This window comes from Anticarsia gemmatalis, chromosome 6 (assembly GCF_050436995.1).
Source record: "Anticarsia gemmatalis isolate Benzon Research Colony breed Stoneville strain chromosome 6, ilAntGemm2 primary, whole genome shotgun sequence".
Classification (NCBI taxonomy): domain Eukaryota; kingdom Metazoa; phylum Arthropoda; class Insecta; order Lepidoptera; family Erebidae; genus Anticarsia; species Anticarsia gemmatalis.
In genome coordinates, this window is record NC_134750.1 from 12,233,066 (window position 1) to 12,294,013 (window position 60,948).

The following is a 60,948-nucleotide window of genomic DNA, read 5'->3' on the forward strand; positions in this document are numbered from 1 at the left end:
CTCCTGAAAAATAAACTTATCAAAAATATCCCAAACTATCCGAATATGAATTGAAATCAATTATATTCAATTCATGAATAAAACGTTTTTGTTAAAACGAATATTAATTTTAGTGGCAGTTTCAGTGGTATCAGATAAAATATGCAGCTACCAATTATAAAGACATCAAACTATTTTACAAATTCGTTTTATTTTTGGTATGAATTTTTATATGCTAAATTTGAATAGCATATTTGTAGAGCTTGTCTGTCCGTTTCTCTGTCACAGTATCACGGGTAAACCAAAAAATTAATCAAACTGATGAAACTAATGCTAATGTTGTTCAAACCGCCCGACAGGTAATCGACATAGCTTAGGAACTGCTATCCTAATTGACAATTACAACCGGGATAATTTTTCTACCTGTCCTCCATTCTTGTCAATTCAACAAGTTCAAATACGGCTTTCCATCTATGGAATAACCATACCAAAGATTACTTAAGCCACAGATTGTTTACCAGCCGGTACGCGCAACTGGCTGACGGCCAGTTACCGTGACCGCTAACACCGCTGTCAAAGAGGCTTAAGCGTGATTCAAGTAGGAACACTTTTCTGAAAAACCACAAATCGTGATTAAAACCAATGTTAGTTACCTATTTTTTTATCGCTTGCTTTGTAATACTTTTACTTAATTTTGAAAATCCCCCTCATGTCGTGGTAACTGAAAAATCAGCTCACATTATCAAGAGATCGAATTTTGTTCAAATCGTGCATGAAATGAACGCATGAAATAAGGAAATGGAATCCATGTAATTTATTTTAAAGGGTTTGCCCTTTACACGTTAATATTTTATACTTCATTCTTTAAGCTACTACCAAGCTTTTGATAAAAAATATAGATAACATTACTTTATCTATACTAATATTATAAAGCTGAAGTTTGTTTATTTGATTGTTTGTTTGTTTGAACGCGCTAATTTCAGGCACTACTGATCTGATGTGAAAAATTATTTTAGTGTTAAATAGCCTATTTATTGAGGAAGGCTATTGTCTATATATCATCACGCTACGACCAATAGGAGCGGAGTAGCAACGAGAAATATGACAAAACGGGGAAAATTATGAGGCATTCTCTCCTATGTCACGCAAGCGAAGTTGCGCGGGTCAGCTAGTGGAAACTATAAGTCAACATCATCATTGGCCCGCAAGCATATTTTCTTTTATAGTGACGACAAGGGATTCAGCCTTCATTCATCAATGTCCGAAATTGTCCTTTATTAGATGGATACAATTCTAATTATTAGCACGCATACGTAAGACTATGCTTGGTTTTGACTGAGACTTAAATTTAGGGTACAATTGCCATTTGTAGTGTAATTAACATGCAACGCGAAAGTTTAAAAGTAATGCCGTACCAAATTTCAAAAGAATGTGATATCGTGTTCCAATGTCATAATAATAATTATAACACCGAAATTATACTAACGAAAAAGTACGTTAAAACAAAAACTATTTAGTAAAACGATATACTAATGTTATCAAATTATTATATAATTGGATACATAGCAATAAAAATACTATAACAAAAAGTTTATTCCGGTTAAAACATAGCAAAGCATTTCGTACAGTTCTAGGAAAAATTAAACATTTTCTTTTTCAGCTGTTCTTTCATTACACAACTTGAAATACGGAGCAGGTTCTTTATTAAAAAAAAGCATTCGGAACATCTTTATTGTGAATTGAAAAACGTCTGTCCGTCAATCGGAATTTTTCGTAGAATTGGTGTTTAAAGTTTGTGAAAATGTTTTGTTCTTTTGTCTGACTGTATGTTTGTTTGTTCGTTCGTATAAAAAAGCTACTGAACAGGTTTTAACATATCATTTATTTAGCTGTATATTGACGCGTATGTGCTCCAAAAAAGTTTGAATAAATCAATTGAGGATGAGTTTGTTTGAGAGCAAAAAATAACTTAGTATGAGTTAACCCTAAACGGAACTTTTGAAGTCGGTATTTTTTAAACGGCTTAGATTTTTGGCCAGTTTGGCGAATTTAAGGCCTCACCCTTACTTCATTGAGGAGGAGACTAAAGCTCAGCAGCGGTTCAGTCATGCATAAAAAAAAAACAAGTTGTTTGTAGTAAAACTGTCACAGTGCAGCAATAGAACTGCAACTTTTTACCCAACATCACTCCGTCAGTCCCGGAGATACAGACGTTTAAGCACAAACCGTGGAAGCAAGGTAGTGCATAAATAAAACAACTACAATCGATACTCGGCTGAGCCAAGTTAAATGAGTTGAACAGAAACTCGGCCAGGAGCAAGTTGCGCGTTCAACGAACGCAAGTTCTCACACAAATTGATCTTGCATTTTGAAATTTTCATATTACGCTAATATGCTTCAAGCTAGTTTGATTCGCTTATATTGATTGGCTGACAGACGGTTGAAAAACTGAACAATGTTTTCGAACTTTTCTTTTATTTCGTTCATGAAATTGAGTTCATGTTCATATAAATTCGAGTTTTTAATAAACAATACGTATTCATCTTTAACGTTGAACTTGATTTTCCTGTATTTTTAGTCTTCGATATACATAGGAGGACCAAGATCAATTTTTTTCATTCGACGTGAACTCTCATGCTTTTCGTTGTAAGTTCCTAACAAAATAAAACATAATTTAAATAAAATGGAAAAGTGCGAGTGGGACTCGCGCACAACTGGATCCGTAGGTATAATTATATATAAACACGTCACTGCAACAAAAATACATCATCTGTGAAAATTTCAACTGCATAATTAACCACAATTCATAGCCACACAGACAGTCAGACATACATACAGCGTAGTCTTCGGAAAAGGGTATTTACCCTTTGGGCGCGTAACCCTAAAAACACAGCAATTTCAAAAAGGTCCTTCGCGTTCCAATAACTGGTCACGAAACACGTCACAGTATAATATATGTGTATAATGAGTTTGGAAATTAGCCTATTTCCTTAAATCACATAGCGCGGTATTTATTTCCTTAAATAGGTTAGACATGAAAGGAAATTGAATACGGGAGCACGATTTTGGTAATAATTTCAATCGGATGAACACCTATGAAAATTCGTATGTAATTTTGTACAGGTTATTTTTGATTATTTGATCATTGGATTTCCAGTTCATCAAGTCGGGATTCTTGCTCGAGTGTTAATGATGAAGTAGGTTTTATTTTAATGATAATATTAGGTAGGGAAATAAGCACTGCCGTGGTTTAGGAAATAAGGATGTAGCAATCAAGGCCACGGCTTATAAGGGAAACTTATTCGATATACGACAGTGTCAGATAACCTATCTGCTAGGTAAATTTTCAAAATTCAATTTGACAATTTAGCTGATACTTAACCGAACTTGGCCTTATTGCTCTTAATTGTGAATACGTATTTTATAACACATTTGAATTTAAATAAATTACAACAACTTGATGAAGTGTAGTTTTAAACGTAAAAAGAAATGTTTACTATCGCTTCTTTCTTTGGTAATTGACTTTATGGGTAATAAAGATATCACGCGAAACTAATATAAAAATCCACTGGGAGCTATGTAAAGCCAATTTTAAAATATACGTCACATGACTGCACGGTTACAATACACTATCTTGAATCTTTCGATACTTTAGAACTCGAAACATCGGAATATCGAATAATTTTAACTAACAAATATTTAACCTATTACTTTCCGAAGGCTGGACACAAGTCTCTATCTGAAATGCCACAAGCAAGTATTCAGTAAGGCTGAAAATGAACCTTCATAAATAAGTAACACTATGGACAAAAGTTGATTCTAAACTGACCAATCAAACATTACATCCTATTAACCCACCTTCTTTAAAGACAAAGGAATGGCTTCAATCAAGCTCATGCAACCGTGCACAAACTGGACAATTTGCATGACTTAGTAGTATTACTATTACAGGACTAATTGTCTGTTGGCTGGTCATTAATATTGAGGAGTAAGCAATTATTGTATGTTATTACACTTGCATTCAGATACAGGTGAGCTTTGTGGTATTATGGATATTAGTTATGGGTTTATGAATGAGCTAAAACAGATTTGGATACTAAAATTAATTTTGAAAATGACCGTTTCGTCATGAATGTTCAGCAAGGGATTTATTTTAGATTAAGTTATTTTTTTATTATGATTAACTGTATAGTGTAAATTCGTTATTATGTTAAAACAAATAGGGATTTGTCGACAAAACTTGACGATTTAAGAAAAAAATATTTTCCCACGTCAATATAACGAAAAATAGTCAAAGATTTTGTGTAAAGTTTGACTTCAGCTTTTATTTATTACAAAAAAATAAAAATGTTATAAAATATAGACGAAATGTAGAGCTTTGCTGAAATATTACAAAGAAACATTATACCCAAATCGTGATAACACACCCACTTTTATTAAATAAGAACAAGCTGCACTTCGACTCGTAGTGGATCACACTATACAATCAACAACAGAAAATCAAAAAGCATAAACTATCTCAAATATCTGTGCCAATCCATTCATCCAATCATTCATACAGTTTCAAATCAAACACGAAGTTATTAGTGTAGCCATAACCAGTATACCAGCTACGTTCAATAACTGGCGACTTTAGCTGTAAAAATTCCAATCGGCACATTTTGTAAGGCAATCGTAGCGTAAGGCCGATCCGTATTTGCGCAATTGCCTTCACGCCGGCGAGCGCGCGGGTGTACGCGAACCAAAATAACGCAAACCCGCCCTACATACCAGCCGAGCGTTTGTTGTCATTACAAGATATGAGCGACTAGCGAGCTTATTAAAATAAAGCGTGTAAAGAATAATGTGCTTAAAGAAGAATACTTCATTATTATGTAACAGCGTCATCCTTATTTTAGTCTGTATCTTTAGGTAAGGTGGAATGTGTTTACTCTACCATTTTATACGTGAAATTTTTCGCTATGTTAAATTTTCGATGACAATCTTAGCCACAACTACTAACGCGGTCCTAGACACAGAAATAGATGTAAACAAAATAATTCACAAGATAAAAAATCTGAATCATTAATTAAATAAGAATCATTTTTAGATAAAAGCCGTCGTCAATATTCTCTTTTTTACAATACAATTTAAACCAAAGTTTACTACTTTCGCCTCCTAAGAAGGACTCTGTAGTGCAACAGTAATAAAATTAACTTAAAATTTAACAAAAACCTCCCGAACTTTTAAACTCTCGCGTTGCATGTTTAATGTATAATAGAATACGGGAATTAACGCGAACAGTCAGCCTGCGACCACGGCGAGTGCAACCTGCGCCGAAACGTTAGGCATTATAAAGTAAAATGCGTGTTCGCGTTAATTACCGTATTCTATTATACATTAAAAACCTCCCGCTTCCTCCTCTCACTTCCACCAAGCCTCTAAAACCCAGTGCGCGCCGGTAGCGTAGGTGACCCATCTACATCGATTAAGCTGCACAGTACCCATGACATTGTTCGTACTACGCTTTTAAACCTCCCCGATGCACTATTAAATCGCTGGCTAAATAGTTTTACAGCCTCTCCTGTTATGAGGTATGCTTTAGTGAACGATTTTTTGAACTATGATGGAATGATGCAACAGTTTTTGTCTAAACAAAGCCTACTATACAAACGCGAGAGTTTGAAGTTGTGTGGTATTATTTTACGCAAATACTGTATTCCTCTATGGCGTAGTTGATAATGTTGCTGTGCTGTGCTGATAGTGAGGTCTCAGGTTATATAGGTCTTTTTAAAGCTATTATAGAATAAATCTCAATAATAGTCTGGAGTTTGAAAACGTACCTGGAAAACAGCAATAGACACAGATTCCTTCTTCCCTATTAATGTTATAAAAGCGAAAGTCTTTCTATCTCTTTATGTCTAAATCACCCATTTTGATAACATTTTTATACCCAAGTTTGAGACCTGAAAAAGGACATAGGATAGTTTTTACTCTGGAAATATTCCAGTAGATAGATAGATTAGAAAATACCAATAGTAGCCCAACCCGGGAAAGAAACCCGAGACCTCATGATCAACAGCTGGGTACACTACCTCAGAGGCCGTCAAACACGTATTATTTTCAGAATTTTGTATGTAGTAAATCAAAATACACCTATACAACAACATATAGAGGTAAACACGCAAGTTGTCGGCAACTGAATCAAGATACACCAACTAACTCAACGTATATTGAATTTACACGGCAGGGGAGGAAATTACTATAGCTTACGTGATACCCGTGTATCGTGTTCCTAGATGATATTAACTAACAATTAATATCAACCTTGTATGGATTCTAGGAAAAATGATGGAATGTTATAGGAATATTGTGGGGATGTTTTAAAGATGTTATGTATCAATATTTATAATGCTGTATCGCGTTTACATAGTTTTAGCGCGATAAAGAATTTCATCGTCGATTTATTTTCTAAATTTTAGGTTTCATTATTTAGAATATTCCAAAATAAAAATATTATTTTGGAATATTCTAAACAATGTGAATTACGCTAGACTGGATGATAATGACGATTCTGTACATAAATAAAAATAAATAGCAATCAACAGAAATATGTAAACATTGTTTTATTTTATGTACCCACAGTAAATACTTTTTATATTTATTTACTTGTACGGGGCGGTCGTCATTAGAAATTTCCTAAAACAGACGTTCATTTCGGAATAATTCAAAATTGCTGTCTGGACACTAGAAAATACGCCCCCTGGCCAATTAATTAATAAGTTCCTTACATAATATTCTACAATACCCATGCATATTTTTAGTATTAAATGTAAACCTTCGTACAGATTTGTTCCTTTCAAATCAAAACTCAACACTAGATACTATACGATAAAGCATAAAAAGAAGGACTACGAGGCGTAGGAGAGGAAAATCTTTAAAAATAGACCGTTTGGAGGGCAGGTAACTGTTTCCGTTAGCAATAAAGCCGTCAACAGCGGCGGGAAATAACTGCGGACTACCACTCCGAATAAAACAGATAAAAAGTTGTGCTGATGTCGTTGGTATGTTTTTGTTGGACTATGTTCGTATTAAGGAGTTTTGTACTGTGTCCTCGTATCTGCATCTGGTCTGAAAGATTTCAAAATAAATAGAAATGTATTTATATTTTACTAGGACTGCGGCTTTTTTTGCGCGAAAATATTTCACGGGATAAATGATTCACCATACGTTTATCCAGGTTAGGAATAAGTAGTTGTTTTCTTTCTAAATTATAATTATTTATACGTTACGTGAAAGCAGCGATGCACTGAATAATGACCATCAATTTGAGGTACAGTAGCTGTCAACAATATAGGTGAAACGCAGGTAGTGTAAAATAGAGTACCTAAGTGACCATAGAAGTAGTTAGTATATTATTTGCAGACAGCCCTTTCAAAGGTCATAATAATATTTAAAGCTTACTTTTGCTACGTAGTCGACAAATCTCCCGAGTTATTTATCTCATCAATAGTTACCTAAAATTTATAATACATAGGTACTACCTAAACGTCCGTAATAAACGAAGTTCTAAAAAGGAAATCGACACCAATTTGTCACCACTTATCAACCAATCACCCTAAACCTCACAAAACCTTTTAATAAAATACTAAACCCGTATCGTAACAATTCAATCGAGACATATCACTCAATTACAAACCCAATACGTTTAATACAGATCGATGTTGAACGATTTACACCAGTACCACTCCGAATGGAACGGAAACTTTTGCATTTTATTTTGTTTTAAAGGCGGGAAGCGCTGTGATTAAATAAAAAAATGCGTTGGCATTTTCATTGAATAAAACATGGCGGATTATTTTTTATTTGAAGGCTAAGGTTTCGGTCTATTAATGATACTGTAAGGTGAATAGTTTTCATAATAACTGATGCTGTAAATATCTATTATATAATATATAAAATATATATGTATATATATTAATTATATATAATTACAGCAACAGTTTAATGGTATACCATTAAACGAAATTTGAACGCTTCTATTTTGAATCAGAAATTATGTAGATACTCTTGCAGTTACTGGTTACAAAATTATGATTATAACGCCCAATTACGACTGGCAAACCAATTCCCTTTAACCCGACCTGATATCTGAAAACAATAATTTGTGTCATCCATTTTAAATCGTAGAATCGCTCAGCAAAATTAATTTCACTCAATATGAACCAAATAACATTTCACATCACCGTTTACCATCAACAGAATGAGCACATATCCAAAAAACTAGTAAAAAGAACTACCGCAAACAAAACCTATTTAGACGCAGCAATTTAATAAACCAAAAAGCTACAAAAAATAGTACACAAGCATGATATTTTTCATTAAAACCGTAGCTATAAAGCGGCCCATTCAACAACAGTCCGCCGGCCGACAATAATCGCGACAATAGTGTCGCATTGTGCTCAGTACAGAGTTTTGCGACAATACGACTTTCGTTACAAGCGCTCATATTTTTTACGTCGCTTGAGTGATGCGATTGTTCGTGGATTTTAGTAGTGGACTGGTTTATTTGTACTTTGTTAATGGAGGGTGGACGCTTAGACGGAAACAGTAATATCTTTTTCTGTAGAAATGTTTTAGTAGAGTTATTTGTGATATTATTTTTCCGTTTGCAAAATAGGAGTCATGAGAAAATCACAATATAACTTGCAATCAGTTCATGAGGCGAATAATTTTCAGTTCTATACCAGTCCCACCCCTCTAAACCATTTTTTTCGTTTACTGTGGACTAATTAACATTGGAATGAAACCGAATCCTGCTAAAATCGTTAAGGTTATAAAGTACTAGAATAATTTTCAAATTTCACTGAATATGATTTTATCCCATCGTGAAGGAATACGTGAATATCAACGATAACCTACGTATAAATCTAAATTAAAGCTTACTTTAATTCGGCTTCGGTTGACTATGAATAGCTGAACTAATAATTCAATTAAAAATCTAGGCCTACGAAGAATAGCACCTCCTTAGAGCTTATGATTCTTGAGCCTTATGCTTTGTTCGGAAAGCAATCAGTCTATCGCAGTTTTTTCTCACTTTTTCCCACTAGTGGGAATGGGATGGCATTATTTTTGCTCAACTAATCGGAGTCAAGTGTGACCTAGATCCTCACACTTCAACGGTCGATCTAAAATTAATGAATGCGATTTGGTGACACAGAGTGGAAATTTAAATCCAGTAAACCTATCATCAATCATTCTACTTAAGTTTTCTGCCTTTCCTATTTTATAGAACTACTTTTTTCCCTAGAAATCCTATGAAATATTGTTTTAGTTTTATTTATAAAGCTATGGAGTAATCTTATCCAGTTGACAAACACAGGAATACGACTGCACTTTTTATCTATAATAGCCAGAAAAACACATTATTTGCTTAAAACAACACAAAAACCTAAAAAAATCCTGTTTAACACCTTATGAACAAGTGTCAGATAAATGTGTCTACGGGATAAACTCTGCAAAAAATTTATGAAAACAACCGACAAAGGAGATGGCCAAGAAATGTATGAGGCTGTGCCCCAGAATGTACAAAGATCAAATATATGATAATTGATACTCAAGACCTTCTAAATTAAGAATTAAAAAAGTTCATAAAGCAAAGCAGATCTGGACAAAAGTTATGAAGGTTAAAAAATAGCTCCGATGTCACCATAATTTTGTAATTTATTACAGCTCAATCAATGTATGTATATTTTAACCAAATAAATAACACCGTTTATGAGTAGCGAAGCACTCGCGTAGGGCTACAACATTATAAAATAAAGGTGAAACAAAGTAATTGCACAAAAAATCACGAAACAACAGCAGCCGCAAACTGACGCGTGAGACGAGTTTTTGTCAATTTAGTTTTGACAATTTAGTGAGTGTTGTGTTGCCATTAATTGAATCAAAATATGCCTAAGCGTAAATGTTCTTAATGATTTTGGTTCATTACATTGATTTAACATCGAGTTTGTATGACGGAGAGTTGAATAAGAAATATTAATATGAATTATAGTAAGTTAGCGATACAATAAATGCTGTAAAATAATACGGAATACGCTTTTTTAATTGATATTTAACCCTATTTTGAATTATTTCTTATATATGTTACATGGCAATAAAATTGATTAATTGACATAAACTTCAATAAACTTTAAATCCTTTCTCTCTTCGTTTAAATCCTTTTATTTTATGAACTTTTCTCCAGAACTGCTACGAAATCTAAGAAATTATTCAATATTTTTTATTTATTTTTTATATTATAATTACAAAACTTTTATCACTGTACAGCCTGGGGCAGATATTGGCCAAGTCCTTTGCTATTAATCCAAAAATGGTGAAAACGATCTCAATGCAGACAGAATAATCATACGATAACTAGTTACTACTAACTCTACATAGCACGGTAATACAACTTGCATATTTCGAACCTTAGTCCTCTGTTTAACCTACACTGTGTCAAAAGCGAGAGAGAGCAGGCTACCAATTAAGAATTGATTAAGAATGCTGCCGGCCTAGACTTATAGATGATTTAGTTTTTTTAATAGAAACCCCCGTCTTAAATGGACGTGGTTTTGTAAAGCGAATTGAAAATAAACGGGTTTGTTTTGCATATTATGTTGGCAGAACTATTTATTAAACCTTTTATACTGTCTTAGCCCCCTTACGCACTAGCGGTTAACCGCGGGAGCGGCTAGCCGCGCGGTTATAGTTTAATATACAACCGCCTGTGAACCGCAACATAACCGCCAACAATTTTGTCAGGCAGTTGCAACCGCGCGGCTAGCCGCTCCCGCGGTTAACCGCTAGTGCGTAAGGGGGCTTAGAGACAGGTTATTTAATACAGAGAAATGAAATTATTTCTACTTCTTATATATTATTAATGTCAGCTATTTTGAAGAATTAAATTCGGTTAGTATACAATTTTTTTGTTCAACACTTCCAATCATTACTATTATCTTCGAAAGCGATGACAAAATTTTATATCTAAAATTAATGTGGAGTGTGGACGTGTATGGCTTGCTTGACGTTTCGGCGTACGTTACTTACTGTGTACTGGCTACAAGTAGACTGGAAGTCGTAACGATTTTGTCTCTGTACTGTAATTAAAATATGAATTGTTGTGCTCATGTGCCAGATCGTTGCATTCCTGGAACTTATTTATCTTCGGTCCTACTTTCAAAACACATATCACAACAACTGATTATTACTTCATTCATCTCCACATTATTCTTCAACGCATGCAAATACCTCGTCCACATTCTTCATCAGTACCTCAACACAAAACTACATCACAATTCCATCCATCATGTTCGTACGATGAATTCTTTGTACAATACATTAGTCCACGTTATCCGCAACACCTAATACCGAGGGTAATTGAGGCTACATGATATATTAAGGCGATTCGTTTCTTTCCTCCGAGATTGCCCCGCTTTTGATTCGTCTGAAAAATTTTATACGGAAAATACTCTCATTTGTTTGTTTAATGTGTTTTTTTATTTGCGCTTACATTTTGCTGCGTATTAATGCATTAATGTAGCGGGTAGGCTGGTCTTGAATCGGCTTAATGTGTTAGGTCGGACATAATACATATAGGTTGTTGATCAGAGAGAATTAATGATCAAATATGTCATTAATTGACAACCAACATCAAAAACGGAGGCTCTCAATTTGTCTATAGGTTTACCTCTTACAACTTACTAACAACTTATTAATTAAATTACCATTTGTATTAAAGAGGTGCTAATTCAAACTGTTTTGTATTTATTATTCAAAACGAATATTATTATGAAAGACAAAGAACATTTTAGGAAAGGTAATAGGTTCGATTTAAAATGTATTAAGACACTCTTTGGGCCAACATGTGTAATAACTTTACTAAAAGTTGGCTAAACTCCTATACGATTAAATATGATAGATCTCAATTTCAAATCTACTATCCCATTCTCTCTTTATTTATTATTCTAATCTTTATCTAGATAAAATAATTGATATGACAAAATATGATTTATTTATAGGCTCCCAATATATCACTGTAATCTATACTTCTATACAAATATTATAAAGCTGAAGAGTTTGTTTGTTTGACCGCGCTAATCTCAGGAACCACTGGTCGGATTTGAAAAATTCTTTCAGTGTTAGATAGTCTATTTATCGAGGAAGGTTATGGGCTATATATCATCACGCTACTACCAATAAGAGCAGAGTACCAGTGAAAAATGTTACAAAAACGGGGAAAAATTTTAACGCTTATGTAATGCAAGCGTAGTTGCGCGGGTCAGCTAGTTTTTCAATAAACGTCTTTAATTGCAAATATAAATACAAATCGACTCTCGTAGATGAATCATAAATTGTTTAGACCTGAAATTAATGAATAAATATTTAAGGTTTCAGTATTCTTGTTATCTTTGTATCAAAATATAAATTGCTTAATAGTAACAGACAGTTAATATGAAAGTGCAAAGTATTCCTTAAATGGATACAAACGGGTTTTTCGTCGCGCTGTCACGTGAAAATTACTGAACCGATTTTAGGAAAATGTCATATTAAATGATAAGATCACATCTCGAAAAAAGATATGACGTACTTTTTCCTCGGGTAGAGCCAGGGGCGTAAGGTTTTAGCAAATGGGAACAAAGTTCAACAATTTATTTTCATCTATGGAGTAGTCTTTACCTTTTTATAACCGTGCCTAATTCAAATATGGCTAAGGTAAAGCCTGCAAGGTTTTCGCACTCTACTCCCAAATCAAAACAAAATAACTGAGAAATATATTAATACCAATTCGCACATATTACATTTGTTCCCAAAGGTATGATATACGTGATCTGTTTTCCGAGTGTCATCATAGTAGGCTCTGTAATATGTATTAACTCTGTATAAATATGTAACTCAGTCGTAGCGATTCTTTGAAATTATTGAATCAGTATAAATAATTGAAACAATTTAGAATGCGAGATGAAGATCTAGTTAAACGACTACTTTTCTGTCTTTTCACGTTGATTTCAACATTTTAAGAAGTTGAGTAAAATGACGAGCGATTCCTTTTGGAGGGGTTATCACGTATCACAGTTGACAAACATTTAAAAACCACAATGCAGTTTTTTCTTTAAATTAGAAAAATACTAATAGCAGTTGATCTGAGAATCGAACTCGGGCGCTCGCTTTAATCACTCTTATCCGCTAGTCCAGCGGGCTTATCATATATCTCCGTTAACAACTAGTATACGTCAAATTGAAAACCACTATGACATACATTGTTTCTTTGACTTAACGAGTTAATCACTATAATCTAAGGGAGAAAACAGTGTACGTGATAGCCCCCAAGGTTATAGAGGCAGTCTTATATTAGGTCGGGGAAAAAGTCTTTTCGCATTATAGTATATGAACTTGTAATAAAATCTCTTTGGCTTCAAGAATCACAAATGGGGACACGGTTCATTAGGTTTCTTTCAGTGAGCTCGTGAGGTACCCAAATATCGATTTTATTACAAGTTCATACATACTATAATGCGAAAATACTTTTTCCCCAACCTAATATTATTCCAAGAAATTCAGAAGTAAACTCATAAAAAGCAGAGAAAGTCTCCCATCAGAATAAAGGCTTCGTTTTTACAGGTGCCGAATCCTAAAATCCAAACCGAATATGGAGTGATTGAATTATGTGACTGGCATTTTCCATTAACTTTGGCCCACGTGTCGAAATTTGAATAATAAAAACGTGTATTACTTACATTAAATTATAAAGAAATACTTTCAAAGGTAAGTAAGTTATTTTTTTTAGGTTATTTTATGTTATCTGCTTGTAGAGAACATAAACGCATGGATATAATAACAGCTGTCTTGTTTTAGGGTGCATTCCCACAAAGGCAGAGTTGGGTATAGTGAAGTAGAGCGGACCGCGAATCAATCAATTACAGTACCCGAAATCTCCACCTCGCGTCAGTGGAAGCAGTGTCATTGGACAACTGACATGAATATGACTGCTTCCGTGGCGCAGTGGTTTAGGTCACCACGCCCCTACCACTGAGTCGGGAGGTCGTGGGTGCGATTCCCACACGGATCAATTATTTGTGCGATCCACAAATAATTGTTTCGGGTCTGGTTGTGTTTGTTCGTTATTTCTATGTTTGTAAAAGTCCCCGCGACACAAGAGTAATTCTTAGAGTTGTCTAAACAAAAGAAAAGAGACAAAAGACAACGCATTCTAAGACTTACATGGCCGCTAATAAATAAAACACATGTGCAACTACGATCTAAATCTACATATTATATTAAGAAATAATTCGCAACGTGCGCAAGCACGATTTGCACACGTTGTTATCAATATCTTCACTACCAACTATAGCCGTCGTCATTTTGGTCATCACCAAATCTAGCCGGCGGGAGAGCCCGGCAGACCCACGATTCCTCCCTGGAGCGGGACAAGCAGTTATGCGTTTTCCTGAAGAAAAAAAAAATGGTCATCACCAAATAACGATCAGTAGCTCGATTCTCTACTACTATCGGCTACCGACAACCGACCTGTCATCGAGAAATTTTGTATGAAAATCTGATCAGCGAGGTACTGTACCTCGATTCTCTACCACTATCTACTACCGACAACTGGCTAGCTATCGAATTTTGACATTTCGAATGTACTGCCAAAATGTTTCCTACGACACCCGTCAGAGGCGCTGATCAGATTTTCATACAAAATTTCTCGATGACAGTTCGGTTGTCGGTAGTCGATAGTAGAAGAGAATCGAGGCACAGGTCGCCACTGGTTGTACTTTGTGTCCGTTGTTTGTATGTTTGCATAAGTCCCCGCGACACAAGAGCAATTCTTAGTGCGGGAGTTGTTTATTTAAACAATCTTAAAAAAAAAATTCTCAATAACTTTACCATGTACGAAATCCGTCAAAAGGTAGTAATTTCCCTAATTTCGATCCTGCAAATATTTACTCACTCATATCGTAATTCTCACGTACGTAACATACAAACATGATCGCACCTAATTAAATTCCTGAGCGCCGGCCCAGTGCCTCAGCTAATGAGTGAGCCCTTTAATTGGCGTGCACTTAAACCCGTTAATACTTCACTCACCACTTGGTAATATCGCTGTAGCGTCTGTGAATTAAATATCGTGGATTGGAGATGCCAATTTTATGCATGGAAAGATTTTCTAACATATTTTTTTTTCATTTATTTTGTACAAATAAACATTAGAGTTAGTGTTCATTGCAAGTAAACTCGCCAAACTTTGACACGTTTGATGGCGAGAAAAAAAAAGTGTTAAAGTCTTCTAATGCCAATTTTTCTAATGCCAATTTTTTTTTTAAACCCGTTACTGTCTCTCAGCAGGGTAAGGGTCTCCTCCCAAACGAGGGGGAGGGGTTAGACCTTGACTCCATCACGCTGCCCAAGTGCGGGTATGAGACTTTGCATGCCCTCAATAAATGTATTAAACAGATAAATATTTGAAAAAAAACTGGGTGGTACTGGACGACGGTAAAATCGGGCCTAAGACTTAGGTAAAGAAGAATGCGCAACAGTCTCACTCCGAGGGCCAGGTCTGTATTCAGAACTAACGCGGGCTTTATGTTTAGCACCTGGTAACGGTAAGATTGGATTACAAACTGCAACCATCCAATAACTATATTATATCCAAACCTATTCAGATTATTGTAATAAAAGGTAAATTTTAAGTAAGAATAAGAAATATCTGAGAGAAATTTCTGATCAAAAACATTTTTTTTTAAACTCAGTATCACGAAATAATACCACAGCACTACGTTTACTTTTTCAAAAGAAAAAATAAAGCATACTGCATTCAAATTAAAACCATATTTTATTTCATGAACAAATTTATCAAAAGTTGATAAAAATATAACAGTCATAGTTACTTAACTAACATTACATAGTTGAACGGTATTTGACGTCTAGTTGAACTTTGTTCATGCGCTAGTGAAATATTTTACATGACCTAACTCAGTATATGGCAGACAGTCTAGAATGTAATAAGGTAACCTACTGTCTTACTGGTGAGCAAGGGTCTTCTCTAGGAATGACAAAGGCCTTACGTACTCAATAATGGTCGTGCGAGCCTTACCCACGGTTTCTAAGGTACATTTAGCGGCAGCTTGTCTATACTAATCTATACTAATATTATAAAGCTGAAGAGTTTGTTTGTTTGTTTGTTTGAACGCGCTAATCTCAGGAACTACTGGTCCGTTTTGAAAAAATATTTCAGTGTTAGATAGACCAATTATAGAAAAAGGCTATAGACTATATATCATCACGGAACGACCAATAGGAGCAGAGTAGCAATAAAAAACGTTACAAAAACGGGGAAAATTTTGACCCATTCTCTTATGTGACGCAAGCGAAGTTGCGCGGGTCAGCTACTAGTCTATTCAATAGCGTTAAAACTCATACAAAAGTACCGCTGAATGTACTCAGAAACTGGGGGTTAATCTTTTATCTTCCAAATATCTGCCATAATATTGCTTAAAAACTATTGTAAAGAATTCTTGAGAGTGTTTTAGTGAACGGATTACGCAGATATCTGCAACGGAAAATTAGACATATTGAAGGCATTTTATAAGTACCTTACCTATATAATCGGAAGGCACATCCAAGTTTTGTCGTACCCAGGGCTTAGGCTAGAATTTCCCTGTTGATTATGCATGAAAGGTTCAAACCATCTTGCAAAACCTAGCGTGTATGGCCAGCGTTATGAAAGCCATACATATTTAGGTCTGTATGATGGTTTTAACCCTCGACCTCATGCGTTGGAGACAAGTGAGTGGTATATACCACTCGGCATTGCTATCGATTCTTCTCATTTCTATTACCTTATAGCAGAGTGGTAATGCATACTCACCCTCACCTATTCTCACAAAACACGTGCTATCTCAAATTCCGTTTTATGTCCTTCCATTAAACATAACTGCACTCTACCGTGAGAGTACATTCAAAAAGCAAAGTTTTCCTTTTGACGTCGAAATATGCAGCATTGAATAGTGATGGACTATACAGCTCAAAAGATACTAGGAATTTGTTGAGAGATTTTTGGACGCTTTTAAGACTTTCATATTCTGTAAGACGGTGAAGTATGGCTTCCTTTTGTACGTTCCGTGGCTTATCTTAAAAGATACAAGCTACAGTGACGTTACGGGTCATAAGCAGTGTTAAAATTGCGGAGGGTATTGGAGTTATTTGTTGTATGAAAAAAATCCACGTTTCGCCTTTTATAACGTTAGTCCCAATAAAGGACTAAACTATACAAAAAGTGTATAATTATAAAAACTGCACAACTCTTGCTACTACAACAAAGATTACTACAACAAAACAATGTTCGACCTTTAACCCTTATCTTTAATATAAAGTACCGCGGTCAGTATTAAATAACCGAAAACATACCAAAGCCTCAACATAAAATATTACAAATAAAATTTATCCGGACAATTCAAAGAGGAGACCTAAAACCTATAATGCGATTGAACACCCCACATTCCGAATAAATCCGGCTTAACTTTATAATTTAACTTTCGGCCAATACACAATAATAATTCTCGTAAAGCTCCCTGTATTTGTACGAATAAACCATTTTCATATTTTATACGGCAAATGGAAATGTACGAGAAATTATTGTGTAGATTAAGTTCGGGGCTGCAGCCTTGCAGATGATACTGGCCAAGGAGAGACGCAAATCTTGTCGTGGTAAAGCTTGGTCATAATATAAAATATGACATATATATTCTGTGACTAACCTGTGTATAAACTATACATTATCGTTGGCGTAGCAACAGAGAACTGCTTTAGGCGATCCTTATTTACTGATTACAATAACTACAAAAAACATATCATTACTAATATCTCAAGAAATAAAAAAGAAGTCTTGCTTTGCTTAGGAAATTAGGTGGTATCACTCATTTTATTTGTGGATTTAAATGGGGTTTCGTTTAGATTAGATACCTAAAACCCTGCATTTCTCAAGTCTGCCTGTATCTTTGTGTTACTAATTTTAATGATCATGTTTGTTTATAACTTTTAAACTCTCATGTTGCATGTTTAATGTAAAAAAATAAGGGAATTAACGCTAACATGCTTACCTTATAATGCCTAACGTTTCGGCGCAGGTTACACTCGCCGTGGTCGCAGGCTGACTGGTCAGGCATTTTAAAATAAAATGAGTTTTCGCATTAATTTCCCTATTCCATTATACATCGATCATGTTTGTTTGCTACATAAAGTGCTAAATAAAGAAAAATAGTGGTAGTTCTAAGAATAAAAATTAAATATTATTGAACAACTCACACACGGTGACACACACATTTGATTCCAAACTAAGCAGAGCTTGTACTATGGTAATCAAATAACTGATAAACATACTAATATACTCCAAATATATATGTTACTGTAAAAGCCCGAACGGTGGTGAATCCTAAGATTTTCCGGTATAACCTAAGATTTACCAACTCGCAATGGTAAAAGTCCGAACAATTCTTTTATTTCGAACTGTACCTATATTCACTTGATGATGTCGAGATGTCGCCGGAGCCCCGCTTCGCGGGGCTCCTCCTTCTGAGTGGTTAAAAAAAAAAAACCATGAAGGCTAAGGTAGGCTTAGCCTTCTAACCTAACCTACCCATGTCGCTTTGCCCAAAACACCTTCTTTATAACTATGTCACAGTATATAATTATACCGTGAAATAGTTATAAACATAGTTATGAAGGAGGATTTTTTTATATATCGTAACATAGTTTTTTAACTCTGGCTTGTTCGGACTTTTACCATTGAGAGTTGGTAAATCTTAGGTTTTACCGAAAAATCTTAGGATTTACCACAGTTCGGGCTTTTACAGTAACATATACATACATATATATATTGATAAATTGACAACCAGGCTCAGAACAAATACTCGTGTTCATCACACAAAGATTTGTCCCGGGTGGGCTTCGAGCCCACCACACGCGGCACAATGTTTGTTGAGGCGAGGTGATCTCCTAAACCACTGCACCAAACGTGCAGTTCAGCACATTTATTCAGTTCGTGCAGTAGGCGTACCTACCTGCCAGAGAGTAGTCTCAGGTCTCTGGCAGGTTTGAGCTCCACAGTTGTTGACGCAGCACTTCAGGCTCCAAGGGCAGTCGGAGTCGCTGGTGCAGGTGTGGGTACCACTCTCCCATCCACCGCGAGGAATCTTGGGGCAGCTGCCGGGCCTCACTGGAATTTGAGAGTTCAGCTGTTAATTTGATGAAGTAAATGGAGAATGTATGTGAACAGAATATGACATTGTTTTTTTTTATAACCCACTAGCTGACCCGCGCAACTTCGCTTGCGTCACATAAGAGAGAATGACTCAAAATTTTCGTACTGTTCGTTTTTGTAACATTTTTACTGCAGCTCTGCTCCTATTGGTCGTAGCGTGATGATATATAGCCTATAGCCTTCCTCGATAAATGGGCTATCTAACACTGAAAGAATTTTTCAAATCGGACCAGTAGTTCCTGAGATTAGCGCGTTCAAACAAACAAACAAACTCTTCAGCTTTATTATATTAGTATAGATTATAATATTAGTATAGATTACTGTTCCACTGTAGGGCAATGGTCTCCTTCCAAACTTCCAAACGACGACGTCCAATAGACGTACGAGGACCTACCTGCCAGAGAGTAGTCTCAGGTCTCTGGCAGGTTAGAGCTCCACAGTTGTTGACGCAGCACTTCAGGCTCCAAGGGCAGTCGGAGTCGCTGGTGCAGGTGTGGGTACCACTCTCCCATCCACCGCGAGGAATCTTGGGGCAGCTGCCGGGCCTCACTGGAATTTGAGAGTTCAGCTGTTAATTTGATGAAGTAAATGGAGAATGTATGTGAACAGAATATGACATTGTTTTTTTTTTATAGCCCACTAGCTGACCCGCGCAACTTCGCTTGCGTTACAAATAGAATGGGTCATAGTTTTCCGGTTTTGTTACAATTTTTACTGTTACTCTGCTCCTATTGGTCGTAGCGTGATAAAATATTGCCTATAACCTTCCTCGATAAATGGACTATCTAATCTTGAAATAATTTTTCAAATCGGACCAGTAGATCCTGCGATTAGCGCGTTCAAACAAACAAACATCTCAGCTTTATAATATTAGTATAGATTACTGTCCCACTGCAGGGCAATGGTCTCCTCCCAAACGAGGGGGAGTGGTTAGGCCTTGAGTCCACCACGCTGGCCAAGTGCGGGTTGGGGACTTTGCATGCCCTTAATAAATGTATTAAACAAATTTTAGCCATGCAAGGTTTCCTCTCAATATAATTTTCTTCACCGTTGGAGCAAGTGACAATTATTTGTAATGCACACGTCATAACTTCGAAAAGTCATTGGTGTGTTGCCTCGGATTCGAACCTGCGACCACTTGCGTGGGAGGTGCCAACTTAAATCACTCTGATATCACTGCTTTATGATATTGTTCGGGGGGTTACTTCCCGTAGAAGAATTAAATAAAAGGCAGCAATGTGGATATGAATGTAATGGCTGAACAGTAGATTTTAAAGTGTCAACTTGATACATGGTATTTTAATAAAGTTATTTACATGTACCGTCGTACTTATAAAATTATAATAATTAACGTCGGAACACAATTGCTATGGTTTATTGGACAGGAGTTTTAACAGACATGATATTGTTAATAACTTTATTTCGTTCCAAGAACAACGTTTACCATCTCGTTCAGTAGGCGTACGAGAACCTTCCTGCCAGAGAGTAGTCTCAGGTCTCTGGCAGGTTAGAGCTCCACAGTTGTTGACGCAGCACTTCTGGCTCCAAGGGCAGTCGGAGTCGCTGGTGCAGTTGTGGGTACCACTCTTCCATCCACTGCGAGGAATCTTGGGGCAGCTGCCGGGCCTCACTGGAATTTGAGAGTTTAGCTTGTAGCGGATAGCTACATCGCGCTATCAAAGCTGCGCTCCGTGGCGCAGTGGTTTAGGTCGCCACGCCGATACCACTGCAACGGGAGGTCGTGGGTTCGATTCCAACACGGAGCAATTATTTGTGTGATCCACAAATAATTGTTTCGGGTCTGGTTGTGCTTTGTGTCCGTTGTTTGTATGTTTGTAAAAGTCCCCGCGACACAAGAGCAATTCTTAGTGCGGGAGTTGTCTTTTTAAAAAAGAAAGAAAGTTTGCACTGCAGCTCCCTATATATACAAGTTCCCGAATATAACAGTTGGGCAGCTTAGACCCACCAAGCATGATCACCTCGCCTGGTCGGAGAACTAGAACTCATCACAGGCACTGGCGAGCACCGACTGAAGGATGAAGAGGATCAACCTTCGGTCTGAGGGGGAGTGATCTAGCGGATAGCTACATACAGCGACATCTAATGTAACGAGCGCACAACCACCAGCTCGCAGAGTGACCGACGTCACAAGTTCGCACTGCAATTCTCTATATATACAAGTTTCCGACTAGAGTAGTTGGGCAGCCTAGGCCCACCAGGCATGATCACCTCGCCTGGTCGGAGGATCCTCCCTTGGTGTTGGAGAAACATAACACCTCGTTCCTCCACAAGCTGGTAATTTGATGAAGTAAATGGAGAATGTATGTGAACAGAATATGACACTGTCAATAACTTTTATTTCGTTCTAAGAACAACATTTACCATTTCGTGCAGTAGGCGTACGAGGACCTACCTGCCAGAGAGTAGTCTCAGGTCTCTGGCAGGTTTGAGCTCCACAGTTGTTGACGCAGCACTTCAGGCTCCAAGGGCAGTCGGAGTCGCTGGTGCAGGTGTGGGTACCACTTTCCCATTCACTGCGAGGAATCTTGGGGCAGCTGCCGGGCCTCACTGGAATTTGAGAGTTGAACTAATAATTTAGTGAAGTAAATGGAGAATGTGTGTGAACAGAATATGACATTGTTTTCTTTTTATATTACTGTCCCACTGCAGGGCAATGGTCTCCTCCCAAACGAGGGGGAAAGGTTAGGCCTTGTGTCCACGACGCTGGCCAAGTGCGGGTTGGGGACTTTGCAAGCCCTTAAAAAATTATTAAACCAATTTTAGCCATGCAAGGTTTCAGTCACGATATTTTTCTCCACCGGTGGAGCAAGTGATAATTATTTCTAATGCACACATCATAACTTCGAAAAGCTATTGGTGTGTTGCCTCGGATTCGAACCTGCGTCCACTTGCGTGGGAGGTGCCAACTTAAATCACTCTGATATCACTGCTCTATGACATGACATTGTTAATAAACTTTTATTTCGTTCTAAGAACAACGTTTACCATCTCGTTCAGTAGGCGTACGAGGACCTTCCTGCCAGAGAGTAGTCTCAGGTCTCTGGCAGGTTTGAGCTCCACAGTTGTTGACGCAGCACTTCTGGCTCCAAGGGCAGTCGGAGTCGCTGGTGCAGTTGTGGGTACCACTCTCCCATCCACCGCGAGGAATCTTGGGGCAGTTGCCGGGCCTCTCTGGAATTTGAGAGTTTAGCTTGTAGCGGATAGCTAAATCGCGCTATCAAAGTTTGCACTGCAGCTCCCTATATATACAAGTTCCCGAATATAACAGTTGGGCAGCTTAGACCCACCAAGCATGATCACCTCACCTGGTCGGAGGATCCTCCCTTTGTGTTGGAGGAAAATAACACCACGTTCCTCAACATTAGCAACCCCGACGTAATGGAAGCAGCTTTCACTCCTCACTCCTACAGCAGCAGTCAACACCTCCAGCCAGCATCTTCGGCCTCGCCTAGGCACTCCACGAACATGTCGCTCACGCACATGTCTGGTATATCTTACGGCCTCAGCGGGATCCAACCTGGGCATCATCGTCACGCTACTCTAACGCACCCAGGGCACTGCATCTTTAACGCTTCGTCTCGACTCACTGCAGACAACACCTCGCCCCGACTCACTGGGGAGTGGGGACACTTCACCGCACAGCGCACCCATTGTTTCGACACACTCGGACTAGCGGCATACAGTTCCGACTCACTCGGACTAGCGGCATACAGTTCCGACTCACTCGGACTAGCGGCATACAGTTCCGACTCACTGGGACTAGCAGAATTCAGGTTCCGACTCACTGGAACTCATCATTGGCACTGGCGAGCACCGACTGACATGAAGAGGGTCAACCTTCGGTCTGAGGGGGAGTGGTCTCGCGGATAGCTATTATACATACAGCGACATCTAATGTAACGAGCGCACAACCACCAGCTCGCAGAGTGACCGACGTCACAAGTTCGCACTGAAATTCTCTATATATACAAGTTCCCGACTAGAGTAGTTGGGCAGCCTAGGCCCACCAGGCATGATCACCTCGCCTGGTCGGAGGATACTCACTTAGTGTTGGAGGAACATAACACCTCGTTCCTCCACAAGCTGGTAATTTGATGAAGTAAATGGAGAATGTACGTGAACAGAATATGACACTGTCAATAACTTTTATTTCGTTCTAAGAACAACATTTACCATTTCGTGCAGTAGGCGTACGAGGACCTACCTGCCAGAGAGTAGTCTCAGGTCTCTGGCAGGTTTGAGCTCCACAGTTGTTGACGCAGCACTTCAGGCTCCAAGGACAGTCGGAGTCGCTGGTGCAGGTGTGGGTACCACTCTCCCATCCACCGCGAGGAATCTTGGGGCAGCTGCCAGGCCTCACTGGAATTTGAGAGTTGAACTAATTATTTAATGAAGTAAAAGGAGAATGTGTGTGAACAGAATATGACATTGTTTTCTTTTTATATTACTGTCCCACTGCAGGGCAATGGTCTCCTCCCAAACGAGGGGGAAAGGTTAGGCCTTGAGTCCACGACGCTGGCCAAGTGCGGGTTGGGGACTTTGCATTAATAAATGTATTAAAAAAATTTTAGCCATGCAAGGTTTCCTCATGATATTTTTCTACACCGGTGGAGCAAGTGATAATTATTTCTAATGCACACGTCATAACTTCGAAAAGTCATTAGTGTTGCCTCGGATTCGAACCTGCGTCCACTTGCGTGGGAGGTGCCAACTTAAATCATTCTGATATCACTGCTCTATGACATGACATTGTTAATAAACTTTTATTTTGTTCTAAGAACAACGTTTACCATCTCGTTCAGTAGGCGTACGAGGACCTTCCTGCCAGAGAGTAGTCTCAGGTCTCTGGCAGGTTTGAGCTCCACAGCTATTGGTGCAGCACTTCAGGCTCCAAGGGCAGTCGGAGTCGCCGGTGCAGGTGTGGGTTCCACTGTCCCATCCACCGCGAGGAATCTTGGGGCAGCTGCCAGGCCTCACTGGAATTTTAAGGGTTCAGCTGTTAATTTGATGAAGTAAATGGAGAATGTGTGTGAACAGGATATGACTTTTTTTTATAACCTATTACTGTCCCACTGCCGGGCAATGGTCTCCTCCCAAACGAAGGGGAGGGGTTAGGCCTTGTGTCCACCACGCTGGCCAAGTGCGGGTTGGGGACTTTGCAAGCCCTTAAAAAATTAATTAAACCAATTTTAGCCATGCAAGGTTTCGTTACGATATTTTTCTCCACCGGTGGAGCAAGTGATAATTATTTCTAATGCACACATCATTACTTCGAAAAGCCATTGGTGTGTTGCCTCGGATTCGAACCTGCGTCCACTTGCGTGGGAGGTGCCAACTTAAACCACTCTGATATCACTGCTCTATGACATGACATTATTAATAACTTTTATTTCGTTCTAAGAACAACGATTACCATCTCGTTCAGTAGGCGTACGAGGACCTTCCTGCCAGAGAGTAGTCTCAGGTCTCTGGCAGGTTTGAGCTCCACAGTTGTTGACGCAGCACTTCAGGCTCCAAGGGCAGTCGGAGTCGCTGGTGCAGTTGTGGGTACCACTGTCCCATCCACTGCGAGGAATCTTGGGGCAGTTGCCGGGCCTCTCTGGAATTTGAGAGTTTAGCTTGTAGCGGATAGCTAAATCGCGCTATCAAAGTTTGCACTGCAGCTCACTATATATACAAGTTTCCGAATATAACAGTTGGGCAGCTTAGACCCACCAAGCATGATCACCTCGCTTGGTCGGAGAACTAGAACTCATCACAGGCACTGGCGAGCACCGACTGAAGGATGAAGAGGATCAACCTTCGGTCTGAGGGGGAGTGATCTAGCGGATAGCTACATACAGCGACATCTAATGTAACGAGCGCACAACCACCAGCTCGCAGAGTGACCGACGTCACAAGTTCTCACTGCAATTCTCTATATATACAGGTTCCCGACTAGAATAGTTGGGCAGCCTAGGCCCATCAGGCATGATCACCTCGCCTGGTCGGAGGATCCTCCCTTGGTGTTGGAGGAACATAACACCTCGTTCCTCCACAAGCTGGTAATTTGATGAAGTAAATGGAGAATGTATGTGAACAGAATATGACACTGTTAATAACTTTTATTTCGTTCTAAGAACAACGTTTACCATCTCGTGCAGTAGGCGTACGAGGACCTACCTGCCAGAGAGTAGTCTCAGGTCTCTGGCAGGTTAGAGCTCCACAGCTGTTGGTGCAGCACTTCTGGCTCCAAGGGCAGTCGGAGTCGCTGGTGCAGGTGTGGGTACCACTCTCCCATCCACCGCGAGGAATCTTGGGGCAGCTGCCGGGCCTCACTGGAATTTGAGAGTTCAGCTGTTAATTTGATGAAGTAAATGGAGAATGTATGTGAACAGAATATGACATTGTTTTTTTTTTATAACCCACTAGCTGACCCGCGCAACTTCGCTTGCGTTACAAATAGAATGGGTCATAGTTTTCCGGTTTTTGTTACAATTTTTACTGTTACTCTGCTCCTATTGGTCGTAGCGTGATAAAATATTGCCTATACCCTATAGACCTTTCTCGATAAATTTACTATCTAATCTTGAAATAATTTTTCAAATCGGACCAGTAGATCCTGCGATTAGCGCGTTCAAACAAACAAACAAACAAACAAGCAATCAAACAAGCAAACATTTTAGCTTTATAATATTAGTATAGATTACTGTCCCACTGCAGGGCAATGGTCTCCTCCCAAACAAAGGGGGAGGGGTTAGGCCTTGAGTCCACCACGCTGGCCAAGTGCGGGTTGGGGACTTTGCATGCCCTTAATAAATGTATTAAACAAATCTTAGCCATGCAAGGTTTCCTCTCAATATAATTTTCTTCACCGTTGGAGCAAGTGACAATTATTTGTAATGCACACGTCATAACTTCGAAAAGTCATTGGTGTGTTGCCTCGGATTCGAACCTGCGACCACTTGCGTGGGAGGTGCCAACTTAAATCACTCTGATATCACTGCTCTATGACATGACATTGTTAATAAACTTTTATTTCGTTCTAAGAACAACGTTTACCATTTCGTTCAGTAGGCGTACGAGGGCCTAGGTAGGTCCTTGTACGCCAGAGAGTAGTCTCAGGTCTCTGGCAGGTTTGAGCTCCACAGTTGTTGGTGCAGCACTTCAGGCTCCAAGGGCAGTCGGAGTCACTCGTGCAGGTGTGGGTACCACTCTCCCATCCACCGCGAGGAATCTTGGGGCAGTTGCCGGGCCTCACTGGAATTTGAGAGTTTAGCTTGTAGCGGATAGCTAAATCGCGCTATCAAAGTTTGCACTGCAGCTCCCTATATATACAAGTTCCCGAATATAACAGTTGGGCAGCTTAGACCCACCAAGCATGATCACCTCGCCTGGTCGGAGAACTAGAACTCATCACAGGCACTGGCGAGCACCGACTGAAGGATGAAGAGGATCAACCTTCGGTCTGAGGGGGAGTGATCTAGCGGATAGCTACATACAGCGACATGTAATGTAACGAGCGCACAACCACCAGCTCTCAGAGTGACTGACGTCACAAGTTCTGGATCGCGCTATCAAAGTTTGCACTGCAATTCACTATATATACAAGTTCCCGACTAGAGTAGTTGGGTGGCCTAGGCCCACCAGGCATCATCACCTCGCCTTGTCGGAGGATATTCCCTTAGTGTTGGAGGAACATAACACCTCGTTCCTCCACAAGCTGGTAATTTGATGAAGTAAATGGAGAATGTATGTGAACAGAATATGACACTGTCAATAACTTTTATTTCGTTCTAATGCTGGGGCCACACTACCGGGAAATGCCATTAATTATCGCGTTAAAGGACGTTAACCGTAGATGTAGCCACGACTTAACGCAATAATTTGACAACGGCATTTACATTGTCGTTTGACATTAGGCGATAACTCAAGTGGCGGTACATCAAAGAGAATAACGCGAGAATTAATGCGATAAAGCGGTCACACTACGCCAGTCAGTGTGCGTCGGGAGCTCGACGGGATCGCACGTGTTTTGTGTTTGCAATACATACTATGGAGTGGAGTAACGAGAAAGTAATTGCGTTTCTGGAGCTTCTGCAAAGAGAACCATGTTTGTGGGATCCAAAACTGAAAAGTTACAAGAATCGAGGATCGCAAAGTGATGCTTGGCGTCGACTGATGGAATTAGTACCTTTTGAAACAACTATTGAAGAAATGAAAAAAAAGAAGGAAAGCCTGATGGGTTACTATAGAACCCATTTAAACAAAATTAAAAAATCTATCCGTTAAGTAAATTTTACGCCGTTTTATCGCCAAACGTCAAATCACGTTGGCCGTATTAAGTGTAGCCACCTACTTTAGCGCGTTAAAAATTATCGCGATAATTACCGCGATAATGGGCATTGGACGTTGGCCGCTAATGTGGCCCCAGCATTAGAACAACGTTTACCATTTCGTGCAGTAGGCGTACGAGGACCTACCTGCCAGAGAGTAGTCTCAGGTCTCTGGCAGGTTTGAGCTCCACAGTTGTTGACGCAGCACTTCAGGCTCCAAGGGCAGTCGGAGTCGCTGGTGCAGGTGTGGGTACCACTTTCCCATTCGCTGCGAGGAATCTTGGGGCAGCTGCCAGGCCTCACTGGAATTTGAGAGTTGAACTAATAATTTAGTGAAGTAAATGGAGAATGTGTGTGAACAGAATATGACATTGTTTTCTTTTTATATTACTGTCCCACTGCAGGGCAATGGTCTCCTCCCAAACGAGGGGGAAAGGTTAGGCCTTGTGTCCACGACGCTGGCCAAGTGCGGGTTGGGGACTTTGCAAGCCCTTAAAAAAATATTAAACCAATTTTAGCCATGCAAGGTTTCAGTCACGATATTTTTCACCACCGGTGGAGCAAGTGATAATTATTTCTAATGCACACATCATAACTTCGAAAAGCTATTGGTGTGTTGCCTCGAATTCGAACCTGCGTCCACTTGCGTGGGAGGTGCCAACTAAAATCACTCTGATATCACTGCTCTATGACATGACATTGTTAATAAACTTTTATTTCGTTCTAAGAACAACGTTTACCATCTCGTTCAGTAGGCGTACGAGGACCTTCCTGCCAGAGAGTAGTCTCAGGTCTCTGGCAGGTTTGAGCTCCACAGTTGTTGACGCAGCACTTCTGGCTCCAAGGGCAGTCGGAGTCGCTGGTGCAGTTGTGGGTACCACTCTCCCATCCACCGCGAGGAATCTTGGGGCAGTTGCCGGGCCTCTCTGGAATTTGAGAGTTTAGCTTGTAGCGGATAGCTACATCGCGCTATCAAAGTTTGCACTGCAGCTCCCTATATATACAAGTTCCCGAATATAACAGTTGGGCAGCTTAGACCCTCCAAGCATGATCACCTCGCCTGGTCGGAGAACTAGAACTCATCACAGGCACTGGCGAGCACCGACTGAAGGATGAAGAGGATCAACCTTCGGTCTGAGGGGGAGTGATCTAGCGGATAGCTACATACAGCGAAATCTTATGTAACGAGCGCACAACCACCAGCTCGCAGAGTGACTGACGTCACAAGTTCTGAGTCGCGCTATCAAAGTTTGCACTGCAATTCTCTATGTTTACAAGTTCCCGACTAGAGTAGTTGGGTGGCCTAGGCCCACCAGGCATCATCACCTCGCCTTGTCGGAGGATCCTCCCTTTGTGTTGGAGGAACATAACACCTCGTTCCTCCACAAGCTGGTAATTTGATGAAGTAAATGGAGAATGTATGTGAACAGAATATGACACTGTTAATAACTTTTATTTCGTTCTAAGAACAACGTTTACCATTTCGTGCAGTAGGCGTACGAGGACTTACCTGCCAGAGAGTAGTCTCAGGTCTCTGGCAGGTTTGAGCTCCACAGCTATTACTGCAGCACTTCAGGCTCCAAGGGCAGTCAGAGTCGCTGGTGCAGTTGCGGGTACCACTCTCCCATTCGCCGCGAGGAATCTTGGGGCCGTTGTCAAGCCTCACTGGAATTTGAAGGTTTAGCTGTTAATTTGATGAAGTAAATGGAGAAAGATGTAAGTGAACAGAATTTGACATTGTTAATAACTTTTATTTTTTAACATTCAGGTAACCAGCAACTAATTTTTTTACATTCCTGATTTAAATGGTATCCCTTTTTATATTCACCTACTGCATTGAATCACTGCATCACCCCAAGGTAGAATAGGAAAACTGGCGTTAAGACCGCCATTATACAAACATTATTTGAAGTTTTAAATAAATACTAAAATTTCCAAATAAAATCTAATTTGGCGATCCAAAGGTCATCCTAAACATCTCATTACCACTTGACAGTCTGTGGACACTTGAAATCGAATTACTTATGATTTCCGGTTAAGTATTCTTTTAGTTCAGTCAATACTAACCATAATCAACTAAATGCCTCTCAGTCATAGGATCGACACACATGGATCTTCCACATGCAGTGGGACAGCACAGCTTGTTGTCTTTGCACGGTATCTGCGGTCCACACGCCGCGCCGCAAATGTCTACTGGTAATGTTTCGGGGCAGGAGCCTGTCTGGCGAGGCTTCTGACTGGCTGATACTGCCACGAGGGATAGTACTGGAATTAAAGAAGTACTGGTAAAATTTTCCTTTGAAGAAGTTTTAATTGAATATAACTGCTAAAGAGGTTCTACTTTACTCCAGATGAATTTTATCGTTAGGAGATAACTTTATTTAATGAATTTCTATTAACTCCTTGACAGATCCTACACCAAATTTTTATCAATAATTATAGTTATCTGTAATAAAGTTGTAAGAATCTTAAAAGAAACTTACGGCCGGTTTGAGCAAACTGCAGTTTATTAATATTATACCCCTACTATAGTACACAGTAGCTAATTGTTGCTTAGAGTAACAAGATACAGCTACAATGCATTTTTTTAACCCAGGTGTTGGTACTAAATACTAACTCACAGACATAATTTCTAACCAAGAAATCATAATAATTTGAAAATATATAACGGTAAGCAACTGTACATAAAAGTGAAATCAACAAAAAAATTATTCACTCTCTAATAATAAATATCTCTATAATAATAAATCTCTATCTATATTTGACCTCCTCAAAGCAACAAGAATCTGAACGCCTATCCAACAGTTCTAAACTCACCGATTAAAAGCACGCAGCGACGCATTTTGTGACACAGAGCACTCCGCCGGCTTGTAAATCTCGCTTACTTTAATAGTAACGAGACGACTACTGTCACTTTTATGAGATACGCACTGCTTGTGCGAACGACGACCCAATCGACGGTAAAAACCCATTTTATTTTACCTACCTAGCTAAGCTATGTGGCTCCAATTACGTGTATATTTGGGAAGATAAAGAAATAATCCTGTGTATGATCTCAGACCTTATTTAAACGTAAGAGCACGTGGCACTAGCAAAAATACAATTTTAATAAAAAGGCGAAATAGGTATAAGAAAATTTAAAATATAATGTTATTCATTCAGGAAGCTTTTTTCGATAATTTGCACGAGTAGCTTTGCATAAGAAGAATTTTTCGCGCTAGGTGCCCGAAAACTGACTAATGCATGGAAGGGGACTCGCGGGGAATAGTGATTTGTTTTAATAGCTAAGTTTTCTTCAGGCATATCTTGGCATGATTATAAGCACTAGAATAGTTAGGCCCAATACGGCCCAGAAACATAAACCCAATCGATAGAAAGACTGTTTCAAAATGTTCCAAATGACATATTTAAGCGATCGAGAACTACAGGAAATGCTTTAATCGCTAGTTTATTAACCTAGGCTAGGTCTTTGTACCTTCAGAAAAAATAAAAACAGTGTTCAAATACTTGTTTACGGTACCAAACACTAGCCAGAACTTATCATTCCTATTAGTAACAACCAATCATGTACGAGACTCACACTCCTCACTTAAATCAAGTGACTCCCTGAACTACACACTAGCCAAAATCTGTGGCCATTCTTTCGACAGCATCGATAGGGCCCAGTGTGACTGGTTTTCACTACCTAAATAAAAAGTCATGTCCAAAGAATGTTTTTTTTCATCGCTTGAAGATACCCAAGCGGCTCTCATACAGGCTGTGGAGAAAGGGTCTGAGCGGTATTAGGAAAAGTTTTTTTTAAATTTGTTTACATGCTCTTCTAGATTTTAAACTCTAACGTGACGTCATGCGACTTTTCAACTAAATGTTTCGCGGTAATAATTTGATTATACACAAAAATGACTAATACGTGTGTAATTATTTTTCCCAATCTACTATATGGACTAAAAAAACAAAATTAGTCATCATCCCTATTGCCAAAACATAACAATGTCTGACCTTTAACCCTAATCTTCAATATAAAGCATCAAAAATAATTCGAAACGACACCGCGGTCAGTATTAAAATAACCGAAAACATACCAAAGCCTCAACATAAAATATTACACATACAATTTATCCGGACAATTCAAAGAGGAGACCTAAAACCTATAATACGATTGAACACCCCAAATTCCGAATAAATCCGGCTTAACTTTATAATTTAACTTTCGGCCAATACACAATAATAATTCTCGTAAAGCTCCCTGTATTTGTAAGAATAAACCATTTTCATATTTTATACGGCAAATGGAAATGTACGAGAAATTATTGTGTAGATTAAGTTCGGGGCTGCAGCCTTGCAGATGATACTGGCCAAGGAGAGACGCAAATCTTGTCGTGGTAAAGCTTGGTAATAATATAAAATACATACTAGCTGACCCGCGAAACTTCGCTTGCGTCACCTAAGAAAGAATGGGTCAAAATTTTTCCCCGTTTTTGTAACATTTTTTACAAAAACGGGGTTTGGTATCTACTCTGCTCCTGTTGGTCGTAGCATGGTGATAAAGAATTATTCAAATTCGACCAGTAGTTCCTGAGATTAGCGCGTTTAAACAAGCAAACAAACTCTTCAGCTTCATAATATTAGTATAGATATTATTTATATTCTGTGAGGAACCTGTGTACAAACTATACATTATCGTTTGCGTAGCAACACAAAACTGCTTTAAAGCTGCTACACACATGCTGTGCAGAGCTGTCAAATGCTAGAATCAATCGCTCGAATGTTAGGAACAAATGATGCCGGCAAGCCGCGTAACCTGCATAGTGCACCGGCAGCCATGGCAGACGGCATTGTGTGTAGGATCCCTTAGGCGATTTTTATTTACCGATACCTAACAATTACTACAAAAAATACAATATACTTAACTACTATCTGTAAAAATTCAATATTCTTATATTGCTTAAGAATTTTGGTGGTATCACTAACTTTTTTTCAATACACTTTTTTTCAGTATACTTAAAAATCCGCATTGTTAAATTGTTCCTGTTTTTAATTTTTATTACTCAACACCCTGCAATAGAAGACAAAAACTTAAGGGCTTCTTTACTTTAAAGGGTTTTACCCTTTAAAGAAAAACAGTCGTAATTGTAAGTATAAAGTTTATTCAGTTGGTGCAGTAGGTACAGTCTCGGGTCTCTGGCAGGTTTGAGCTCCACATCTGTTGGCGCAGCACTTCAGGGTCCGAGGACAGTCGGAGTCGCTGGTGCAGGTGTGGGTGCACACCCATGCACCGCGAGGAAATTCGGGGCAGTTGCCGGGCTTCACTGGAATTTGAGAGATAGCTGTTAGTTTGGTGAAATAGAGGGGAAAGTGGAAAGAACGATGTGAAGAATAAGACAATGTCGATTACGATGATCCATTTTTTTCTCTATTCAGCATTTTTTTTTTCTTGAGTGATCTTGGTTGGTATTCCTCTAATTAAAAAAATTTCAATTATTTAAACACAAAAACTCACGAACATATTTTTTATAAAGCAAGTTTTACTTTGGTGATCAATCAGTAATTTTGAACAACTCACAGTATAAATTGACAAATCATTTTATTCTGACCCATTTTGTACATAAGATTTTAACAAATGAAACTGAAGCTAAAATAATCTAGATCCATAAATAGCATATTAAAATGAGTCGATTGTCATTCAAGGAAATTCTATATAGAATCGAATTAATACTTCCAGTTAAACATACTTCTAGTTTAAATGCTCACCATAATCAACAAAATGCCTCTCCGTCATAGGGTCGACACACATGGATCCTCCACACGCAGTGGGACAGCACAGCTTGTTGTCTTCGCACGGTATCTGTGGTCCGCACGCCGCGTCGCAAATGTCCACTGGTAGTGTAGGGGGGCAGGAGCCTCTCTTGCGAGGCTTCTGACTGGCTGATAGTGCCAGTAGGGATAGTACTGTAATGTAATAGGAGCAGAGGTTTGAATTTATGATTCTGAGCTTCTGAGAGATTTTTTTCTAACTTTATTCGTTTCCATGCATAATTTTATAGAATTTCTAAGTTATTCGACGAATAAATATTCTGTTGTGATAGATAAAGACTAAATCGCCGTCGGAAAGCAAGTAGATATGGTGGAAGCGCCACATTTTATTTATTACTTTAAGTAGCAAAAGTGCTATTTGCTCATCGATTTGATTAATACCTCAGTGCCGAGAGGTTCAGATAATTTTTACCTGGCTACAGTTGCTAGATCTTAATAAAAAATAAATAAATTTAACCCATTAAAGTCCCAATGCTGGGCAAGGGTCTCCTCCCGTAATGAGGAAGGAGTTAGGCGTTGAATCCACCACGCTGGATCTTACTTATCTAATTTCTAATTAACTTATGAGCGCAGGGAATATTTGACACATCATTCAACTTTACAAACTACAAGTACTTCAATTCACCTCCTCAAAGCAACAAGAATCTGAATACCATTCCGACAGTTTTAAGTTCAAATAAAATATTTCAGCAGGAGCAAAGCCGTTTGTATAAATTATTTAAAAGTTTGTTTACTTCTCATTGATATTCAAAGGACTCAGTCAACAATCGGCTTAGCATCGCGAAAACATCGACTTGAGAAATATTAGCTTATAAGTAATCTTATGAAAATGTAATCTGTTTGCGAGTTGGAGATTCTACTGAGTTGTTTTATATTCATGTAGCTGACTAAATCTTCTTCTGTAATATTTATTTATTTTGGTTCGAGATAAAGGCAATATTATTATGGTTAATACAAGGTTTTTAAAATATTTTTTAGCCTATGTTGGTGTCTATTTGCTTGGCAAGGATCTCTCCCGCAGACTTCTGGAATCCAACAATAGTTATGTCAAATTAAAACTTACTCATACTTTCGATTACTTTCGAATATTGAGAGTTTAACATTTAAATGTACTAAAATTAGTTCCTGCAGCACTCGCTAGGGGTGCAATTTTTCATACAAATTATGTCGAAAACTAGCTGGTTATCGCTAGTCAATGGTAGTAAACAAACACTGATCTGAAATAGTGAATTTTGTCTCACGAGATACGAACAACGCCATCTATGTTGTAGTTTGAGAACTAAAACAACATTTATCACTTAAAAGAATACGCGCTACTATCTCAATGTTTTGTTTCATTAACATACTATGTAGTTATTATGTATTCCGTAGTCTTACAAAAGTTAAAAAATAAATAGTTAAGTTGATAATAACAAGTAGCACTTCAATGTTAGTTTATGATGTAATGCTCACAAAACTTATCTACCTTTAGCAATAATCTTTATTTACTTTAAGTATTTGACTTACTTAATATATGTACACATTATTCTATTTATTGTTAATTAATAGAGTATAAAATGCACATATTAGACAAAATCGAAAGCACATAATATGAACTGAATGAAAGGCCCAAATAATCTATGGGTACATTAATTTAGTATCAACTATAAGTGAACATTTAGTATCAACTTTAAATGACGAGCCTGTGTCACAAGCTAAGGGACACTATAGTTAAGCATTGTTAAGCAACCGTTACCTTTGTTTCAATTAACTTACAGAAAATGTCTAGTTAGCTTATTAAAACTAGCTGGTAAAGTTCTATAAAGGACCATTATAAAAAAACTGCCGTAGGTAACCTGTTAAGTTTTATTCTTAATATAAAAGTATTCTTAAACACTTTTACAGCTTGTCAACTTTTAAAAACTCTGAGCTGTCTTCTACAGTACACGAAAACAGTAGATGTTAAAGAGCTCATTAGAACATAATAAACTCACCGATTAAAAGCACGCAGCGACGCATTTTGTGACACAGAGCACTCCGCCGGCTTGTAAATCTCGCTGACTCTAATAATCGCGAGACGGCTACTGTCACTAATTATAAGATACACACTGCTTGTAAGAACGGCTAGCCAACCGACGAGGACGAGTTATACGGTAAAATAAGTTTTTCAGTGTGCCCGGATTTTTCACGAATTACATGTGAAAAACTGGTTCGTTGATTTAACTGCATGCTTGACAGACAGAGACTATCGCAGTGTGTATAGAAGTATGGAGTTCTGTGAATCACTTAAGACCAAGAATCAAAAACTAAACTGATGTATAAATCTTATAAGTAAGTTTAGTTTCTCTATAATATAGAGAGTTAATAAGTTTAGTTTTTGGTACTCTTGGATCAAATCTTAAAATCTTGCTTCAATAGTAAAATGTATGTAATATTTTTGCCACGTAAATATGAGTTACTTATGAAAAACTCAAAGCAAATCAAAGACAAACATATAACTCCTGTCAATAATACTTTCATAGTTTACAATACACCAAGTTTCAGCACGAAAATCAAACTGAACTGACATTGTATAAAATAAGTTGGCGGAACAATTGGCCGTCATTCCATACAGTGTATCAGCAAGGTAATGTCACAGCGATAACTCCGGGACGTTGGGACGTAACACTTTATAATTATCTTTCATTATTATATTTACGTACATATCTTCTTGGAAACTTGATCAATAAACAACAGTGTAAGGAAAAAATAAGGTCATTTATTTGGCACAGAAGAAGGGACCAGTATCTGTACTAATATTATAAAGCTGAAGAGTTTGTTTGTGTGTTTGTTTGAACGCGCTAATCTCAGGAACTACTGGTCCAATTGGAAAAAATCTTTCAGTGTTAGATAGCCCATTTATCGAGGAATGCTATAGGCTATATATCATCACGCTACGACCAATAGAAGCAGAGCAGCAGTAAAAATGTCACAAAAACGGGGAAAATTTTGATTCATTCTCTCTTATGTGACGCAAGCGAAGTTGCGCGGGTCAGCTAGTATAAAATATATTTCTACTTACGTAGGCAATTGTTAGGTGTGGCAATTGAAGTTATTGCAACTGAATGCAAAGACTCTGTAAAGGTTTACTTTATTTTCGGAAGATAAACAAACTGTTGCAGCATTTTGTTAAGACAAAAATCTAATTCTTCAGCGTCCAATACATCATGAGAATCACCTTAATAAGTATCATATCATTGACTATCGAAGTGGTAAACGCCACTAGTACTAACTAGTTGGTACTAACCAACCAACACCCCGGTAGCCAATTCGAAGGCTGTGCAGATCGAAATAACAAATGAGAAAATGAGATGTTTGAACGCCTTGACATAGGGCGCCTTATCTGTTGTAAAGGACAAAAAGTTATTATGTTTTTAACACACAAAACAACTGTTATCTATTTGCTATGTGACATTATTATTTACGATTTTATTTAGGTACAGAAGCTAAATTGGCCATAGTTAAACGGAAAGGATCCAACCCACACTATGGGTAAAATGAGTTATGTATACCAAAACACTCCTTGAAGTTAAAATTTTAATATCACGAAAACAATCCAAGTAAAATTTAAACCCACCATGAAGTTATAGTCCTGAGTTAGTCCCAAAGTTAAAGTGATCTGAACTTAAAAGTTAAATATCTCGAAACTACGTCTGTGTGGGTTGGATCGTTTCCGTTTAACTATGGACAATTGATCTCAACGCATAAGAAAAAGTATTTAGTGAGTAGGTACTCATTTTAAGTCTCTCCCTATTGTCGTCATTCAATCGACAAAACGTCGTAAAAAGCCGTTTCTTTTAAAGGAACTCCCCTTAAATATATATTTACGTAATGAGGTTATAAGCGACCACGGTTTATAATATAAAGCCTGGTAACAGACAGAAAGACGAACGCGCCGGCAGCGGAGTATTAGTCCTAGACTCCTAATTTTACCCTTTACAAGACCTTAAAAATCAAAAGCCGTGAAAATCCCAGCATTAGACAAAATTGAAAATGTTGCACAAACAACTTTGCTAAGAACAAAATCGCTTACGCTTATTCATAACATACAAGCTATACTCACTGGACCTCGCATATTGCTAAACTAAACACAGCCAAACTTGAACCAACGAATATCCAAACTTTGATAACTACTCGCGAATATTTAACATCCATACAAGACATATGAATAACTACACCATTCAATTTTATACCTTATCTTTGTATAACTAAAGTCGAAATCCCTCTGAGTGTGGTTCGTTCATTTAAACTTAAGTCGTACTCACATAAGGATTCAAGTTCTGATTTCAAAGACGGACTTATAATCTGAAACACTTGACGTAATACTTGTTTCAAATTTGAGTGAGGTAAGAATGTTATTCATAATGTTGACTTTCTTGAGGATTTTGTTCTTATTGAGATTAGAATTTATATAAGAAGAGCTTAGTATGAGCAGTGTTACTTCTTCGCTTACTGGAAATGTGATAAGATTGTTTTTATACATACATAGTATCATGATCACCAGAAGTCTTAGGCAGAGGTGTATGAAATACACCCACGTTTCGCTATGAACAATGTTAGTCCCATGTAATAGGGGTGAGCTTATTTGACAATTACCGGGCACATAACCATATTTCAAACATATTGAGATAAGAAAAGATCAATATCACTTTGCTCAAGCCGGGATTCGAACCCGGGATTTCATGATCATTAGTCGGTTACTTAGTATAAAAGTACAAAATTTAGTAGTTAGTCTAAAGCGCCTTTTAAGCGCCAAACTGTCGTAAGTATCTTAACTATACTTGTATTGCTGTGTGAACTAAACCTAAGTAAAGGTTATCTCTAAAACCTTGATCATTGTGATTTCTATGAAATAATGTTATCAATGACAGGTCATTGATTGTACTCAAATCAAAACTTTATTTTAAAGTACATATTAATTAGTATCTCACTAAACTGAAAATGTAAACAAATGGTTTCGTTGCATAATAATAACGTTATTTTATCAGAAATCTATAGATTTATTTCGACCATGGTTGAAGTTTAACAACTAGTTACTAGATGGCGTTAGTAGTATAAAGCAAGAGTCTTGAAAGTTATTAAGAAGTGGCAAAAAAGACAATTATCATCATCGGCATCAATTATTTTTAACCCATTACTGTGGAACAAGAGTCTCCTCCCGTAATGAGGGAGTTCCTTGAGTCTACCACACTGTCCAATTGCGAGTTGGAGTTATTTATTTTTATTGACATTTAATAAAATTATCATATTCAATATGGATTTAAATAAAACGCAAATCTACTAGCAATATAAATAATATTAAAACAATACATTAATAAATCAAATCAATTAATTCTTGTAAAACTGATCATCTTTCACATCACTATTAGCGAGGTACTTGTCTAACCACGCTTCGATCACTGGGAGGTTCTCAGCAGACCATTTGGCTTCCTCTCTTATATTCCTCATGGACTTCTCAATGATGTGTTCAGCGGAGCCGAACTCGCCTTGGTGAGTGATGTAGAGGTGGGAGACCAGTTCTAGACCTTCTTCGGTGGTGAAGACTGAAGTCGCTGAGGTGATTAAATTGTCCCAAAGGTTGGTTCGGCTTGAGTACCTGTGGTTTTGAAAATAGAGTTAGGAATTGTTGAAGAAATTGTCACAAAATAGGGGGTATTTATGGGAATTTACTGATTATATACAATACATAAGGTTCTCTTTTAATTCCTAAAATAATCAAATCAATGATTAGACAGGTGATGAAAAATTTTGTAGCGATTATAGTGGAGCCATTTATATGGAGTGTAGGATGTAATGGAGGAGCCAGTAGTGTGATAACAAAATTTCGTTAGATATTGTGTAAATAATTAGAAAGATTGTCCTTTTCAAATAGGAGTACGACTCAATCAAAGATTTTTTTATCCTATTATATCATACTTTAAAGAAAATTTAAAACACCTTGTTAATTTCATATGTAATTCAGATCTATCTAACTTTCGATTAACAGTTATCTCTGAAAAAATATATCACAAAGCGAAACACTGCAAGACATTAACATCAGGAAAACTAGAGGACATTCACAAGGTAACAAGAAACAAAAAGCAAATCTTCCAGAAACCTCCTTACAGACAGCTGATTCACTGACATTTGTACACCAAGTCATCAAGTTGCCAATACGTTGCCTGTTTCATGTCAGACCACGACAGCTCAATAGCGCAGCAAACGTAATGGACACTGACCTTCGCCCGTCAAAGAGCATGAATTCTTCAGAAGATAATTGTGTGGAAATACGTGGAAGTTACAAACTTGTTGAATTTAATGAGCTGACAAAATATTAAGTTAGAATGTGATATAGGAAGATACAGTTTTCTAAGAATTTTTTTTGTTGTATGATGAGAACCCAAAGCTTTGAGAGGAGATGGAATCAATATAATAGAAAATAACTTTGTAATATGGAACTAAAATATTGATCATATAATGTACATAGGTAAATAAAATCACGTTTTTCTTCTAAGGGGCTAAACAGAGACCAAACATCAGATTTAAAGATTGGTCAATGAATACAAAACATATATCCTTGAATTATTTAACTTTACAAAGGCATAATAGATCAATATCTGTATCTTTTTGGAGAGATCAAACTGTAAAGATTGCTCCTTGTTTCATCACTGCAAAACCTGTCAAAAACCTTCAAAGAAAACATTAATCAGGTAACCTCTTACCTCTCCTTCAACACATCCCAATTGTTGCTCAAGAAATGGAACAGCGTAGTATAACCTCCAGAAGATCCCGTCAGCATACTGAATATTAAGAACATGTCAGTTTCCGAGAAGTTTCCGTTGCCTTCCAGCATGGTGATGTTCAAGAGGCGGTTGATCTTGTTCTCTGTTTCAGGGCATCCAGCCAAAGTCTTCAGGAGGTAGGTCCTCTCACTCTGCATCCTTGAGGGGGGGAAGTTGATGACCCTTTGGAGTCCAAACTCCCATTCTTTCATGGTTCCCCATTTGAATACTGGACAGATGTACTGGTTTCCTAGTCTGTGAAAATATATAATACATGTGAAAAAGGTCTCGTTAAAAAAAAACCTTTTTTTTTTGCTCTTTTAGTAATGCGTATCACATATTGTATGTATTAGTTGCAATATTCTAGCGGCCTACCCTAATTTCTTTCGCTCTACACTCTAATCTCAACAAATTATACATACCAAAACCTTCCTCCGGAATCATTATAGGTATTAGTAAAAATCGCATGAATAGTTAGCCAATAGATTTTGAGTTTATTGCAGATAAATTGACGCGGCGTGTAACTTTGTTTTATAACAAGTAGTGAAGATTGGAGGGAGCATTTTCTTTCCGTGATACAAAAATACAAGAGAGCTGTAATAACACACGTATGTTCTTTCCATCATAACGCTCTTCACGTACATCTAATAAACAGGAAGAACACCTAAACTCACACAAATTGTTCCAGAAACTTCTAATTTTGATTACATCCATTCATTAGGGGTTCCGCAAACAATAAATTGGTTATTCCGAAAAGGAATCTTCTGGAAGAAAACTTTGTATAACGCATTAACATATGAATAACTCTATTATAACCTTATAACTCGGGTTCTAAAAGGATTATTGGAAATAAATGGTATCTCACGCATCATGGTTCTAAAAGAGGTCTATTTCTGTTTATCCTGGCCCCTTTCAGGATATCAGTGGACTCGATAAAGGGTCGCATTCAAAGTTAATTGAGTTAGCTATTTGTATCACAGAAAGTAACTGGGACAGATTTTTTTGTTTAACACAGTTTTTTGTTTAGATATTGAATCTAAACAAAAAACTGTGTTAAACAAAAAAATCTGTCCCAGTTACTTTGTATGCTGGAATTTCTCGGTATATAGAATTGTATTCTTGTTTAAAGAGTTCTGTGTTGTAGAACTGTTACTAAGAATAAGTAATTATGTTTTCTCGAAATTGAAATATAAAAATCTAACAGTGAACATATTTTTGAGAATTTTAATTAAGTTGAGTATTCAACAGCAGCTTTTATAAGCTCAGAAGTATTTTACAAATGGATATGATTTTTAAGTTGTTGTTGTAAGAAGGTTTGGATGAAACATCATATCATTTCACCAACAATCAGTTCGTGACTCAAATGGGTATTGGACCTCTGGCCTACATGAAATATTTTTTGATAAAATTGGAATTGGAGGATAAGTAAAGTTTTAACTTACGTTTTGTTAGTTATTTATCGATCATTAACCGCAAACACATTAACAATTATTTTTTACTTATTATCTATATTTTGTATAAATCACAAGCTTAATCTAAGCCATTGCTATACTTACGGATTTCCCTCATCAGGGTTCTTGGCCTGCATCCACTTGCTGTACTGTTCCTGAGCCTCCCTGATGCATGGTTTGTATCCAGCCTTACACAAGAACGACTTGGTCAATGCCCGAAGGTTCTTGCGCCAGGCTTCCTCGTCTTCCTTCTCGTCCTTAGCTAATTCTTCGTACAATGGGCTCAGCAGGATTCTGACGTAGGCCTAGGAAATGTAGTAGCTCTTAGAATGGATAATAAAAACATGATTGTTAAAAGTAATTTCTATTGCACTTGAGTGTAATCGAGTATTTTCTTGGATACAACTGTATAATACGAAAGAATCTTAAGATGTTAAAGGAACGAAAGTTTTTAAAACGCAGAAACAATGGAGTATCTTTCTTTCAGCACCTATGATTTCTGCACCTAAACTATTCCTTATTTCCTGTAACTGAAGTTCTGAGAAATTGCTGCTAAAAGAGGAATACTTCGAAACGGACAAACCATTATCACACTGAAGAATATTTAAACTACTCATTATTTATGCTTCAAAACAAGTCCAAATAAGATCAAAGTAACACAGTCCAATTTGTAAATAACTTCATTCAAACAGTACGTGTGATTTATATAAAAACGTGCGGATGGCAGTCTCCCCTGAGATGTTCTCAGATGGATTACTTTTCATCCGCCTGCACTATTCTTGAGTGTCTATCCTTGATTCTATCCCAGACGTGCAACGTTGAATATTTTTCTTTAATCATGAGATTCTCCCTCAATATATAATCAGTATGGACCAAGATTTCAGTTCGTACAAGATTTTTTGACACCATTATTTTTGTAAATAAGTTTTAAAATTATAATTTACTACACTTAGTATATTTTTAGTCTGAATTCATTGAATGGTCATGTCTAACACATTTGTCTTATATTTTCAAGTGCTGCAAAACTACAACAACATTAAAAATACTAGATTGTAGTCGACTTGCAGTTAAAACTACCAGCACTTAATAAAATATCACTTGAGAAGACTTACTTTTAAAAGACTTAACCCTTAACAGAATTCTGAATATACGTCCTTACCTGGAACTTTCCTTGCAGACACTGACAGATATGCCTTCCAATATGATCAATCATGGTGAATACTGGATCCCATACCAAGTGGTGTCTCTCATTCTTCAAGAAGAGTGTCATGTTGAAGGCAGTGGCGAATGAGAGCTCTCCAGCATAGGCCAGGTTCCAAGCATCGTGGAGGAGCTTGGCACGGGTCAGTTCTGGCATCATCAGCCTCTTGTCACTTTGAAGGAAGTTGGATAGGAGGATCCAGTTGTCTTGGTCGTAGTTCACTGGGTAGGGTGCTAGAAAAAATAAAAAAGATGCTTTTAGCTCTTGTCTTAGCTATTAACTGCCAAAAGTAATGATTATTACCATTGTGCAAAATATTGGTATATAATATGAATATCAAACAAGGATATGAAAATCACATTCTTTAGACATAGTATGGACTGAATCCATATTACGTACTTATGTGGAACAAGTGGCCCACCCGGCTTTGCCTAGGCTATATATTATTAACTTTAACAAATTTAGACTAAATCCTCCCCCAGGAATCTTTCTATACACTACTGGTAAAAACCGCATGAAAATTAAGGTCCGATTTTCGCAAACAAACACACTAATGCACGACGGAACTATATCTATAAAATATATTAAAATATGTAGAGGAAAGCTTAAAAAATGACTAAAAACCTATTGTACTAATAGTTTCTCACTCTTAAAACGATAATTTCCATGAACAAACATTATGAACACTAAAACAAATAGCCTAGCACAAAATAAATGACGTTATTACACAAGGCAGCGAGCTCAGATCACTAATGCTAAGTCCTTGACCCAAATTGGACTCTAGACCTGAGAGCTACATTCGTGAGGCACTTTCCATCATCCTCAGCTTTCAGCTAGGTTTTTAGAGAACAAGGATCTTTTTGCTTGAAATAGGATTTTTGCCGTTGTTCCAGAATTAATCTCTCTATTTGTTTAGTCTTCAAGAATTGTGTTTGATTTGATTCATTTGACTTGTTGTATCAATCAGATTAATCAAATGCAAAAGTGTTTTAAACAATCGATCGTTGTCACAGGCAGCTTGCATTAGATAATACAAAACTTATCATATTTTTTGTCTGCGAGACAGGTTTCAATGGAAAAGGAGAATGGGCAAAATAGTATGGAGCCTGGGCGATCCGCGGCCAAACTTGATTTTTTGTTTTTTTAATGTAGTTTAGTCCTAAAATTACAGTGTAGAAGTTTTATTGCCGCGACGCACTTATATGACGAACAAAATACATTTTTGTTTTTGAGCACTTTTAATAGTATAAAAACATATTTTTGGCTTATATTCGGAGATTAAATAAAAAGTACTATTTATATTATTGCATACAAATGTAGACATTATTAATATTCGAACAATCATAACATGTAAATATAATCGTAACAAGTAAACATCTTGCTCCTATATAATATATTCACTGAGACGACTTATCTGTCTTGAATGCTCAGCTTAAAAACGAGGCGTTCATAGCCAGTTGCGCTCGCTGGTCAGTAAACGATCTGTTGGTTAAGCAACCGTTGGCGCGGTCATTCTATAGATGGGTGACCGCATTGTGGTATTTGAACTGAGCTTCTCCGTGCTTCCGAGGGCACTTAAAAAGTCGGTCCCGGTTGTTGTCAACTAAGATAATATTCGGGCGGCTTGAACAACTTTGAAACTAGGTGAACCATATGATAGATAGATACGAGTTACGATTATTGTTCATTATGATGGCATTGCAATCGTTATAAGAAGATGTAACGTTATTACACAACATTAAATGCATTACAGACACGAAATAATTGTATTTGTTCTATGAAATTCCATCTGGGGGCACGGAAGTGCCCCCGCAAGTCGAGCAAAAAAAAAGCGGCACGGCCGTAACATCCTTTTCTCGAAGCAATTCGGGCTATTTTTGACACCCCTATAATTTCGTTGTGGATAAAACAAGAAGCCTGGATTTTCAGCAACTAATCAGTCATTGTATAAACACGGTATATTTAAAATTTCAGTCAATTTGAACCAGTAGTTTAAGAATGACAACTTGTTAAAATTTTGAATTTTGTCACTCACTGATTCACTGACTCACTGACTCACCGATCATCAAAAGTCTAAGGTACTTCTAGCAGACTTAGAAGCTTAAAATTTAGAATACAAATAGGGATTAGTGTCTTAATCATGGGAAAAATTTAATATTTTCTAATTTCGGTCCAGTTTTCTAAATACACCAACTGCAACAATAACTTTGTAATCCCATATAAATGTATAAGATTACAAGGTTACATTTGCAGTTAATGAATTATTATTACTGTAGAAAATAAAATAAATAGGTGTAAATAGGTACCTACTATATGAGGCATAACGGGAGGGGGTATAGGGTGGGTAAGGGTGTTTAGCCCATGAAACTGAACAACATTCCCATAGGAAAATATGTTGAATTATGAAAAAAAACATCTTTCCATACAAATTGGACTTATGTTCGCTCTACAAAAAGAAGTGAGATGCCATCAAAAACATTCTGTAAAAACCTCAAGTCTCGCCGTAAAAAGTTGTGAGATCTATATAATACCAAGTCGATTAATCTATTTAGTCTCCACTTAAAGGACCTTCTGTCTTAAGTTATTACGTATGTTATTGTCATGCCAATTAAAAAAAAAACCTTTAAAACAAATAGATCGACTTGGTCATCGCAAGAAAACACAAATCCGCCATTAACATTTCAGGAGCATTAACTTCTCGTCATGCTGTGTAGTGCGATACATACTAATAATTAAATCATGCGATGGCCAGGTCGGTCTATTTGTTTTAAAGGTATTTTTTTTAATTGGCATGACAATAACATACGTAATAACTTAAGACAGAAGGTCCTTTAAGTGGAGACTAAATAGATTAATCGACTTGGTATTATATAGATCTCACAACTTTTTACGGCGAGACTTGAGGTTTTTACAGAATGTTTTTGATGGCATTATATTTACATGTCAATATATTGTTTCCTGAAAGGATTGCAGCGAAACGTTCTTAGTAAAAGTTGTTCCTAGTTATCATTACTTTAATTTGACACTACTTTCATTAATGGCCGCCGACCGCCCAGGAGTGCCCATTCTCCTTTTATAAAATAGAATCTGTCGCTCGATTTTCGTCTACCGACAACCGGCTAGTCATCAAGAAATTCTGTATGAAAATCTGATCTGCGTCTCTAGTGGACGTCGTAGGAACTGTTTTTGCATTCCTTTTAAAATATCAAACTCTCGATACCTACTAGATGGTTCTAAATGTAGAGAATCGCGCTACAGATTGTAATTTTTGCCAAGTTTTAATGCAAACTGAATAGAATAGAATATGTAAAAAAATGTGCACATATTTCGTTTTTAGAAAGAACCCGTTTGACAATCTAAAAAAAAATCTGAAAATGATTGCTGCCAACTTGATACCAGTCTTTGTAACATGGTAATAGAAGTTAAAGAATCAGATAAGACATGGTTAGGACAAACAGGCATTTCCTAAACACAGTGCTTCTGTTACTTCTCAGGTAACATCAAAAGGTATCTTAATAATAAATTCAGTGCGCATATTTAACGTCTCCATTGAAGCGCAGAACTGCAATTAACTCGAGATCGTATCATAAAGATCACAATACAAAGATATGCAAATAATAAGCCCTGCCATTTCTCAGTCCCTTTCCGACAAAGACAATGAATGAAATACATTAATATGAATTTCTAAGTGCCTTTTGGAGTATCAGTGATTTTTGATGAGGTCTGTATTGGGCGTCATAGCTTTTGAAATATTGTTTTGCAAACTTTTGCTGGTAGCTATGCCCCCAAAAGGTAAAAAGTATAAAAGCTATTGTTTAAACTGCCAGTACAAATGTTTTTTAATTTATACATATGTACATAATATAACACCTGTTATTCCTGAAGGGCAGCCAGAGGTGAATAAAATACCGTTTCGCTATTAAGTTAGTCCCACGTAATACAGGGCGAGCCTATTGTCATTTACCGAACACGTTATTAAACTCCGTGCTACAACTTTAATACAAGTTTCAAAATACCAGTACTATTTTGACTGACCCAGGAAATGGACCCGGGACAACAATGATCATTAAGTTTTATACACTACTGAGTGAGCCACAGAGCAGTAAACCTCACAATTATAATATAATACATATTAAAAAAAGGTAAGGAAATATCAAAATCAAAACCCCATGTCTCCTTGTTTCGGAAAGACTGTTTTGCATCGATATTTTCTTATGGAAAATGTTTTTTTTTATGAAATTTATAAAAGTAATGGATGGCCACAAGGCTTATAAATCCCAGCGTCAACAGAATATAATATTGCAAATGTGAACTAAATCCTGACTGATGATCGTACATGTATCTAAATCACAGTCCAGTGGATACTGACAATGCTATCATAATCCGTCGGGTCGTGCTTGCTTTGTATACTTGTGTACAAATATATACATACTGCATAGATTGGACATCCGTTGTTGTTTAAACTATTACTGCTAGTATGTAACAATATTTTTCTTAGTTTCATGTTAGCTTTAATTAACAAAAAAAACTTTAAAATATTCTCAATTGATGATTCTCAAAACAGAAAGCAAAAATTCCAATTGCAGCAGGGTAAATAGTTAGAAATTATGCATATGAATAATAGGCATCAAATAATCTCTGATGAGTTGATGGTTGTGGACAGGGGTATGGAAAGAGGTTAGGACAGACTTACCTGATAGAAATGAATAGAGAAAGAATATAATATTGCACCTTCTTAGCAAATCAATCACGAATCAATACCCATGGTGATTCGGCACACGGCACTACCATTGCGTCGGAAGGTCGTAGGTTTGATTCCCACACGGGACAATTATTTGTGCGATCCACAAATAGTTGTTTGGGTACTGGTTGTGCTTTGTGTCCGTTGTTTGTATGTTTGTAAAAATCTCCGCAAAACAAGTGCAATTATCAGCGCGGGAGTTGTTTAAAAAATATACATATGAGATATACATCTGATGAGATCTTTTAAACTATTGCAGCTGAATATAAACCTACTGATTTCAGTTCTGAGAGTGTTGATTTTCAAAGAAGATTACGTTATTTCAGACCTGTGCATAAGTAATAAGATATATGTAGCATTTATACAGCCGCACGTTATTACACCCAATGTGGAATGTTACGACGTCTTTTATAGGCACGCGGTTCATTACAAGATTTTACACTTTTCATAACGTCTCCAAATTTTCGTAACCCAAATACTGGTGTAATGTGTGCTCCAAGATATTATTATACTTTCTGTTTCTACAACTATTGAAATAGCTTCAAAATTGTTAATTCAAGCAACTGTTTGTTTACTTTATTGTCATGAGAGCTAAAGCTAAAAAAAAATCCCTTGTAATGACGGGATTTTTTTGGTAAGAAATCTTCTGAAACAAATTTGTGGGATAGGTAAATATAATTTCTATGTACTATGGCCCAAACAACATTTTCAAGCATATTATGGACAATCTTATTTACTTGACATTTCGTGCGATAAAACATAATTTTGTTGTGGAATTAGGGCAGGGAATTATTAAGGGTCGAAAATAGCGAGGCTGCACCGCGTATCCTATGAGAAAACAGAAAAGTAACTGAAACTACAAACTTTCAACTTACCAATTTCTTCAGGATTCACAACAATGAACTTGCTCTTCTCAGGCATGTTGCTAATCTTCAATTCCTTCTTGTCCTTCATCCAGGTAGCTGGCTGTGTGTTCTTCAAGTCTAAGGAGTCTTCTTGAGCCACTACGATGGGAGCTAGCCATGACATCTTCGCTGCTTCAGGCACATCGTGGGGACGCTCGCGGAGGTATACTTTCTGTTATGAAATATATGATTTAAGCAAATAATAAACTATTCTATTATTTATTGCTTTAGTAAGAGAAACTGGTCATTGAGGAAACTCCTACAATGAAAAAGTTTTTTAAATGGGATCATATCCCTCGGTTTCGTACCAGTAATGCCATCTAGTATAAGCTTACAGTACTATTACGTTCCGCTTTCGGGATGACTCCGCTAGGCGCCACTTTCTATTCAGTAAAAATAACTTAAATTAAGTCCTTCGGCATTTTTTAAAGATTGATTTCAAAAAACAGTAATTAAACTAAAAATTCTAACTGCCATTTCCCCTCGTAATTGCTCTACACTTAAACAACGTTTATCAAAGCAAAACTAAAAACTACAGACGTAATTCTATTCATTTTCTCTTGTATTTTCATTGAATTTAATTAAGTTATTAAGCATAATTCTAAAAGTGTAGTAGGTACATATAACTTACTTGAGTAACAACAGCAGTCTTGCTATCATACTGTCTCTGTACATTGATGAGTGGGAGCCTGTCCTTGGTGATCCAGCTCTGGGCTACGGTCTTGATGTCGATGTCTTTGGGGATCCTGCCGTCTTCCAGTGCAGCGGTGTTCAGGGCGTTCCAGATGTCATCACCGGTGAAGGTTTTGAATTTGCTATGAATAAAAACAACAGATATTCATCCTACTCTCTCAATTTTATTCAATCAGAATTTAAGGTTTGTTGTTGGTAGATAGTAATAATCGAATATGGACAATAATTAAAATTCATAAAAATTATAATCTATGTATACGTTTTCGTGCTAGTCGTACGATTAAATTTGTCTCCCGCTTTTACTCGTTAGACTATTGATCGAGTAATGATGCTAACATATTAACAGATTTTTTTAAATAAATCTTATATAATGAAGAAGTTTGCCTTCGAAAGAAAAGCGACTAAAAACCTGTGACCAGCAGCTGTATACCAAAGCAAAACAAAGCCCAAAAGTTTTCACTTACCGTGACTCCAAGAACATCCGAATCCCTTTCTTGAAAGTCTCATCTCCAAGCGTATAGTTAAACATACGGAACAGCAGCTCGATCTTCGTACAAGCTGTTTCTTGCTTCATGCCGGTAATGCGAGAGTGAGGGTAGCGCTTGCTGAACTCGTAGTACAAGGAGTACAGAACTGTTAGAGGCCATTTACCTTCCATTTCGGAGCCGTTGTTAATCTGGATAAAAATAGTTATTGAAGCTTGCATTTTTTTAACGACTTTAACACGGAGGAGGAACTATTTGGTGTAATTGTTTAAGTTGTCGTACTTGTGCTTTCACTAAATAACGTGGTTACAAAATTTTATTTACAAAAAATATGTTTTTACGCTGTTTCATGTATTGTAGTAGGTAAAGTTCAGATAGTTTTAAAACTTAGTGTAGTAAAATATGAGAATAAAAATAGTTAATTCACATTTGCGATTACTATTATGGTCCTTAAAGTCACAGCTTCTCCTTTCTTTTTTATTTATTAATCGTTTAATTACAAGTATCTCCAACTGCACTTCATTAATAAAACCAAATAATTATCCTATCGTTACCTTAAAAGCAGTAGCAGCGGCGATGTACCCTACAAGAGCCTTGTTAAGATGAGCATCGGACCACCAGGCAGGTGTGGTGAAGGCACCGAGCCATTGATACGACAATTCCTGGGCAAGCTGAAGGTACCCACGGCTGCTCAGATCACTCTCCCTGAAAATATCTTGGCAATAAATATCTAAAGAAGACTAAAAGGTAAGAAAAGTAAGAATAATGAAGACCTTTTCAGCCAGGACATATTCAGTTGAATCAAATCTAGAATCTAGTGGAAGCTGTTCTTGCTCTTAAGTTGTGATAAAGCTAGAATGATGCTTTAAAATATCAAATTTTCCGTCTAAAATTGGTCCATGAGTTTATGGTAGCGTAATGATAAGGTCTTTTCTTTAAATTCAGTTCGAAACGTTAACTGTATTACAATAATGTGAAACACACGTTAGAGGCGAACCATTTTTAAATTATGATACTAGATGGCGTTACTTCTTTGCATATAAACATCGTTTCAGTTAGTTACACAAAGTACCGTGAGATGGCTCTTATCGATTCAAATTCAAGATAGTGTTGTGTTCCTCCTTGGTTCATCTAAATAGCATATAAGCTCGAATGAAAATGTTTTATATATAAGACTGATAGGCGTGCGGCGGCGGTTAATCCATAATACGTACAATTTTTTGACAGTTCAATCGGGTACGATATCCCTCGGTTGGACTGAATGAAATTCTAATAGAATGCATGACAAGTGTCGTTTTGGTTGTTGTAGTACTAAGCTATGCGATTACAGTATTGGTACTAGTTAAAAATTAGGTTGAGTGGAAAATTTTGTCCAATGCACGAGGCGATTTTTACGCTTCCACTTGGAACAATTCGTGGACAACGATCGCTTCGAAATATATGATATGTTAAATGAATAAATAAAATTGTACAGTATTCTTAAATCTTGTCTTCAAAAAACCGTTCACACCCCATTTTTAACATCACAACTGTAGAGGTACTCAAATCTACTGTAACAATATAAAAAAATTGGTGAGGTCTTTCCAAATTCCTTACCTGAACACGATAAGTCCCCAATTATCAGCTGGCTTCACTCCCTGATAGTTCGGCAGCGCTACAATGTCCAAACGACGGAGAGGGAGAGGCACTCGCCACACCTGAGCTAATTCTTTGAACACGCGGATCACTTTCTCATTGACACCGTCCAACGCTTCCAGGTATTCTGGACGACCCCATACACGAATTTCTGTAGAAAGAGTTCGTGTATTAAACGAAGAAATCATTTTAGTAATTGTTATCAAGATTTCCATTCTTTCATATTTTCTTTAACCAAAATACAGAAGACAGAATCAAAGCTTAAGGACTGTTTATTACAAAGAAATGAAAGTTTTTGACGGCGACTTTGTTCATGTGAACATCACCTTGATATCTCAATAAAGCAGTCTAGATAACAAATTATGTATTTCCAGAACAAAAGTCACCCAGGATCCTCTATGGACTTTCCTCTATCCCCTTGACTGTAAATCGAACTCTTGGCCGCCATCACCCAAGGAATAATAAAAATTGCCAAGAACTTGTCAACTTACCAATCTCATTGCCAAGTTCATCCTTGTACATAATAGAATTGTTCAATTGTTTGAGGTCAGCGATGACAAGACCGAGGGTGAAGGTTGACATCGGAGGAGTCTTCTCAAAGTGATCGGTCACCGCATCGGGCTCATCGGGACTGTTAGGAAAGAATATTATTGTCAATATAGATTATTGACGTTCCTCGAAGGATGGCCGGGAAAAGCAAGCGACCGAGAGGTCTGGAAATCTGCGGGATAGGCATCTGTCCATAAGTGGGACACTGTCAAAAGCTAAATAGATTGAAATATTATAATAGTGTGTTTATAGAGATGATCGCATGACATTAGTATTTTCATACTTTGTCTTGTATTAAGCTACTAATACTACTTACTACTTAAGTTTTAAGGAGTTACGAGTACTTGATTATCTATGTAGGAACCCAAAAGCAACAAATCGAAAATCGAACTTAACTAAATCATGAATTTGAGAGAGCACACATATTATAAAAGTATCCTATTTCCTAACAAACGTGTAATCGTCTTTCTGCTTTAAGAATTTCAGTAGACTACTTACATGTTTTCAGTTCTGGCTACAGGCACATTGCTGAGCGCGACCATATTCCTAGGTCTGACCACGCTCAATTCAAATGGCGTCTTGTAACCAGGCTCATCGAAGCACGGGAACATACGACGTGCGTTGTTGGGGCGCAGCTGGGTTGCTGCTACCACCCTGCACAAAAATTCTTACTTAAGCCCTAAAGACGGCCAAGATTCTGATGTCATGGAGATCATTCGCTTTTTACTCCGAAATATGCAGTAGTCGCAAGGTTTTCCGAGCTCCGATTTAAACGTAAAGGGTATGTAAACAGTATTTTATTTATTCACGAGACAATAAAAACTAAAAAAAGTATTCATCAACAACTAATATCTTACCTTTCAACTTCTTGTTCCGGGGCAGTGTAAGTAGTTTTAAAGAAAGCTTCCATTGACGATGTCTCCATGTTGCCCTTGAAACTGAACTTGAGGAATCCAGTGGAGCCTTTTGGTACATTACGCTCCAAGTACAGTGTGTATATTGGCTTTTTGGGATCCATTGACCACTTGTTGATGACGATTTTTCGAGATTCCTTGCTATAATTTCAATGGACATTTATTATTACAGAGTCTTTAAACTTAGGTATCGAATAATAAAAGGTGTTTGACAATGGATTGTTTAAGGACCACATCAAATATTCTAGGCAGAGATATTCTTCGAGCTCTTTAATAGATAGCTTGTGTTAGAGTAAATGGAAGAAATAACTTAATTTTGCATTAAATATGTAAAAGATGTACCGAAAGACGCAACGGGGGTAGGCCACCGACCAGGTAAAAGTGGTAAGTGAGTTTAATTCTTACTTTTAAAGACGTTATATTTTTTTGCTGATTCCTATAAATAATGATCTGGCGGAGTAAATTATGTGCAGTACTTACGTGTCATCAGGGAAATGAGCTCGAACTTCAGACTCCAAGATCTCAAGATCATGCGAGCAATGCACGGCGAGCTCATTGCCTTCCTTCAGCCAGGTCACGTTGATAGCCACATGACCTTTGAAGACAGCATCTTCAAGATACGGTTCTAAGTCTAGTTTATAGCCAGTCGGTTCAACGACTTTGTCCAGGCGAGTTTCCATCGCAAGACCATGAGCATTGTTCAGGTCTATGCTTCGCGCTTTTATTATGTGTATTGGTACCTGCAAGGTTTTTGTGTTTATTGATTTAACTAAAGAAGGTTTTTTCAGGCGAAATTATGTTTTTATTAAGGTTGAAGGGAATGTTATTTTTGTGTATATTAGAAAGTTTTAATCCCATACAATACAATACGAAAGACTACTGGTAACACCTAAATACAATAATTACAATCGTCAGTAATCCATTATTTGGGAATGTCCAACCTAGGACTATTTCTTTGGTACTGAGACATCATGATCACTAGTTGCATACATTACCGCTTAGATCATTAAGTTACTAATAAAATTGTGAATTCATCTATACTTAATATTATAAAGCTGAAGAGTTTGTTTGTTTGTTTTGTTTGTTTGTTTGTTTGTTTGAACGCGCTAATCTCAGGAACTACGGGTCCGATTTGAAAAAATATTTCAGTGTTAGATAGCCCAGTTATCGAGGAAGGCTATAGGCTATATAACATCACGCTACAGTCATTAAGAGCGGAGTAGCAACGAAAAATGTTACAAAAACGGGGAAAATTTTGACTAATTCTCTTAAGTGACGCAAGCGAAGTTGCGCGGGTCAGCTAGTTTAGAATAAATATTGACATTCATGATTATCAAAGCACGCAGGAATCTGAGGAATTTACTTCCAAAGCCGATAAAATATTTATGACTCTGTATTCAGAGAAAATAAACTAATCGTTTGATATAGTATCTAACAGTTAGTCACACGATATTTGAACTATAAATTGATTTTGAACTGAGTCATGTTGAGATCACCAAGAACCAAATGACCAAGAAGTGATTTCATCGTCCATGAACGTGGACACTGGATAGTCATCTGACAATAATATGGGGAGGGAGATCTTACTTTTTAGTCAACAAACTATTACTTGCCGAAAAAAATTGTCATCATTCGTTACAACAATGACTCTTAGGTATATTTCTATTTAAAGTTTTTTGTTTGAAACATTTTCGTGCATCTACTCTAGTAGATTTTTAACTCTTGCTTAGTATTCAAAATACCTATCGTAACTCAATTTAGGACCAACAAAGTTAGGTTTTATAGCGATCAAAGTCTGGACTGTAACCTATGTTACAGGACCTATGTTAGAGATATACATGAGTTTTGTAACTAGCAAAGTTAGCTTTTAAATCGATCAAATTCACGACAGTAAATAGAGGATCAATTTCATGCATCATAATCTTTTTCTATTTCAAACCAGACATTCAAATATTTGCAACACTGCGAATCTTAGAAGAATTCTATTTCTAGATAAAGAAAATAAAGAATCATAAAAAACACTTTGAACATAAAAGTTTTGTTTAGTCCGGTTTTAGTTTAGCATTTATATCTCGTCTGTCTGGATACAAGCCAAAGTATTCGAAAAAAGGTTAAGTTTTTCTTAATACTATTCCAAAAAATGTTTATGAAAACATCTTCCTTGCATTTTGTTTGATTTGTCAATTTAGCTACTATTATAGAAACCTGAACTTACTTTGAAAAGATAATCATCTCTCAAAATATTGTGGACATTTGACCAAATGTATTAGTGACTTTATTTCTACAGACTTATACTGTGACTTCAATGAATGTGAATTCAAATAATACCTTAACAGTAGCAAATAGTTAGATAGCCATTCAAAAATCTATTTTATCTTCTTTATACTTTAAGCCTCTCGTTTTGGCTCAAAAAGATTCCCATGGAATTTTAATCTACAATTTAGCTGTAAGATCACAGTTTACTTAAGTTAATCCTAATTTACAACAGGTACATAAACGAAGATCACGTCAAATCTTCTCCGATAAATAGCTGTCATAATTCGAAGAAAATGATGTCAGCAAGATATAACTTTAGGTTAAACTTTTTTTAGGTTTGTCCACAAATATTTTGCTAAACGAAGATTTTCAACAGGCAAAGTTCAACTATTGCCATTTTTTCTGTAGTTCTGATTTGTAGATACCAGTTTTTTGATAAAAAAATAACATCACCCAAATCTTTTGAATGAATTTTCTGCTTTTTTTTAACCCATAACTGTCCCACTGCAGGGCAAGGGTCTCCTCCCAAATTAGTGGGAGGGGTTAGGCCTTAAGTCCACCAAGCTGGCCAATCGCGAGCCAAGACTTACAAAAATCCATTTCTTTCTAAATCATTTAACTCACAATTCACCATACATCTCCGAAAAATCTCACAACCAATTACACCCTACTAATTTCTAACGATCATAGCAAACAAGTTTACGTACACACTGGTCTGCTAATCACGGCCATAATGAATGAGTGGCCAATGTTTGTAGCCAACATACCGGGTGACGTCATGGTATAAAGTTTGGAATGCACCGTGATGGGGAAAGGTCATGAGTGTTGGTCATAAAAACACAAGACGATTAATAGTGAGAGAAGAATTTGTACAATATTTAGCAGCTTAAGAATACACTAATCTAAAATGATGTATCGCTACAGTTTCATTCCCGTTTATAGCTTACCTCTAATAAGTTATTTAGGTTGCGTACCTTATGAGTTAAAACGGGACCCTACTTAAACTCTACTGTCCAACTGTACTGTCCGATTGAAGAGTATCTACCTGAGGTACTCTTTTCAGAATCCAAAAACGACTGTATCTAGGAAATGCGTTAGTTTAACAGAAATATAAGATTTGTTGTCTAGGACCTTATTTGTATTGAGCAGAGAATGAAAACTTAAAAGAATAACTAACTACCATAGAGATAACCACGCAAACAAAGACAATGCCTACTGTATTGATAAACATAACTTTGCAAGGGATATGCAGCCCACAACCAATTACATAAAACAAATAGAGCATGTCTGGAACTGCTATTACTGTAACCTCATTTTCCAGCCCATTACTTCGCAATAGGCTTGAATGCAACTGGAATTCTTACGTTAATGAGTGATATAACTTCTAAATCGTTGATACTAGACATAATTGGATTCTATATTTTACATTTCCAAGCAATATTTACTTTTTTTCTGAAGCCGTTTAATCACATTGAAACTAGTCAACTACGTCAAACTTTTTTATAGTGTTATGTGCGTGTAGAATACACTCTTTTCCATCTTTCTCATGGCGTGTTGTGATAATAGAATCACACGAATGACGATAGGCCAGATCGAACTATACCAAAGGATCGACGAATACTGACGACCTGATACTCTGCTTAACTTTTCCTTGATTCGGGAAATTGTGTGTACGAATTTTAGAGTTATTCGATGAGACTAGATGGTCTAGGGTATTTATTCATCAATCACAACTATATAGGTACCTTAAGACTAAACTACGTCTTTTTGTATTACGATACAAATAGTTTTGGTAACTGTGTTAAGTTTATTCAACTGGATTACACAAGAGCAATAAATAAACTCTATTTGAATAGCTGACAAAACAGCTACAGTCGTTTGCATTACTATATTGTACTACAATATTATACTCGTACACGATCAATTGAAATATTAGGTCCTATAGAGGTGTGAAGCACAAAGTCGCAAGCAGGAGATGACGTCACAAACCTTATCCGGCGGCATGGAGTTCGCAACTCGCAGACTCAGACACACGACGAGAAGGACACGGCTGATCATTGTGATGCCTTTGCTTGGTTTAACACCTTAAAAAAGAGTTAGGGTTAGTACTACATACATACAAACATATAGAAAATCGTCTTCTTCCCATAGAGTTAGGCAGAGACCAGAGAACGTCACTTGGTATCCCTTCAGACTTTCTTTGCTTCATTCATATCCAAACATTTTGCGATACAGGACCGCCGGTTACGAGTACTACGCACCTCAACTTTTTGCATGACATAGTTAGTATTTCATAATATTGTTAAAATATTGTTCAATGTCAATATTTCTTGCCTAAACATGGTTTCTCTGTGTACAAGAAGACAAAGGATACGTTTAACGATAGTGATTTTTTTATTTGTAAGCTAAAGATGATGGATTGGCCAATTGAGTGACACCTAAATCGAGGCCCACCTTGACGCAGATGTTTGTGGCTCGACAATCTCGCCCTAGGATCTCTGGAGACTCTCGTCGCATAAAGGACCATTGTGAAAAGCGTTTGTAATGGAAAAGGAGTTGCCTTTACCTACTCAGCAGCAGAACTACAGAAAGCTAACTCAAGAGAAATTCCGAGCTAAGAAAAACCCCTGATAAAATTATGCCTCACAAAGCTTCTAGTGGTAAATTCGTGCCTACATTCTGCAAGGGACTTCAGATTCTTCAAAAGTCTACAAAATCAACGCTATAATATTGTAGAAAAAATAGCCAGCTTTAGTATTCCGATTTCTAGAAGTTGAATTTCTAGAATTTCGTTTGACATCCTTAAATCACGTGTGAACAAATCACATTGAAAGGACGTACTCATACAACACAGTTAAACAGGTTAGTGGTCCACAATACTAGACCAATCAACCAATCAAACATGAGAACTCAAACAAAATACAACTACCAGTCACGTTTTTATTCTAAATTCTCTTTTTTGTATGCAAATACTGATTATTTTCAATATAAAGATAGGTATTATGGGGTTCTAAACATCTTGCCAAAAATATTTTATACTATTTATTAATTAAGAAAATCATATTAAGTAACAGATTCCTGTCATAGGAAATCCAGAAATACAAAATGTAAGTCCTGCTTTGTAAAAGACCGAGATCATTTCTCAAAATCGATGATTCAACTCATTATATTTCTTTATTGTGTTAGATACTTAATGTATATGTTACTGTAAAATCCCGAACTGTGGTAAATCCTAAGATTTTCCGGTAAAACCTAAGATTTACCAACTCTCAATGGTAAAAGTCCGAACAAGCCAGAGTTTAAAAACTATGTTACGATATATAAAAAAATCCTCCTTCATAACTATGTTTATAACTATTTCACGGTATAATTATATACTGTGACATAGTTATAAAGAAGGAGTTTTGGGCACAGCGACATGGGTAGGTTAGGTTAGAAGGCTAAGGTGGGAGCGAGCGAAGCGAAGCTCCCACCTTAGCCTTCGTGGTTATTTTTTTTTAACCACCCAGAAGGAGGAGCCCCGCGAAGCGGGGCTCCGGCGACATCTCGACATCATCAAGTGAATATAGGTAAAAGTTCGAAATAAAAGAATAGTTCGGACTTTTACCAATGCGAGTTGGTAAATCTTAGGTTATACCGGAAAATCTTAGGATTTACCACCGTTCGGGCTTTTACAGTAACATATACATACATAAAATAAAGTTTACTAAAGCTCTTGAAAAAGCTTATAGAATAACATACAAAAGCTGATAGAAGATTCCAAAACTATACTATAGGATTAAAAGACTATCACGCACAAAGAGCTGCAGAGATCACAAAAAAAGGCAAGAACTGCTTTTCTGTCTTTTGATTACAATTATATTTACAAACATACAATTTACAAAACGTCGTAAAAGTCCTACATTAATATGAGAATAGTATAACAATAAGTCATTTCACTTACGTGATGATTTCCAGTCGAGATCCAGCACATCACTGGACGGTGCGGTCGGTGTCAGTCCCTCTCAATTGCTGCCAGGATGTGTCTCATTTGCAATCACAGGCATTGTGCTCTCATATCGTTATGTGCTAATGTTATTTACGTGTCAGATTTGTCGACAATTTGTTTTCTATCGCTGTGTGGTGGCGTAAGTTATGACTTTGGAGACGGAAGAAGAATTCATCTTCATGTTAGCTAGTAGTAAATAGTTGTTTTGGTTATACTACGATTATATTTTTGAGAACCAAAAGTAATAGGTATACACAAGATTCCCTATATTTGATTTTCATAACTCTTTCTCGAGCTAGGAGTTAAAGTAACTTGGTGCTGCTTCACACAATACTGCTTTCATAACCGAGATAACAAGACTTAGGAGCCCTAAATTTCACAACTTTATGATTTAAGTTGTGAAATTTGATTGAAATTTAGTTAAATGAAACATCCCAACCTGCACTTAGGCAGAGTGGTAAGTCCATCACTCTGGCTGGGTGCAGGTTAGGATGAGGCCTAGCCCCTTTCTCATTTATACAGAAGACTATTACCCAGAAATTATTTTCAGTACTAACGAAAATAATTCAGAAAAAAAATATATCTCAAAGCAAATTCAAAGAAAATTCGGTCAGGATATTTCTTCTTCTTCTATAAATCAAAATCCCTTCACTAATTGGATAAGTGGTGATCTTATATTGACGTCAGAAGTTGCTTGACAAATTACATGATGTATCGGTGTTGATTCAGATGACGCAGGTCCCGATAGGTGACTGTTAGGGAACTACTTGTGTGCTATATTGAATTAGACACGTCTGTATTTGCAAATACTTGCTGCTATACTGAATGTGATCTTTACATGAAGTTACTTTTAACTTTTGAAATCTTGATAAAAAAATAGTTTAATGTGAATATTTTGTTCAACGGATAACATTTTTTGTTATGGCGACACTTCAAAGAAAAGGAAAATTGAGACTCATTTTTTACTATCCTATGAATTGCTTCCGTAAAACATTACACGCATATTTCACATGTTTGACATTCACCAGTTGGTCTTGTAATTGTTACTACAAAATCTCATGTAATTAAATGATTGAAACTCTCCAGAAAATTGTTTATGCTAAAATTACTGTTGATGAAACAAACATCTAATGGGATCCGAGATATCGAATGTTTAGCTTTAGTCCTGCCCTTTTTTGAAGGCAATCGAGCCCACGCCATCTCATCAAAAAATCTAACCCCAACCCGCACTGGAGACCCGCACACAAACTGGAGAACTCAAGCCCTAGCCCCTCCCTCTTTCGGGCGGAAACTCTTGACTGTAATGTGTAAAATTTGTTTAAACCTAATACCTATTTGCCCAATATGATCCATATGAGAGTATGATATAACCTGTACAGTACGAAAAGGTCCCCTACATCTGAAGTCGTTTGGAGAAGAACATATTTATTTGTGATCGCAGTGTCACGAACTGACGACCTTGTCGCACCGCCGGCCACACCTTGACAAATTGCTTGAAGATTATCCTGACTTCGCCGATAGTTTGCAGCTCACTATACATACACTGCTGAAAGTCCGCGCATGAACTACAAGGAACGTCTATAGTTAAATCAAAGTGTAACAGTTTTATGCCTTTTTCATAGTTAGTTAATAATTCAATGAGTACGTAAGTATAGGTACCTATTCTATAGATACTAGATAACTAGACGTACCTTTCGTAAATAATGAAATTTAAAAAAAATGCTGGCTGATATTCTTTTGGCTTTTTCTTTACATTCTGCAATGGACATACATCTTCCAGTGAAATTAGCTATGATTTGCAGTAACTTCTTGAGGCTAGTAGCAAATTCTTTCTTCTCTCTCATATAAGTTTATATGTATGCCTTATATTTAGATCATATTTTGTAGCAAACGATCAGCCTAGTTCGTACAAACCTATTGAAGATAAATAATAATTCAAAGAA

General features: G+C 37.2%; 3 protein-coding genes across 3 annotated transcripts; all 3 read right to left on the reverse strand.

The window, feature by feature from the left end:
- Positions 1-24,675: 24,675 nt before the first annotated feature.
- Positions 24,676-30,469, reverse strand: LOC142973837 (uncharacterized). The gene is made up of 5 exons (XM_076115860.1): positions 30,412-30,469; positions 29,662-29,859; positions 26,321-26,518; positions 25,411-25,596; positions 24,676-24,878 (listed from the first exon to the last, which is right to left on the reverse strand). The coding sequence occupies exons 1-5, from the start codon at positions 30,434-30,436 to the stop codon at positions 24,676-24,678; spliced, it is 810 nt and encodes a 269-aa protein (XP_075971975.1). The 5' UTR covers positions 30,437-30,469.
- Positions 30,470-32,724: 2,255 nt separating this feature from the next.
- Positions 32,725-35,516, reverse strand: LOC142973772 (whey acidic protein-like). The gene is made up of 3 exons (XM_076115769.1): positions 35,382-35,516; positions 33,346-33,543; positions 32,725-32,903 (listed from the first exon to the last, which is right to left on the reverse strand). Exons 1-3 carry the CDS (start codon positions 35,404-35,406, stop codon positions 32,740-32,742), a joined length of 387 nt encoding a protein of 128 aa, XP_075971884.1. The 5' UTR covers positions 35,407-35,516; the 3' UTR covers positions 32,725-32,739.
- A 3,188-nt stretch (positions 35,517-38,704) lies between these two features.
- On the reverse strand, positions 38,705-59,057 carry LOC142973773 (aminopeptidase N). Its single transcript, XM_076115770.1, has 15 exons — positions 58,961-59,057; positions 57,007-57,101; positions 53,242-53,501; positions 52,705-52,902; positions 52,346-52,501; positions 51,790-51,929; positions 51,260-51,449; positions 50,218-50,368; positions 49,643-49,854; positions 49,117-49,300; positions 48,456-48,657; positions 42,798-43,072; positions 41,744-41,943; positions 40,128-40,442; positions 38,705-39,022 (listed from the first exon to the last, which is right to left on the reverse strand). The coding sequence occupies exons 2-15, from the start codon at positions 57,073-57,075 to the stop codon at positions 38,755-38,757; spliced, it is 2,820 nt and encodes a 939-aa protein (XP_075971885.1). The 5' UTR covers positions 57,076-57,101; positions 58,961-59,057; the 3' UTR covers positions 38,705-38,754.
- Positions 59,058-60,948: the final 1,891 nt, after the last annotated feature.

Bases quoted from the DNA above. Each gene is read 5' to 3' on its own strand.
- LOC142973773 (XM_076115770.1), bottom strand. From the start codon at position 57,075: ATGATCAGCCGTGTCCTTCTCGTCGTGTGTCTGAGTCTGCGAGTTGCG. The intron at 43,073-48,455 runs GTAAGTTGAAAG...TATTTTTTCTAG, and splicing joins TGTGAATCCTGAAGAAATTG to CACCCTACCCAGTGAACTAC. The intron at 39,023-40,127 runs GTAAGAGGTTAC...TCAAAACCACAG, and splicing joins TGGGATGTGTTGAAGGAGAG to GTACTCAAGCCGAACCAACC.
- LOC142973772 (XM_076115769.1), bottom strand. From the start codon at position 35,406: ATGCGTCGCTGCGTGCTTTTAATCG. The intron at 33,544-35,381 runs GTGAGTTTATTA...ATTACATTACAG, and splicing joins TCGCTGCGTGCTTTTAATCG to TACTATCCCTACTGGCACTA. The intron at 32,904-33,345 runs GTGAGCATTTAA...CTCAAATTCCAG, and splicing joins GAGGCATTTTGTTGATTATG to TGAAGCCCGGCAACTGCCCC.
- LOC142973837 (XM_076115860.1), bottom strand. From the start codon at position 30,436: ATGCGTCGCTGCGTGCTTTTAATCG. The intron at 29,860-30,411 runs GTGAGTTTAGAA...CTTTAATTCCAG, and splicing joins TCGCTGCGTGCTTTTAATCG to TACTATCCCTCGTGGCAGTA. The intron at 26,519-29,661 runs GTTAGTATTGAC...CTCAAATTCCAG, and splicing joins GAGGCATTTAGTTGATTATG to TGAGGCCCGGCAACTGCCCC.